Source organism: Alosa alosa, chromosome 19 (genome assembly GCF_017589495.1).
Source record: "Alosa alosa isolate M-15738 ecotype Scorff River chromosome 19, AALO_Geno_1.1, whole genome shotgun sequence".
Lineage (NCBI taxonomy): Eukaryota > Metazoa > Chordata > Actinopteri > Clupeiformes > Clupeidae > Alosa > Alosa alosa.
The window spans coordinates 18,268,383-18,326,104 of NC_063207.1; the positions used below are offsets into that span (position 1 = coordinate 18,268,383).

The 57,722-nt window shown below is 41.7% G+C and overlaps 4 protein-coding genes across 6 annotated transcripts in view; 2 read left to right on the top strand and 2 right to left on the bottom strand.

The window, feature by feature from the left end:
- The window catches only part of ptk2ba (protein tyrosine kinase 2 beta, a), a 17,565-nt gene extending 13,812 nt beyond the window's left edge, over positions 1-3,753 (top strand). Inside the window, exons 24-31 of one of the 2 annotated variants that reach the window (XM_048227855.1) lie at positions 335-457; positions 875-1,015; positions 1,848-1,883; positions 2,041-2,065; positions 2,336-2,382; positions 2,832-2,966; positions 3,189-3,269; positions 3,471-3,753. In XM_048227855.1, the coding sequence (XP_048083812.1) occupies positions 335-457; positions 875-1,015; positions 1,848-1,883; positions 2,041-2,065; positions 2,336-2,382; positions 2,832-2,966; positions 3,189-3,269; positions 3,471-3,692 (810 nt within the window). In that variant the 3' untranslated portion in view covers positions 3,693-3,753. The remainder of the gene's footprint in view (positions 1-334; positions 458-874; positions 1,016-1,847; positions 1,884-2,040; positions 2,066-2,335; positions 2,383-2,831; positions 2,967-3,188; positions 3,270-3,470) is intronic. The other variant, XM_048227856.1, reaches the window with a different exon arrangement.
- Positions 3,754-6,334: 2,581 nt separating this feature from the next.
- Positions 6,335-12,815, bottom strand: chrna2a (cholinergic receptor, nicotinic, alpha 2a (neuronal)). Its single transcript, XM_048227584.1, has 6 exons — positions 12,404-12,815; positions 10,854-11,008; positions 10,183-10,227; positions 9,741-9,850; positions 7,190-8,429; positions 6,335-6,903 (listed from the first exon to the last, which is right to left on the bottom strand). Exons 1-6 carry the CDS (start codon positions 12,468-12,470, stop codon positions 6,778-6,780), a joined length of 1,743 nt encoding a protein of 580 aa, XP_048083541.1. The 5' UTR covers positions 12,471-12,815; the 3' UTR covers positions 6,335-6,777.
- Positions 12,816-13,041: 226 nt separating this feature from the next.
- ephx2 (epoxide hydrolase 2, cytoplasmic) lies at positions 13,042-36,164 on the top strand. The gene is made up of 19 exons (XM_048227585.1): positions 13,042-13,475; positions 17,864-17,954; positions 18,360-18,516; positions 18,903-19,093; positions 22,250-22,372; positions 23,551-23,625; positions 24,240-24,335; positions 24,540-24,618; positions 25,192-25,226; positions 25,793-25,819; positions 27,766-27,851; positions 29,195-29,306; positions 29,483-29,557; positions 30,965-31,007; positions 32,113-32,215; positions 32,375-32,444; positions 32,690-32,770; positions 32,886-32,944; positions 35,363-36,164. Exons 1-19 carry the CDS (start codon positions 13,372-13,374, stop codon positions 35,445-35,447), a joined length of 1,692 nt encoding a protein of 563 aa, XP_048083542.1. The 5' UTR covers positions 13,042-13,371; the 3' UTR covers positions 35,448-36,164.
- A 10,580-nt stretch (positions 36,165-46,744) lies between these two features.
- plaat1l (phospholipase A and acyltransferase 1-like) lies at positions 46,745-50,685 on the bottom strand. 2 transcript variants are annotated; one of them, XM_048228249.1, is made up of 4 exons: positions 50,557-50,685; positions 50,283-50,331; positions 49,383-49,636; positions 46,745-47,470 (listed from the first exon to the last, which is right to left on the bottom strand). In XM_048228249.1, the coding sequence occupies exons 1-4, from the start codon at positions 50,563-50,565 to the stop codon at positions 47,405-47,407; spliced, it is 378 nt and encodes a 125-aa protein (XP_048084206.1). In that variant the 5' UTR covers positions 50,566-50,685; the 3' UTR covers positions 46,745-47,404. The 2 variants fall into 2 exon arrangements, with proteins under 2 accessions (XP_048084206.1, XP_048084205.1); XM_048228248.1 differs by having other exon boundaries at positions 50,202-50,331.
- Positions 50,686-57,722: the final 7,037 nt, after the last annotated feature.

Below are 57,722 nucleotides of genomic sequence, written 5' to 3' on the forward strand. Positions count from 1 at the left end.
ATTATTTGCCATACCTGTATGTGTGTGTGTGCGTGTGACAGAGAGAGAGTTCATGTTTTTAGCTCTCTGTGTATCTGTACGAGTGTGTGCTTATCGGTGTGTTTGTGTATTTGTGTATTTGTGTCTGTGTTTGTGTGTGAGTTCATGTTTTTATATTTCCGCATGTGTGTCTGTACAGATCTGTGCATATTTGTATGTTTGTGTGCCCTTGATCTATGTGTGTGTGTGTGTGTGTGTGTGTGTATGTGTGTGTGTGATTTCGTGGTCCCCGTGAGCAGAGTGTATAAATGTCCGCGTGTGTGTGTGTGCCCCTTGCTCTCTGCCCCCTGTCTAGCTGCCTGAGGCGCTGTGTGCCAGCTCGCCTGCCATCGCTAGCCCGCCGGACCCGCGTGCCAGCTTCTTCCAGGGCCGCAGCACGCTCACGCTGCCGGTGTCGCCACGCCGACGCAGTCTGGGGGTAAGAGTACTGCCCAGCAGACCGCTAGAGGAAGCCTCCCAGGGCTGACCATCACAACCACATGTGCTGAAGAGTCAGTCAACTCTGTTCTGATGGCATCTCCTCAGATAGTTATTGTTGCCGTATACATCTCAGTATTTGTGGGTGGTATAGTATAGGAGTTTTTTTTATCTATTCAGTATGCGCGTTTCCTCTGTGCATGTATGTGGTAAATATACAAGTGTGGGTATTTCCGATGTTTACAGTTGTGGGTATTTCCGATGTTTGAGCCACAGTGTGTGTGTTTGTGTGTGTGTGTGTGTATGTTTTTATCTGTGTTTGTGTGTGTGTGTATGTGTATGTGTATGTGTGTTTTGTCTGTATGCGTCCTAACCCTCTGTGTGTGTGTGTGTGTGTGTGTGTGTGTGTGCGGGACAGGAGAGAGCGGCACCGTCCAGCAGAGAGGATGCTCAGATGCTGTGGGAGATGGAGAAGCAGCACATGCAGGACACGCTGAGGAGACAAAAGGAGCAGATGAGGGAGGACAGCGACTGGCTCAGACAGGAGGAGAAGATGCTGGTGAGACAGACAGACAGACAGACAGACAAATAGTCAGACAGACAGACAGGCAGGCAGGCAGACAGACAGACAGACAGACAGACAGACAATGGGTTATTTTTTAATCATTCATAGAGCACTGCATACAAAATGTGGTTTTGCAACAAGGTCTGTGGAAGCAGCCAAAGTCAACTTCCCTTAATACTTGCACCATGTTGCTTAAAAGGGCTGGTTGAAGTATGTTGCACTTTTTGCAGGCATTAGAGGCATTACACTATATTTAAGGGTTGGACCATTAGTTGTCCTTTTCTAACATGCTGTTTGCAAGCATTTATAAGAAAAGAAAGATCTATTATTTTGCTGGGTAAGCTTGTATATAGAAAATGTAAGCATTTTGAATTTTAGAGTGTTAGTTTTAAGGTGTTAATTGACTTCATATTTAGACTGCTAATTGACTTGAGTTAAATGACTGAAGTGTTAATTGAAAGCATATTCTGTGAAAACAACATTGATGTGTTAATGGTTTGTCCACATCAGGTGGATGTTGTGCTAACACTTTAATGGAGACATCCCATGGAACAGGAGTGTGTCAGGAGGTTCCAGTGACTATAAGTGCTCACCTTTAGAGAAACAGATGATTAGCTTGTGCGATGGGACCTGAGATACTGTAGGCAGGTGTGAGTAAGGGAGCATTGTGGAAGAACAGACGGATAAGCTCAGATGAGTCAACCCGTCATACCATTTTCCACAGCGTTTCCTTTCTGTGGTCTGCGTTGTGTGGAGCTTTAATACCTCTAATTATTCTGCTGTAAAGGTTCGTTTGTTTGACTGTTTATTTCCATCTGTTATGTAGGACCCAATGGGACAGGACTTGGCAAAAACAGATACGGTATGCATACTCTTCCCCAACTGTTCCTTATGCTTAGAATAGATACGGTATTGGAGATTTTATTCTTTTCAGAATTTCAGAATATAGATACTGGATTGTAGATTTTATTCTTTTCAGAGATCATGAGTCTAATATCTTTCTACCCTGTCACCTTTAGAATTCTGAGGGGGAGACAGGATATGGTAAGTACTGAATCAGCACAGGCCGAAATGATATATACATGATATGTGTCAACTCTGCATTGTGTGTGATAAAAGACAATCTGAAGAATATTCGGGTATTCCATTTTTGTTGTGAGGCTATGGTGTAGGATCAGTGGCTATCAGCTTTAGAAGCTGTCTGTTGAAGCTGACTTAGGAATAAAAAAATATACTAAATACTACTAAATATGCACACACCTCTGTATATTTATTCTTCTTCTCTCTCTCTCCCTTCCATCCCCTCCTCTGAAGCCCAGTTCAAAAGTCCTCCAGACAAGCCTCCTCGACTGACCGCCCAGGTAATTTCCTCATTAAAGGCTGGAACTCCGCCCAGACGCTGCTGCTGCTCCCGCCGCTCTTTGAAGCCCCGCTGCACGACGGCTGCGTCCCGCGCGCTGCCACCCGCCTCCATTAGCTGGCTGTCTGGCAGCTGGTTGCCATCAAAGCAGCGGGGGCTTCAGTCAGAGCCTTGGGCTTCCGTCACATGCCTGGTTATTAGGCTCTTAAAAAGTTGTCAGGGAGCTTTGTTGTCGTTCGTTGGGCAGGTTGGGTTTCAGAAACTGCTCCTGTTTTGGCACAACCGAATGTTTACAACTGTCAGACAAAATAGTTTGGCTACTACAAAATAGTCTGACTCAGAGTCTGTCCAAATGCATTTTAGTTGAGACATAACTGTACACATGTAGCTGCAGCTGTTTGTAGTGCAAAAGCCATGCTAACATAGCGCACCCTCTCTGTCGTTCTGTAGCCAGCTCCCACTGCAGAGCTGGACCGCTCAGAGGATGCAGTGTACCACAACGTTATGGAGATGGTCAAGATGGTGGTGCAGCTGAAGAACGATGTCAATATGCAGCCCCCCTCTGAATACGTCAACTTAGTGAAGGTATGGGAATTTGGGAAACCACCACTGCAAACACTTCATGGCCACAGTATATACCGTACAGTCCAAGCTTCTGATATATATAGCAAAAGTGGATGTAAAGCAACACCCTGTAACAGTGTAAAGGCAGTGCAATGGGAGACAGCTGTGTAAAAAAGATCTTGGGAAGTTGCAAAGCCAGAAATGTATGTATGTGATCTGTTTCTTTCTGTCTGTTTATATCAGTCTGTTGGGTTGACCCTGCGGAAGCTGATCAATAGTGTGGATGAAGCTCTTCCAAACTTGGACAAATCCAGCAAGACAGAGGTATTGCACCCTCAAACACACGCCAACAACTACCTGTATTTCAAGGGTACCCCCCTCATCCCAATTTTAAAAAAATCACAAAATTGTGGTTGAGAACCTTTTCTTATCAAATTATTCTCCTCCCCTTTCACCTTTTCTCTCTCTCTCCCTCTCCCTCTCTTTCTGTCTCTCTCTCTCACACACACACACACACACACACAGATCGAAGGCACTCAGAAGCTGCTGAATAAAGACTTGGCAGAGTTGATCAGTAAGATGCGTCTGGCGCAGCAGAACGCCATCACCTCTCTGAGGGAAGAGTGCAAGAAGCAGATGCTGACCGCTGCACACACGCTGGCCATGGACTCCAAAAACCTCCTGGATGCCGTGGACCAGGCCCGCATCCGGGCCAGCGTAGCCAAACCGACCTCTGAGCCAACCTAGACCCCGGCCATGCACCTAGAATCCACTCCTCTTGACCCCCCCCCCCCCAGAGACATTCAGCACATTGGGGTCATAAAGAGGAGTGAATGAGAGGGACGCGCTACTTAAGATGGGGTTTCTGAACCTACTCAGGGTCCTTATAGGACGCAAGTGTGTATTGTGGTTTCTTCTCAAGTCCTGATAATATTCAACAAATCACAAGGGTCCTAATGTCATTTCAACATATCATGCAGGTTCACATTTCAAGTGGTTTGAATTGAACTGAAAGCACTTACTCTAGTGAGGCTCTGAATGACCTGGAGACACATGGCACATGTCACATACATACTTGTGTGAAATTAGAGAACCCTATGCTGCGTGACTGGATGTAAGTTATATTTAAGATATTGTATGAAAGTTGTGTTGATATTCAGGTCATACATATGTCTGTGTGTGTAGTACAAGCCACTTAAACACACACAGGCAGATCAGTAGTGCTACATTTTGACCAGAGGACCATGTTCAAAGCATCTGAATGTATTTGGCCTTGGCCTTGTTTGGCAGTGTCAACAACAACAACAAGGAAAGGAACTGATGAAAATATTTTTTTTACCGTGGTACTTAATATTTGTCAAGAGGAAAGTCATTCATGTTATGAGTCCAGAGTTTTTGCTGTAGACATGACGCCGCCGTTTTTTTAATTAAATAAATACATAAATTAATAATTGTGTTTTGCCATTTGTAAAGGTATTACTGGGCTAAGGTTAATATGCTTTTCTCCAACTAGTTTCTTCATTTCCCGTTCACATGAGTAAGACACACTGTCCACTGCAGCCTTCTAAACTTGTCTAGCCTCTGACGCAGGATCATAATAGCAACATGACTCACACATAAAATTACAGTAATTTGATTACATTTTGATCACCATATTAAAAAACGGACTGAAATCCATCATTCACTACCATTTAACCCAATGTAGCCACTAGAGGGAAACCTTCCCTCGCAAACTGCAGTGTCTACCAACTGTCAGGGAAGCTCATTCATCTGAAGCAGGCTGAACAGAGAAGAGGAGGAGATTTGTCTCTCAGCGACTGACATCACAGTCCATCAAGCCTTTGTGGAGTTACAGAAATTAAAAAAGTGATTGACGGATACGGCTATTTACAGTAATTCTCTCAGTAGGTCAGGCCAATTTACAGCCACCGAGACCGGGAAGCACTCTACTCTAATCAATGATCAGGGCGAACGTCTCACTCCTCATTTGTTGCTATGGGAGAGTTAATTAATCACTCAATCTAGTTACCTCACATCCCCCAGTGACTGAATCCCAGGAAGGGCGGTAGTCATTGCATTCTAAGACCAATAAATAATAGCCTATTATGAACGGTTATTAAACAGGAGTTTATGCAAATTTAGTTTATGCAATACATTTAGACAATGTTATTCCACATTACACAAACAGTGTGAATTCCAGGGTTTTGTTTCAAAGAAACACCCATTAGAGATTGGACCAATTGTGTCATGTTTAAGGTGATATCGTTTTCTACAAGCCATATACATGTATATATACTGTATATATTATAACTATGTTTTATTGGGGTGTTGGAAACTGAATGCTGGCTTTCTAAAAGTCCTCAGTCCATGCCTAAACTAATAACAATCCTGTTTACATAAATGACTAGAAAGATCATTTGCAAGACATAATAAAAATGTTGGGAGCCTGGCATTATGTAATAAGTACTGTATAATTGTCCATCTGCTTCCCTTAAACCATGTTTGTCTTATTAAATTACTGCTCTGTGGTCCTAAAGAGCTACTCTCTGCAAGACTACAGTCTGCGCCATTTCAAGGAAGACCCTTTCCTACTTGCACTGAGGTTCCTTCCCTAAGGGACAATGGCAAGCTCAAGGGACTCATTTTTATCCATTCATGAAAGGTGGTGTGAATGGAGTTCAGTTTGAGACGTGCAAGGTCAGGCTGAGAGATATCTCCATGCTCTTTACTCCTCCACGGCTGAGTTAGCTCCAATCTGTCTTCTCCTGATCAATGCCCAACGAGAGTGCCCTGTCCCAGCACCGGACTAAACAAGGGGACATTGTGCTGACTGCTGCGAGAAGGGATGATAATGATGCAAAAGTATGAGGTCGAGCACAGAGGCCTGGTGTGAACTCTGACCTTCACCATGGTAACCCTCTCAGTGGGGAGGCAGGCATAAATGACATGGATGTCTGATATGACAGAATTTCAGAGACAAGCTAGTTAAAACGCTGCTAGATGAAAAAACCTACCCATGAACTAATTAACCAGTCCCAGCCATTTCTTTTTTCTTTATCTGCATGTGCAGTTGCAGAAGATTCAGTCCCTCAAACACTCTTGCGCTAGCTACACATTCTCCAAATAGATATGACATACATGCCAATGTCAGTATTATGGGAGATGGTTGATGAACCAATAATATTTGGTATTGTGATGCAGGTTTTTATGAAATTGCTTTATCCAAGTCAACGACCTTATGTATGAACAAGAACACAGGATTATGCTAGGGGTTCTGTTTTAAGTTTCTACCATATGAGTTATAGGGAAGAGCATGGAAACAAGGCTAGTGTTTGCACATGTAACAATGTCCTTCAGTTATCTCTGCACTCCCAACACCAACACTGGAATAGAGTATACTGATTTAATAATGACATTACTTAATCAAAAGTAAAACAATCCCAACTGGTAAACAAGCATAAATAATCAAAATTAATAAATAAAAAGATCATTCTAACCACAAAGTTCATCTGGGTACTTTGTAGGAACATAGGTAGGAAGGCCATCTCAGTGAAGGACATTTTGCCTTCCTGCTCTTCCAAGGTACAGATAGGATCAGTCTCTGACAGGTGAGCCTAAGTCCTGCCATGGCCTTAGTGGTTCTTAGGCCAAGTGTGTGTGTCTATGTGTGTGTGTGTGTGTGTGTGTGTGTGTGTGTGTGTGTGTGTGTGTGTGTGTGTGTGTGTGTGTGTGTGTGTGTGTGTGTGTGTGTGTGTGTGTGTGTGTGTATGTGTGTGTTTGTGTGTGTGTGCACGCTTGTGTGTGTGTTATCACTATGCCCCAGAGCTGTGACCTAGATCATTCCTGAGAGCCAAGGTGGCAGGAAGAGGCCGACTGTCCCCAGCAGGCACACGATGATGAACATCCACAGAAAGATACGGTCAATCACCATGGCCACATACTTCCAGTCCTCCTTCACCTGCAAGAAGAGGGTGAAGAAACAGCACCAACATGTATGAGATGCTGATGTCAGCAGGGCCAGACACAAGTGCAATGTGGGATTCATATCAGAGCAATTTATCTTAGAAGTGTGTGTGTGTGTGTTAGTGTATGTTGTCAGTGACGTGTGCCTGTATGTATGCTTGTATGTGTGTTTGTGTGTGTGTATTTGTGTGTGTTGAGAGCGATGTGTGTATGTGTGCCTGTATGTGTGTTAGTGTGCGTGTGTCTGTGTGTATGCATGCCTGATTGAGGTGGGCACTTACACAAAAGTCAGCATCCTCGGCGCGCAGGTGATCTGCGATGTAGCGCACACCCTCCAGGGCGTGGAGCACACTGGGGGAGAACAGCAGGGCCGGGTCCGCCTGCAGGGCCCCGAGCTCGGACAGACGCTGGGACGAGAGGAGGAGGCTCCCCCTGGAGTCCAGCCCCGGAGCCAGGCCCTCCAGCTGGTGGTGCGAGGCTGACTTCCTGCCCAGCGGGTCAGGCAGGCAGGCGTCGGGCAGGTGCAGCGGGTCAGCGTCGGGCAGGTGCAGCGTGGGGAACGAGTAGGAGGTGGGCACCCCGCTCCACGTGCCCAGCCTCAGACCTGCCCTGCCCTCCTCACACACGGGCGTCCGGTCCACGTCCGTCTCCTCGTGCAGCCAGCTCTTGGAGGTGCTGAGGCTGGACGCGTGCATCGGGCCGTGGCTGGACCCCAGGGAGTGGTTGTGGCCGTGACCGTGGCCGTGGGAGTTTTCGCCGGAGCAGTGGACTGGCCTTTTGGTCTGCAGCCGCAGCAGGCGGCGGCGCTTGGCGTTGGGCGCCGGCCGGCGCATGAAGAGCCAGCGCGGGATGAGCTCCAGGAAGACGGCGTGCACCCAGCGGGGCATCTCGTGTGTGCTGGGCGAGCGGTGGTGCACGTTGAGCACGAACACGGTGATGACGATGGAGAGCGTGACGAAGATCATGGTGAAGAGCAGGTACTCGCCGATGAGCGGGATCACCAGCGACGTGGACGGGATGATCTCGGTGATGAGCAGCAGGAAGACGGTCAGCGAGAGCAGCACGGAGATGCACAGCGTGATCTTCTCGCCGCAGTCGGACGGCAGGTAGAACACCAGCACGGTCAGGCAGGAGATGAGCAGGCACGGGATGATCAGGTTGATGGTGTAGAACAGCGGCAGCCGGCGGATGATGAAGTAGTACGTGATGTCCACGTAGATCTCGTGGCAACAGTCGTACTTCTTGGTGTTGTACGTGCCCACGGCGTCCACGATGGCCCACTCGCCGCTCTCCCAGTAGTCCTTCAGGTCCACCGTGTTCTCGATGCGCTCCAGGTCGATCTTGGCCTTGTCGTAGGTCCAGGAGCCGAACTTCATCTTGCAGCTCTGCTGGTCGAAGGGGAAGAAGGTGACGTCGATGCTGCAGGAGCTCTTGTAGATGGCCGGGGGCACCCAGCGCACCTGGCCTGTGTAGAACAGGTGGGCTTTGGTCATGTGGGTCACTGCAAACTCACCGTCTGCACTGAGAGGAGGAAAGCATACATGTAGAATATGAATGAATCTGAATGCAAATGGGATCAAGATACCTTTGCTACAATAATTAATCAATGATCAATAATAAAATAAAGTTGTAGGTGCAGTGATATTGCAATGTGCAATGTCATGGCTTTGTTTCTGCAGAGATGGAGTCAATTTAATTAATTCTCAAATGACAATTGTATCACAGTCCTGAAATGTTCCTCTGGAGAATGTTCACTTAGAGTCTAAAACACCATAAAAGGGATTTCCGAGAGCTTTGTTCTGAAAAACAAAGCTGAACAAACTAACCATAAGCAACTCAGACAAATGAGAGCACTCCATGAAATATTAATGAAATGAAAAAATAAAACAAACACTCTGGTAAATTTAGAGACCTTCCATCTAGCCCAAGGACATTTGAAGGCACATTTAAACAACTACTCAGTGAATTATCCAACGCCTTTCCATAACCTTTAATATTCTGCATCACTTTAAATCATTTTCAAACTTGTTAAAATATCCTGATGCAAGAGAAAGTCAACGCTCCCCTTGCAGACAGGGAGGTCCAGGAGATATCTGTGCCAGGGCTAATCAAGCCTGCACTGCTGCAGAGGCAAACTTGTGTAACTCTGGACTTCAATTCATTAGTAATTGAGAGTGGTTATTCTAGACCATACATCAGCAGTCTGTATTTCACTGCCCAGCTTCTCCGCTCGTCCTCAGTATTCTACTTGATTAGACCAACACAGAGAAAGATGAGGCTTAATTGCAGATAGACTGAAAGGAAATATTATTACAAATATTAATAATCTTTAACGCACTCCCTAATCAAGTATAATTTGACACTTCAGAAGTAAAACACAGAGTGATTATGACATGACTAATACGTTTTTAAATTCTTTGTGAACACTTCTTGAAAATAGTGTAATTATGAGCAATTCCCTTCAGTAAAACCTAAAACTATCGTTAGAAATTAGACTCAAGTAAGGCCCGTGCATGGAGTGAAGTGAGTGCTGGATGAGCAATTATTCCACAGATGAATGCAATTAGGATATAAGAATGCAATCCCAAACCTGACTGTTTTAGCAGTACCATAGTAGTATAAGAAAGGATGTTTAAAGAATAAGTGCGGTAACACAGGTGTGAAAGTGAAAAGATGCTAATATCTTTGTTCAGTATGTGGGGCATTTAAGATATACATAAATGTACCTGGTGGTCCGTCTGGCTGGGTCTGCAAAAAACGTTCCCTGGGGAACGTTTAGCTAATGAGACCAGGTTGCAACCACCAACCAACCTAACCGAAATACACACTTACTTGTTATACAGGACGATATCTGGAACCCAGATGAGCTCTGAGGGGACCCTGATGGATGTGACATTGTCATAATCAGAGGGCTTCCATCGCAGCTTATAGTCATTCCACTCCTTAACACAGATAAGAGAGCATGATCAAAGTCTGTCTGCCACACACATAACAATGCACAGCTACAAAATCATTCATTCACTTAATCTTTCAGTGACCCAACTTTCTCACCATTTCTTCTTTTCTGTGAATATTTGCTTGTTATCCATTAGTTATATGTGTTATAGAGGGTTTATGAGTGGCTGTGTTGCCATGTGCATTTCAATCCTTATTCTAAAAAATCTAAATTTCAACAATGGAAGATAACATAACCACCACAGACTCAGACCACTGACACTTCAGAGGATCTCAGCCAGTGGCTGGAGTTACAGTAAAAATGCAGTTTGTCCATCACCTGCTTCAGCCACACATTGGTGGTCATCATCTGGTTCTTCTCATCCTGCGGGAGACAGGAGGGGTGGGTGGAGTGGCCAGTTAATTACAGGAAGGAAGGGCCAGTTCAGCATGGGGTCACACTAAACTGAGAGCATAATGGTCAAAAGTCCATAATACATTACACTACTCTTACACAGTAGCCTGCTACTCATGAGGGTAGAGGTCAAATCTAAAACAATCAATGCAGCTAATTTAGTCAGATAATGCTACAGTATAATAATACAATTGTTACATACTATGGATTTTTTTTTTCCAAACATGCATTTAATAACTAGACCAAAGGGTTATTATATTAAAAGCACCACATCAATCAAACTCTATTGAGCTTCCACACAAAAGCATTCCATTTGGGAAAATATTATTCCCATGGTATCCGAATGAGTCACTACCATAATAATGAATATGCTAAACTAATAGTTTGCAGTGCCACAGCAAATGCCTGAATGTCTTGAAAAGCGGAGTCATGCACAACATAAGAAGCACCATTATAGATAGCAAATGTTTAGAGGGTATCACTGAAAATGTATGTAGATCAAAATAAGTGCATTAATAAATACAGTAACAAGTACTGTACAAGTACTACAGTAAACAAAAAAAAAAAACACTAAAAACCGGTACAAAATAACTAACCACATCAATCAACTGAGCAATGGAGAGTCCAAATTTGACAATGACGACATCTGTGATGTTGCGCACTGGCCGGGACCACTTGTTATATCCCTGAAAGAGCTTTTTGAAGAGGAGGTCTTCGGCATGTGCATGAGTCCATTTGTCTCCTGCCACAGCTGCAGACAGACAGACACACAGACATGACAGACAGAACGACCGCCAGACACACAGACAGACAGAGAAGAAAAATACTAAAATGCTGAACAGATTCAGTTCTAATCATCCAGTATAACACATGAGCGGTTAAGCCTCCTTGGGTGTAAGACAGTAAACATGCACATCACGTGATGCTAACCTGAAATATGGTATACACTTGCACAGTTGAACTTGGACCCAAATTGAAACTGTGTGTGTGTGTTCTGACTTCATAAGATCATCAGATGAATGAGAAGTGATGTTACTTAAAAGCTCTGTGAGTGAGAATGAAAAGCTACTAAGCTCCAAGGTTGTGCTGAAAGGAGTCCTGAAGCAGCCGTTGGATTAAATGGGTAATGAGAAAATTATATCATCAGAGCTGTAAAAGTTCTAAGACTGATAAATTCAAAGACGTTTTTAACATTGCATTAAAACCACTGGGTTTGATATGACCAACTAGGGCAAAGGTAGCCAATATGATGTAAGTTTTGAAGTTGGAAACCCAAATGGGTTGGATCATTATTGTCATAATGATGATGATGATGATGATGATTGTCATCATACTAACATCAGAGTGGTCACATTCATGATTGTAGGGTGACATCTACCGCTTGATATTTCATGCATAAACCAAATTTGAAATTACCAGCACTGTCCGTTTTAGACTATGAATTGCCTTAACTGTCAGTTGTCTGCGAAAGTAGATGTAGCAGTACACAGGGCATCCTACCTATCAGCAAATCCTATGCTAACTGGCACATTAATTAATGGGAGAACCTGGTCATGCAAAGCCTCCCTCACACTGTAATCACTATTCACTCCTTAATAACATCAGTCACTTTCAATTAGACATCCCTCACAATGATGAGGGATTTTTTTACAAGGCCAGGTCTAGTAAGCATCACATGTCTAATGCTAAAAGCTGAGAGTAATACAAATACCTCAATGCATTACACATACTTGCATGCATTTTCACTTCCATTGAACCTTCAACAATTTCCAAATCGAGAGGATGAGAGCTCTTGCCATACCAGCCGAAAGCATTTCTGAATAGATATTTCATTTGAGTGTCCCCATTTACTTTACGCTTGTTTTCTGTTTTTATATGCTAAAACAACAAAGCAAAATAAGCAACAATTTTGCAAACAACAAAAGCAAAATAAGCAACAATTTTGCAAACAACAACAGGTTAAAATAACATCAAACATACAAACCAATTCCATGAAGGTAGACAAATCCATACAATAAACTTGAGGGGGGCATAATATATAATTAATATTTGAAATGAAAGTCTGTTAAAGTCTGGCATAACGATAGAAACAAAGGTATCCGCTCGATATGTATCATAACAAACTGTAATGAGCTAGGCTACTTACAGTTCTTGGTTAATGTTAGGCAGCCAAGCAAAGTGATCCTCAAGAACACAAGTAAAGCTCCTTCCATATCACAGCTGACCGCAAACGTCAAAACGGAAAGTTTGCCTTTTATGAAACTGTAACTTTATATCCATTTCATGATAGCCATTTCTACTCGTTCATAGGGCGCAGTGTGTTGAAGATGCTCTCTCGCGGTAACAGTTGGAGGCATATGGTGATCCGATGTCTCTTCGGTCAAGACGGGCAGGGGCGAAGCATGCCATCATGACAAATGGTTTGACGACGGTCACATGGGTATTGTCTTCGTTGTTCATTCAAAAATTATTCAAGGTCTAAAAGACCTTGACTGAAAAAACATTTCTATTTATTGGTCTTTAAAATAAACGAGTCGACTTCTATGCCCGATCTGTTGTTTTACTTCTCAACGGTAATGATTCACTTCTAAGACGCACCTTAGTCATTGGCTACCATAGCCTAGGTTATGCGTCGTCTCTGCATGATCAATAATTTTACCATAAAACTTTGTAATTCATGTGAAAAAGTTTGGCCACATGCACGCTAGGGGGAGGCAAATTGTCAGTGATTACTATGTGATCGCTATGTGTTCTGGTTTCTCTTTTGTTCGTAGGCTAACCTATTTAGGCTATAGTAAAATACGTATCACGTAATCCTTCATCAAATTATATGTTTGTGTGTATGATGTGTTTATGTGATCAGTGACCATAGCCTATGTGTGTTATTATTTGAACATAGTTTAGGCTGCGGGTGGCGGATTGCTTATACGAGGGGGGCTGTTTACGAGATGTCTATGATACTTCGCAACTTTTCAGCGAGGGTTGCCTCTGGCTCCAGTTGTGTGAATCTGTGGTAGGCCTGTCAAAAACTGGGACGTCCCAGCATACTATAAAATACAGTAGTCGACTCGACACAATCTATTTTTCCTCTTTTTCTCCCACGACTGCAGTCCGATGGCGCTGAAGAAAGCTGTGCTTTTTAACTTATGGGGTGGTGTCCTGAAAACTCGCCCGTCCCAGTCTTTTCTGAAATACGAGAAATCTCTCGGTCTTCCCAGGTAAGCGGTAACAATAACTGTATTTGTTTCTGGAGTCCTAAGGAGGAATGTGTCTCAGTTTACAGCTTGAACCGATAGATTTGGCCTGCATGTTTTTTCCAGAATTTGGCTCATGGTGTCAAAACTCTATAGCACATGCCAAAGAATAGGCAAATAACACCTCGAGATAAACGACTCACATCTGTTTCAAAGCGAAACTGCAGTCAAAATCTAAAAGTGTAATGCATGCAACAACATAGTTTAGGCTAGCAAAACTGCAGTCAAAATCTAAAAGTGTAATGCATGCAACAACATAGTTTAGGCTATATGCACCATTTGAATTAATCTACTCTCCAAAATCAGTAGCAACACACTGTGCTTTATAAACCTTGCCTTCTGTTTTTGCTGAATTTGGCTCATTGTGTCAAAACTGGATAACTATCTGTGTCAAAGGCAAGGCAAGTTTATATAGCCTACAGCAAATTCCATACACAGGGGTAATTCAGTGTGCTTTACAGAAACAAAAGCAAAGAATAAATAAAAACATAAAAGGGCAAGTTAGGCCAAAGGGCAAGTTAATTAGCCAATTAAGACATGTATCAGTTGGATATAAAGAACTCACATCTTTGTCCAAGTGAAATTGCAAGTAAATGGACATCTAACAATTCTGTTTCAAAATGTAATTCTTGCAGCACCATTTGAATTAGGCCTACTCTTTCAAGTCAGCAGCAACACTCTGATGTGCTTTATAAAACACTGCGGTTGTTACTCTACTATTTTCATTGTCATTTCCTTTTTTTCAATTTCACAACCTTATCTGCATCGCTTGTATCCTCTCAGACTAATCAACAGGGGAAATATTGCATTGTGTTTCTGTATCCACCCTTGAAATGGGGAGAAAGGGGGCAAGTACAAAACTGTGAAATTGTACCGGTGCAAGTACACAATGGCTTACATGAGGTCTATTTGTAGTAGCCTACTAAACCTCTGTCTAGTTGCATTTTCTTGAACCCAGAAATGTTGAGTACCCTAAAGTTTTATTGCAGAAAACGTCATTTATAGGCCTAGTGGATGGAATTCAACTTGGTTGCTAAAAGTTGCAATTTGCATAATTAACATACAATAACATACAATTATTAAGACACTACAGATGAATAGGGTAAAAAATGTAAATAATAGATATCACGATGAAACTTTCTCAGTTGATTACTTATGTTAAGATGAGAAAAAATGTATTGCATTTTTTTCTATTTTAATGTTTAAATATGCAAACGAGAATCTCAAAGTCAAAGTCAAAGTCAAAGTCTGCTTTATTGTCATTGAATTTCTTCACATGTCAAGACATACAAAGAGATCGAAATTGCGTTTCCTACTATCCCACGGTGGAGACAAGACATATTTTACCAATTAGGTCCACAGACAAACATAACATTCAAGTAAACAATATAAAAAGTAAAAATAAGAAGGCACATACAATGAAGAAATAAGAGCAGCAAAATTTGGTAGAAATTGTGCAATTGTGCATACAGTAGACAGTCAATATAATAGTGCAAAAGTCAGGCCAATAAATGGCTGAGGTAGTTTTGTTTGACCTAAGTATGCAAGTGGCATAGTGGTGCAAGTTATGTAAGAGCAGCAGAAGTGTGTTCAGAAGTGTTCAGGACAACAGGACAACAACAACAAGTTGCAAGTGTGCAAGTGTACAAGTGGAGTAGTGCAAGTGGAGGGTGGAGGGGGGAGAGGGGGGAGAGAGTTCAGGATCCTAACAGCCTGGTGTATGAAGCTGTTGGTGAGTCTGGTGGTTCGGGAGCGCAGGCTTCTGTACCTCTTCCCAGAGGGCAGTAGATCAAACAAATTGTGGCCCAGGGTGACTTGCATCACTCACAATTTTTTTTAGTAAGCCTTGCAGGTGAGGTGGGAGGTGTAAATGTCCTTCAGGGAGGGAGAGAAGCACCAATAATCCTTCCAGCTGTGTTCACTATGCGCTGCAGGGCTTTCCTGTTGTATTCAGTGCAGCTTCCACCCACACAGCGATACAGCTGGAGATGATGCTCTCAATGGTGCCTCGGTAGAATGTGGTCATGATGGCTGCCAGAACAACCAGTTTTACCAGAGACTTTCTAATGAGGAGATACAGCACTCAAAAAATCCTCCATAGTAATGCATGGGGTTAGTTTGTAACGCAGTTGTCTACACATATCACAACCCTTCCGGGGCAAAACGTTGACATGTGAATACATTGAGCCAATCATGTGGTGTGCTGTGAAGACATCGTGCCAATCATCTGTTGTGATCTCGCTGCTGGAGCAAGATTGGTGTCGTGAAGCCTTCGCTGCGCATTTCTGGCGAAATAGATGCGATAAGTGCCCAAAAAGTGTTGCAATATGGCCGCCCGAGTGGAGGTACTTGCCTGATAAGGATGTTGAAAAATGGAGATCTATGTGAAAAATCACCTCCTTTAAGTTCTTTAAGTTTGAGCAGTAGTTGATTTTCAAAGTTAGTTGCACTCATCCTTGGGTCGCTTTGCAGTGAACAGTAATCCAGCACAACTGAAAAGCCCCTTACAGGCAGCTGAGGCAGGCAGGCCAATGTTGAGTTACAAGAGTTTTTTTATATTTGGAAACGAGCAAAGGTTCAGCAGATTAAAGGGTGTCGAACTAGGGGAAAAGTGGGAAGTATAGGGCAATGGAGGAGAGGGCCCTTGAAAAGTGGAATACAGGGGGGCACACCATTTTCATCAGGCATTAGTAATAACTCAGGTAATCCACACATAAAAATCCAAACAACTCCATAAGTAGAGTCATGTGTAATGAAGTGGAATAACACAGGGAAAAAAGTATTGAACACGCTAAGAAAAAAACTAAGGCAAGGAAAGGGAAGGAACGAGCTGGAATCTGTAAGTAGTTAGAGAGTAGTTATCTGCATGGAATTAATATAAGCTTGGTTAGTAGCTTATATATTGATGGGCTATAAAAAGGTTTTCATTACCAAAGGTGTCACACAAGAAACATTTCATGATGGATAAAAGCAAAAAGCTCTCCCAAGACCTTTGCAACCTTATTGTTGCAAAACATATCAATGATACTGGTTACAGATGCATTTCAATACTTAACACACAATACTTCAATGGCTAACAGCATTTGTGCAAAAAAGTTTGACCTAATGTGGGCGGGGCAGGTTGGCACACTGATTTTGGGGTTAGTTGGCACATACATTCCCTATGGCTATTTTGTGACAAATCTATAAACTTTGTATTTTACACATAAAAACATCATCAATCTTTATTTTAACATTGTTATTGTAATTACTGAACATAGTTTTACATTTGGAAGCATTTCAGACCTTTTTAAACATTTGAAGTAAAAAAAAATCGGTAGGGACCAAATTGGTCTTGACGGTGAGCCCTACTGAAGAAAAACACACAGAAAATAAATCAGCAAAGCCCTACAGGTAGTGATATAGATGAGCACTTCAAACAAAAGCAAAAGAAGTACTGCAAAGGACTATAACATAGGTGTTCCAACCAACCCCGACTACATGTGCCAACCAACCCCGTGCATGGGGCAGGTTGGCACACGTGCACAACACCACTTTAATCATAATAACTCAAAACAAGGGATCATTTGTTGACATTGAATATATACATTTTGTAGCTGAGATCCCAAGCTTTCAGTTAATCACAATTTGACCATTTCAACGCTTTGTAAGACGGAGAAGTATAACCGAGAGTGAAAAGTGTTCCAACCAGCCCCGGTCTCCCCTAATCAAGTAAAATTTAAAATACCGATTTCATAAACTACTTAAAAAATACAAAATGCACAGAAAAACTACTCAATACAGTAACTTGAGTAAATGTATTTCGTTACTTTCCACCTCTGGTAATGACACAAACTGGCTCTGAGGAGTGCGCCCTGGGCTTCAGGGGGTACAGTATGTTGAGACTGGAGCTGTAACCACGGGCGGATTAAGGAATTAAGTACCCTTTGCAAAATAACTATATACTGCATGCACACACACTCAAACGCACAAAAACAAGAACTGACTGATTGGTGTTCAGTTTTTCTATGTAAGTGTTTTCAGGTATGTGTCTGGGTATTTCCAATTAACTGATGTATTTCCATTTTGAATAGAAGTGTTTTTCCAATGATTACAACAGATTTCATTTTTGAGTGTCTAGTGTAAGAAACATTGAGTTGTATTTTCCAATAAGTGCGTTCCAGATTGCAAACAAATTGCCAACCAAAAAATGTGTTTAAGGTATTATTACATTAAAAAATACGGTTTTGAAGCTTTGGTCTAAACAATAATAGCAAATGTTTGCAGGAAAAATACAAAATGCTTGACCGAAAGACTGCCATGAAACTGCTAGTATATGATCAGTCCAATGTAATAACCTCAATACTTTTCAGTGATTTCATATCAAAGGCCCTTGCTGCGGATGCAGATGGGACTGAGAATGCCTTAGTTCGAGCAGAGAGAGGAAAGCTGACTTTACAGCAGGTGAGGGGATACAACAAATGAGCTTGACCTTTATGACCTTTACCCATTTCTTTTTTTCTTTTTGGGGAATGTTAAGCAGTATTTTGGTCTTTCTCACTTGGAGGCCGTTGTAGGATATAAGGGTCTGCCAAATCAGTAGATGTGAACGTAATTGAAGCTTATGCAATCAGAGCCTCAATCCAGGATAACATTTAGCTCCTGTGGTTGTGGTCAGTTGCAGCATTGACAATTCCGATTATGAACTGTGTAAATGCAAGCCTTTATTGAACTATGTACAATATCTGCTGCCGAGATGTCAAGATAATCAGATTTAACAGATAGTTTAACCTGTGTGTGTGTGTGTGTGTGTGTGTGTGTGTGTGTGTGTGTGTGTGTGTGTGTGTGTGTGAATGTACATGTCTTCAGATGTTTACTGAGCTGGAGGAGGCCTGTAAGAAGGAGGCCTCTGCTCAGGGGCTGCCATTGCCAGCTGAGTTCTCCCTAGTGAAGCTCTTTGAGGAGATCCAAGGTGTGGACTTCCACAGGCCCATACTGGAGGCTGCTGCAGCCCTTCATCATCAAGGTGAGCTGCACGTAGGCTGCCATTGAACTGATGGTTTATCAGTACAATGCTACAGAAATGCAATGCAAAATGTTGAATTGGTTTTTAAAAAAGAACTAAAAGCATATTTAGCTAACTTAACTCAATTTATAAAACTCGCTAGATATGGAAGCAGTGAAGTCAATTGATTTTTGTTTATTCATTGTCATGATTATTATGTCTTATAAAAATGTATACATTTACAGTGCAACAGTTGCAGAAATATATATTTTTTCAATTCAGTAAAGCCCAGATCCGTGACATCATATGGTCCCTTATAGCCTTCAGCATGACCGTAAACTACTAAACATTTGTAGCTCTTTAGGTTCACACAGTTGTTCATGCTTGTCCTATGTCCTCAATTGTAGGAGTTCTCACAGGTGTGCTGGCTAACCTGTGGGTCGACGACACCCCTCATCGCCATCACACGGCCCAGATCCTGTCTGTCCTGGAAGGCCACTTTGACCTGGTGCTGCGGTCCTGCTTCACAGGGGCCCGTGTGCCTGAGCCGGCCATGTTCAATGCAGCCTTGAAGAAACTCAGCCTCACGCCACAGCAGGTACCCTGGGAACCATGCGCGGATCTACTCTAGTCTTGCCACCCCTGTTGCCACCGATCAATACACAGAGTATATTTTATGTTCATACATGTTGGACTGTGAGAAGGTGTGAAACCCGCACCAAACTCCTCTCAAACAGAAATCGCCGATTTAGAATCCCCCGCCCCCTCACAATGGTTTCACCCATCACCATCAGCACAGTGATCCCCGCGAAATTTCACCATTGGCAGCAGATTGCACAGTGCATGCAACTATGTGTCAACTGTCTGTAGGCCTACAACGAAGTGGTAAGTTTGACCACCAAGTCGAAAAAGTCCATAATCAGACCCATAGTCAGTCCATCAGTTAACCCGGCAACAACCTCACTGTTAATCTACGTCATTTACATCCGCAAGACTTTGTCTCATCTAATTTTTTGATGATGGTCAGGTCAGATAATAAGGGCATGCTCATGCGTAGCGTAACGTTTAACGTTTAAAGTCTATTTGTGTGTGTCGCTAGTTTATAACATTTGATTGTAGCCTAAATACTGCTGTCAATGTCAACCCATACACGTGATAATTCAACACGGGTTCTCAAAATTGTCATGCATCCACTTTGGAGATTCGGTGCCGTTTAAGTTGTATAGTCTATAATATACTACTTAACGGTACCGACAATCAAAAAATCCAGTGGAAACTAGATGGCAGAAGTGTGTAGGCCAATCTGCCCACCAGCTTTTTCTACTTCGCTACCTACAGATGTTTTACCGGTATGATATTTCGAAACGCCATGTTATTTCCCATAGACAATCGACGCCCGGAAGTTGGATGGATACGGAAGTTACGGAGGCGGGACTTATTCTGGAGAGGTCTATTTGAAAGTGATTGCAGTACCAGTTTGGCCACAATCTTACATACGGTTCCTTTAATATTAATTCACATTGGAGCATTAAAGCGATGGTTCGGAGTAATTTCACCCTAGGGTCCTTTGCACCATGACCCCGAGCCAAACACCCTCCCAGAACCTGTTTTCCCTTGGTCGAAACCTGGTCGAGTAGCGCTGTCAGAAACTAATGAGTTTCTGCAGTCGTAATGGTACCAACTTTTATCTTGTAAATTACCCCACTAATAATGCCCTGAATGGTACGAAACTTCTACAGTATGTTCTTTACTCATAAAACGAGGCATTGAAAAGTTTGTAAATACACCAGGAGTTTATTTAAATAAGACTTGCCTGATGGATGCTACTATCTGCTACTATACCGCTGCGTCGACGTTACTTTTGGGAAAAGCCCGTAAAAGTCCTGGCAGGAAGCATGCATAAGGATGTAGATCCAGGAATGCACTAATATTTTGTTCGTGGTACCAGTTTGCAACAATTATTAGTTAACACTAAGTTGTAAACACTTCGGAAAAAAAATATTAAAAACTGGATATATCAAAAAACGTTGATGTAATCACTTCCTGCCAGGACTTTTACGGTGTGTGCCAGGCATATCAGTTTGCAATATAGTTTTATCATAGGCTACATATACTACTGTAAACATGCATAAATACAGGTATTCAAATGTATAAAGTGTGTATGTTTATTTCAATACAAAATAAACCACAACAAAAGACAAAGAAAGCAAAATAATTTTAGCTAAACCTGGCCTAAACCTGGCCAGGCTGTAAGATTTGATAAACGTCACATGCAATGTTGCAGTGCACACGCACAACCAATTTTATGTTACACTGCACATTTTTTTTACAAGCGCTTAGCCATGTACACATATTTTATGTCTGTCTCTTTTTTTTTCAAAACACAAATCCAACTACTGCTCATGCAAAATACCTTGTATCTCCTGCAACATTCACTCACATCGTAAACTCGTTAGTCATATTTTTATTTTTGGATATACCATGCACACCATGCTCTAAATTCAGCTCTTCTGTCTTTCATGGGATTTTATCAGTAACAGTAAACATGTAAGCAATATTGAAACAAAGAAAAAAAATGCAATACAGCACACAAGAATAAAAAGAAAAGCAAAATACAAACATGTACTACCACATGGCCAGGTGCAGTCAGTCAATGCGAGAACAGCCACATTTAATCAAACTAACACTGTAACAGCAGAGGCTTTTGCTGAAGTGTCAGCCGTTGTGTTCAGCCCTTTACATGTGTGACATTCTCAGGTAAACATGTTCAAGTCTACCTGCACAAGTCCACCAAATAAAACAAAGTGCTGGCTGAGTCTACTCCCAATTACTTAAATGCTCTCATACAGGCGTATGTTAACCCTCGGCCGCTATGTTTCTCCAAATAATGTCGTTTGGCACGACTGCCCTTACACACACGGCAATCCAGACTATTTTCATTAGTAGTTCCCCGATGGTGGTGCTACCAGAGCAGGGGTATACCTCTCTATCTTCAAAAAGCTCTTGAAGACCCAACTCGTTTTGGAGAGTACCTCCTCTCTTAACATTTTTAACAATCCATCATACTTAACATGCACTTACCATACACTTCCCTATTCCCTCCTCCTACTTTCTCCATTACACCTAACATGCACTTATAGTACATATTCCCTCCTTCTCCCTTCATGTCTTTCTCCTTCTGCCACCATCTCTTTCAGTACACTTATTATAAGTATAAGTATATATACTCTTTTGATTTTACTCTTCCTGTGAGGGAAATTTGGTCTCTGCATTTATCCCAATCTGTGTGAAATTAGTGAAACACACTCAGCACACAGTGAGGTGAAGCACACACTAATCCCGGCACAGTGAGCTGCCTGCAACAACAGCGGCGCACGGAGAGCAGTGAGGGGTTAGGTGCCTTGCTCAAGGGCACATCAGCCATCCCTACTGGTCGGGGTTCGAACCGGCAACCCTCCGGTTACAAGTCCGAAGCGCTATCCAGTAGGCCACGGCTGTCCCAAAACTTGACTAGTACTTAAACATCTGCACTCTTATCCTCTGGTAGTATTATTTATTGTTGTAGTATTTGTAAACCAAAGGTCTCCTCTGTATAGTAGTATTAATTGATATAGTATTTATAGCATTTTTACTTGAGGTCTCCTCTGCATTGTAGCTTTGTTCCTCATTTTGGAAGTCTCTTTGGATGAAAGCGTCCACCATCAGTGTGGACAGTGTACAGACCTGAACCTGACTGTGGCTGTGCTCTTCTCAGGCGGTGTGGGTGGACACTGAAGAGGAGAGCGTGAAGGCCGCAGAGGGCCTGGGGATGGCCGCTGTCCTGGTGAAGGACCCGAGTGCCGTTCTCAGCCAGCTGCAGACACACACTGGAGTGGAGGTAATATCTGCAACATCTGCATTCTGCACACAATATGAGTGTGTCATGGTCTGTATGAGAAAGCGCAGATGTGTGAAAACATTCCTATTTTCTTGTCAATCCATACTAAGTTTAGTTTATAGCTTATTCCGATGAGGTTATCAGACAAAACTGAAGTTTATTCTCTCATTTCATAGCAAAATGTTTCTTGGTGTTTTATGACCCCAACATTGTCTTCAAGGCAGCGCTACCTAGAAGGCACAAGGGCTAGGCATGGGTTAAAGGAGAATTCCGGTGTGATATTGACCTAAAGTGTGTTGAAACATGATACCGAGTGTGAACGTATGTCTCATAGCTCACCTCGGCTTGTCCCCTGTACTCAGAAATCTGCTGCTAGTTAGCCAATGCTACCAACAGGGTTTCGTTGTGGTGCCTTGGGCATCGGCCTAGCCATGAAAATAAATCACTGTTTTACACCATTTACGAGGCTCAAAGTAGCTCCATACTTCATTGGTAGACTTCCGAGGGCCTTGACATTTAAAACGAGACATGGAGAACTTTGAAAAAACACTGGTAGTTTATTTACAAGACGATTTATACAGACAGTACCTTAAGGAATTTTACAGTTCGACACCATCTTGAATTTAGTCATGATAAGTCGAGCGACGAGTACGAACGAACAGGTATGATAAGGGATCAGATTCCAAAAAAAATTCAGTGGAAATGCATGGATTCCAGTTGCTGCTACTAGAAGCAACTGAATCCATGCATTTCCACGGAATTAGTAGTCAGTCAGAAGGAGAAGAAGAAGTAGCATGGTAAAACGTATCTGTAGTCAGAAGGAGAAGAAGAAGTAGCATGGTAAAACGTATCTGTAGTCAGTCAGAAGGAGGAGAAGAGGTAGCATGGTAAAACGTATCTGTAGTCAGTCAGAAGGAGGAGAAGAGGTAGCATGGTAAAACGTATCTGTAGTCAGTCAGAAGGAGAAGAAGTAGCATTCTAATCTGACGGGGTAAAACGTATCTGTAGCAGTGGTGCCAGCCACAGCTATGTTGTTAAACTGGGCAACCATGATCAGGAAGCATGAAGAAAGTGACTTTATGGCTAACCCTAGCTATATCAAGCATGCTTGTTTTGTTGTTGTTGCGACAGTAATTGTTTGAGGCCTGTGGCCTGTGTTTAATGCTGTTTTTCTGCAGGTTAACAGCACAAAAGATGGACTCCCTGCTGCTTGTAATCCTGAAGAGGTCACTCATGGATTTGTCAACATCAAGGTTTCAGCTTTTAGTTACACCCTACCATACAGATGTACAGATTTTCATATTATTTCATTTGCTACCATTTTTATTTTATAATTTTATATTATTATTTTGTACCAAATCATATTATTTTATAGTATTATAAATTGCATATGCATATGATGATATACTGTACATACCAACCCAAGATGTGACTGAACAAAGGGTGATAAAAAGTTTGTCTGCCAGCTACAAACTAAAGTTAAGAGCAAGTATACAGCAAACTTGGTACAGCATAGTCCAGACAGCATTGCTATAGGAAGTCTACAGCCACTAATAGAGCTCGTAAAACGGAATAAAAATTTCAAAAATTGAATACACCCTAACTTTATTGAAACAGGGCAGTTCACTGAAGCCTGCCCAAATTGGGTCCAGTTTTAAGTTCACACTAATTGCTTCCTTGTCCAGCTTAGCCCCTGAATTTGTTGCTTCCTCTCCAGAATGGACCCAGCCTGCCACAAGGAGTTGTTTACAAAGTCCTTAAACAAAGGAAGAGAAAATGAACAGCAGCTTTAAGCTGTGTTGCCTAGCAGCAGTCTGGAAATTAATTTCTCTCTCTCTCTCTCTCTCTCTCTCTCTCTCTCTCTCAGCCTGGGGTTAAGATCCACTTTGTGGAAATGGGAGACGGACCACCCATCCTGTTCTGTCATGGCTTCCCAGAGAGCTGGTACTCCTGGAGATACCAGGTGAGTATTAAAGCCAATAACATGCTATGATTATTCTGTTTCATTTGAAACATCTCATTTGAAACACTGTATGGATGTGTGCTATTTGAAGCTTACCACATACCTGGATAAGAGTTCACACCACTGTGTGTGTGTGTGTGTGTGTGTGTGTGTGTGTGTGTGTGTGTGTGTGTGTGTGTGTGTGTGTGTGTGTGTGTGTGTCAGATCCCTGCCCTGGCAGACGCTGGATTTAGAGTGTTGGTTCCAGATCTGAAGGGATATGGGGACTCTTCTGCACCAGAAGGTACATCTGTGATTGTCTTTTTTTCCTTGCTCCTCACATGCAAAATCACTCCTCCCTCTCCTTGCTCCTCACATGCAAAATCACTCCTCCCTCTCCTTGTTCATCACAATCTCTACCAATCTCCCATTTACATTATTCAAGCTGGTCAGTCAGTGTAGTGAATGAATGACTAAGTTAAATAAAGTGTCATGTCATTTAAAGGCATCCTCTGCAAGTTTACTATACCAAGTGTTACTCTGATAAAACAGCTTTGAAGTCATTTTGACAGTAAACTAAATTGTAATAGGGACAATCACAAACATTCTGTAAGCTTGTCCGTCTATGGAGAACCAGCCTTGCAACCCGTAGAATCACAAATTCCTTTACGGCAATAAAATTGTGCAATTGTGAGTTGTGTAAGATACAAATACTACACAAAAAAATGCACTTGATGCCTTTAATTCATTATTTCCCCCAAATGACTAATGATGTAAGTAGTGTTGAGATGCTTTTGTTTATTGGGATGTGTGTGTGTGAGTATGTGTATTTCCATGAAGTTGTTTAAAGTCATTTTATGTTTATCTGTGTTTACAGCAATTGAGGAATATTCCCAAGAAGCGCTCTGTCAGGCAAGGATAGCGACAACATATATATACACACTGCACCACAACTGTATCCATGGTCCGTGTAACGTTTTGCAGTGCTGTGTTCTATTTGCAGAATTCACATGAAAAAAATATAAAAATAGGCTTAAAAATCTGTTATCCATTCTTTAGGACGGCACAGTAAATGGGTTATTGATGCTTATTTTGATTTTCAATTGAGCACAGTTAGGGTTTTCTGTTCAGAAGTTAAAACTTTAAATGATGCATCAATTGTCTCATTTTCCTTTTTTGCGCTTGTGGTTGGACTGAACCACGAGCACCGGGGGGAGAACACCATCTAGCTGGGCCAGGCTAGATGGTGGACGAAAGCGCCGCCTTAAGTTGTTCCTAAAGAATGGATAACAGATTTTTAAGCCTATTTTTATATTTTTTCATGTGCATTCTGCAAATAGAACACAACACGGCAAAGCGTTACGCGGACCATCCATACATATCTTTTAATATTAAAGGAGCCCTATTATTTTTATCTGGTATTTCGCTGCCACATTATTTTTACTCATACGTCTAACATATCTTCTTCTCATTTTTAGGATGTGGTGACATTCATGGATAAATTGGTGAGTCCAGTCTTCTGTTCCCTCAATCTTTCTTTGTCTTAGTGCCATTTGATTAGTTGATTAAAGCTATCATCTATGTTACTGGTATACAAGTATAAACAGTGGCCAGATTTCACGCACAGTTTTTAGTTACTCCCAATGTAAAATCAATGAGGAGAATTTAAAATGATCCTCATCATCACCATGATGAAGGAGAATTAAACAGCAGGGAAAGCTGTTTCTTTTCCTTTAAACTGTCCAACGGGTGTAGATGGCAGACACATTCAGAGAAAACTTAGGAGCAGTAGCAAGGCAAAGTTAGACTTCAATAGTGGAGACGATGTGTAGGTTCATTGACTCTGGTGTAGTTTTATTTTCTATGACTCTATTTTCTATGAAAGGCTTCACTGGTTTTGTGTATGCATTTTACCGTAATACATAAAGAGCCCCGAATGAATAAAAACCTGAATCAAATTATTTCCTCAAAATTAACATTTGTATTGAATCTAATCACCCGCAGTAAAAATGGGAGTTAAGCACAGGAGAGAAAATAAAGAGTGCACTTGTGGATGCCTGTGAAGCACACACTGCTCTCTGCACTACTGAGGAAGTTTCCGAGAAACTGAAGAGTATACTGAAGAATCTGAGTGTCAGCATTTGGCTTTCTCAATAGGGAGAACATGATCAGCCCAGTGAGGTTATCGGATGGTTATTCATGTGTATTTCAGTACAAACTGCTGAATAAACAGTGAGTAGCAATAGAGAGCTGATGATGCCTTCAGCAGGTTCTGCATTTCAACATGTTTCTGGTCTTATTGTGTTTCCCTGTCACTCTTCCACCAAATAAAGAAGTCCAAATGGGTTGCAGCAGATGTCACCATCTTCACATAACAAACTCTATGTTAGTCTTTGTTAGTTTAAAATCTCACACACACACACACTCATTTACATACACAAAAGCTGCAAGAGTAGGGAATGGAGTAGGAGATGGAGACAAATTGACAAGCGTGATTTATTTTTGCGGAGCGAATGTGCAGGACTGGGCGGCTGTCATATTTTGTAACGCTCTGCGGTACAATCACGCTTTGGGGGCGGTGGTAGTGTAGTGGTTAAGGAGCTGGGCTAGCGCGCAGTAGCCTGGAAGTTGTCGGTTCAACTCCTGGCTTCCACCGTTGTGCCCTTGAGCAAGGCACTTAACCCCAAGTTGCTCCGGGGACAATGTGATCCCTTGTAATATAGCTGACATATGTAAGTCACTTTGGTCAAGAAGTGTCTGCTAAATGTAGTGTAATGTAATGTAATCTAGTTTTCTCCAAGTTAACTTTGAGAAAACTAGTTATTAATTGCTTTGTAATAACTCCTCAACCCTTTAGAATGTGTTTAGTTTTCCCTCATAGTAGATTAGCTTAGGTCTACTGTTGTCATGCTACGTAATCAGTTTTCCAAGGAAACGCCCTATGTGTCTGTCGGATGTGCCCCATTGACATTCTATCAGCACAGGCAGGCAGCTTTGAGAATGCATGGTATTGCTTTCAGAGTCAATGGAGAATAGATTCAGTCAACTTACTGTCAGTGGTGATTGTTACAGGATCCTGTAATTACCTGCTGTAATTTACTGGCTGATTGAGTCATGTAATGAAGAGGGCCGTTGAATAAGCTTTCAACAACAGTTGTGATGACAGCTGGTTAGGTTGCTGCACTTATGCTCACTGGCTGCTGATGCTGCTGGGCAATCAAATACAGTGATGGAGGAGTGGTGAAGGGAATATTAAAGACCTCCTATATATCTACTCCATCAGTAGTTTACTGCCTCTTATCTCTAATATCCCATTGAGCTGCTTTAAGTATATGCTTTAAGTCACACCTACTGTATTTTCTCCCAAAGTTCCCAAAGGCCGACCGACTGCCAAGGTGAGAGAAATGTTGTATATGCTGCCCTAATGGTTTCCTCTGTTTTTGTCATTTAGGGAATTCCTCAAGTGACACTGATTGGCCATGACTGGGGTGGTGCCCTCGTCTGGAACATGGTGCAGTGCCATCCTGAGCGAGTGAGGTAGGGAATTGGCCCATGGTCTTTCCTTGGTACCTATATCCAAGGCTGTAATCATAATATACTTTGAGGAATGTATGCATGCATTGTTATGCTACCATAGTATCACTCACTGTTGTCCAGTGGTATGAATGGTATGCTAAATGGTTAAATGGTATGCTAAATGGTTAAATAACTGACAGGAAAAGGGAGTGCAGAGGTGAGATTAAGTGAAGTTAAGTGAAAAAACCTGAAACAGCATTACCGGGAAAACACTGGCTTGCCTTGCACAGTAATGCTGATACAGATTGGTTATTTCCGCAAATTGTTTAGGCTACATATCACATGGAGCCATAGCAACATAGCCTCACAAAGGCATACCCAGAAAGCAGACCAGAAATGCAAATGTTGCACACCCAAGTTTTTGAATATTTGCTCAACTTTGGCCACAATACAGTATTGGACTTCTTTTCTATATCAATGCATACATTTATGTTCATATGATTGTAGTTATGGTTGTAATTTATTCAACCCTCAATGACATTACATAGAATGACACATGAAAATACAAACAAAAAAAACAGTTGCCTTCTATTAAACATCAATCTTAAAAATAAATGTATTTGTTAACTCCATGGCTACAGCCTTGCCTACATCCCTTTTTTCAGCTTCCCATGACCCATAATTCCCCTCGACAGCAGGATAAGGCACGACAAGAAGCAGCACCTTCCTCACATCCACAATCAACTTAGCTTACTCTCACCTGTCAGTCACAGCATCAGCATTGTGTGTGTGTGTGTGCTGTAGCGTGCTCTGTGTGTCCTGGATTTCTCCTTAAGCGTTTTTAACCCCCTGATTATGGCTCGACTCACAGAGATATGTGCTGGGGATTTTGACCAACTGTTCCATCCCACTCAGTAGCCCACTCAATTACACATCCTGAATTACCTGGATAAGAGTTCACACCACTGTGTGTGTGTGTGTGTGTGTGTGTGTGTGTGTGTGTGTGTGTGTGTGTGTGTGTGTGTGTGTGTGTGTGTGTGTGTGTGTGTGTGTGTGTGTGTGTGTGTGTCTGTGTATCTATGTGTCTGTGTGTGTGTGTGTGGATGCTGGCTGGCATCAGGTGGTTGGTAAGGGTTAAAGATCCCTTTCATTTTGTCCCAGCCGTGGCGCAACTGGCTGGGGCACCTGCACCGTATGCCGGCGACCTGGGTTCGATTCCCGCCCCGTGGTCCTTTCTGGATCCCACCCCAACTCTCTCGCCCACTCGCTTCCTATCGTTCTCCACTGTCCTATCACATTAAAGGCATAAAAAGCCAAAAAAATATACTTAAAAAAAGATCCCTTTGATTTGATGTGCTCCCCAGGGCAGTAGCCTCCCTCAACACCCCTCTCTTCCCGGTGGACCCCAACAAAAACCCTATGGAGGGGCTCAAAGCCATGCCCATTTCTGACTACCAAATCTACTTCCAGAAGCCTGTGAGTGCCATAGCCTACACTGATCCTAAATTACGGTATTATTACTATTACTACTATTGTGAAGGATGCCCTGACCAATTGGACTAATTGTTGACCCTTGGTCTTTGTGTGGTTTTGTTTGTGTGTGTTGGCAATTGTTTGATTTTTTTGTTTTGTTCTGTGGTGTTTCTGTGCAGGGTGTGGCAGAGGCTGAATTGCAGAAGGACCTGGAGCGAACCTTCAAAATCTTCTTTTCTGCAAGTGATGAAGAGGTAAGTTGTATGTGAATTGTGCCATCAAAAGAACCCTCTGTCAGTTAAGAAATGACAGGAGGCTGTAATAGTTCAATGCAACACAAAAGGCTGTGAGTTATGCACCATATCAATTCTGGGGTAAGGTTCCACAGTACTGAATTCTAAAGAAGAAGGTTCACATGAAGTACAGATTATAAATAGTCATGAACACAGTTGGAGAAGTGCTTTCTTAAAAAAGTTTTTTATGCTGTGTCATTGCTTTTAATACAGTATGTCTCTCCAACTTTGCCCTGCAGAAACAGGTCTAATGCACCACCCCAAAAAGGGACAATGGCTGATGATTAATTAATAGAGTGTATTGTGGTTGCATCATTCCCATTTTATAATCTAATCTGCTTGTAGGATACCGTCTATCTGTATCTATTACAGTTGGTTACAACAATGGCAGGGTGATCTCAAATCATTGTAACAATGTTAGGATGAAGGATCTTCCAGTTTTTCATATTAGCACATATATGGATCACAGGTCAAATGGGCAGGAATATCATATTATGAACATGCCAACCAGTGGAAATGGGTATTTAGATGAAGGAATCTTCTGCTGTGACATTGTCTGTAACCTTTGTGTGTATGTGTGTGTCTATGTGTGCACTTGTAAGTATTTGCATTTGTGTATGTGCTGTGAGTGTGTTTCTTTGTCAGAGTGCACATGTGTGCTTTGTCAGAGTGGGCGTGTGCTTAATGTGTAGGCCTTTTGTGTGGGTGTGCATCGGTAGTGAGTTACAGCTGACTGACCGACAAACACATCATTCTCCTACAGGCCAGGCAAGAGCAGGGATACCTCCATGAATGCGGGGGTGAAAGGGATGAAGCCAGTGGCTTGAACAGTGTGTGATTGCATATGCGTGATTTGAAGTGTGTGTGTGTGGGCAGTTAGAGTCATTCTGTGTGTGGATGTACGTGTACGTGTGTGCGATAATGCCAGAGTCACGGCCCTGGCTAATTGCAGTGGCCCTTCGCCCCCGCACTCCAAGCACCTTAAATGCCACTTGGCACATAAAGCGTCTGCAGCAAAATGATTCTGTCGAAGATAAACCTCCAAAAGAATATTCATTCATTTATACAGCAGCATTTAGCACCTCTGTGATAGAGGAGTTTGGACTTACTTTTTAATCTATTTAAAAGGTTGTCTTTTACAACCCAGAGCCAAATGCTTTTAGTGGACTTCATAAGGAAAGTGGCAGATTGACCACGATGTTGCATTTAGGATTTTCTCCTGTGAATTAAGGCACGCCTGGCATGACGGGACTTTGGGGAATTTTATGTAATATTATGAGCAATAAATATTAAATAAGCAGATTTATGTCATGCATTAACTCAACACTGCGCTACTAGTCACTGAATCGTTTTTGTGCATCTTTTCAGGGTAAACGGCCGCCTATTAGCACTTCCAAAGTCTGTGAAAGAGGTAGGTGCAGACAAGACAACACTCGGTCATTCATTCACTGGGATGTCAGAGTGGTTAATAGTTACAGAGAAGAATGAACCAACATGGGCAAAACCAACACACACACACACACACACACAGAGTTGAATGTATTGTACCTCTATAGTTTGAGAAGATGCCATTACTGTAATGTGAACCCAGCATGCCTCCTGCCAGTCCAGTGGAAATGAATAATAAGACATGCTTGACACCCATCAAATGCAAGCCACTGTGAGTGACAGGCATATGTCAATCATGCTGAAATTGGGTCAATGTTCTTTTTCCTTGCTTGAGTTCCAGTTTAGCTCACAAGTTGTTAAAATTACAAAGTGTCAAAAAGACCTACTTGTAATGCAGCAAATTTCAGTGCAGTAGGCTGCTGGACTTTCAGATTCATATTCATACATGTAGGCAGACATTTTTCTGTCAGATGTTCAAATGAAATCGTTCAGAGTTCAGTCTCATTGTGTTGTGTTTCTGAACGGAGCTGAATTGAATGGAACACTTAGTTGTTATTAACCCCAAAAGATAGATTTGAATTCTTTCATGAGTTGAAGGATATAGGGTGGAGATAGAGGCCTCCACACCCTGACACTATGATCTGTAGAGGTAGGCTATCTCCTAACCCTGATACTATGATCTGTAAACAAAACCCAGTTACCTCTGGCACACATTCACACGTGATAGATAAATAGATAGATAGATAGATACTTTATTGATCCCTAGGGGAAATTCAAGGTCACAGTAGCAGAACGCCTATTGGAATTCTCTTAGCACATTACAGTTTCAGTCACTCTGGCCTAGCAACACCTGTGTTTTACACTGATGAGTGAATTCTACCAACCTAATTGTTCCTATAAAGAAAGTCACAGTGAAATTACACTCTCACAAATGGTATGCTATGTATTTCAAAACTGCAGGTGATTGTAGATCCTAGCAGGTGCCTTTCCTGCACTGCTCTCTCTTTTCCTAGTCTCTTCCTCTGTCACTGCTCTTCACATGTGTAAAGTGCACATGACCCGTTTCAAGACAAGCTGTGCATCTGATGCTGTGTTCCTCTGTGTTGCATGGTGATGGCAATCTGCAGGTGGGCTGTTCGTGGGACTCCCAGAGGAGATTCCAAGGAGCCACATGCTCTCTGAAGCAGCGCTGAAGTACTATGTCCAGCAGTTCACCAAGAGTGGCTTCAGGTAGCAGCGAACTCAAAGCTCAAGACTTAAGCTAATAGGCTCTCTTTTGTGTGGTGGTGAAACACTTTTTACTGTATTGAGGTCCTGTGTTTCCTGTGTTTTGAAATTCATGCATGTGCATGCGGTGTCTGTGTCTGTGTGTGTGTGCGTGTATTTTAGGGGACCCCTAAACTGGTATCGGAATGTGGAGAGCAACTGGCGCTGGATGTTGTCACGGCCCAGGTCAAAGGTGAGGCCTCATCTTTATGGACTGATATGACTGTTGATGCTGTTAAAGTGCTCAAAATGCCAGTCTTAACCACAGAAGGCTTGTAAAATAATTATCCTTTAAGTACCCTTTAAATACCTTATCTGGAAACTGGTTTCAACGTGCAAACAATGTGCTCTGTATTTCTGATGTAAATGATATCAGTAAGTGATCTGTAGTTAAAGCCTTTCTTTTTGGGTAAGTGTCAGCTTCCTGTATTTGCGTAGATCCTGGTGCCCGCTCTAATGGTGACCGCTGGAAAAGACCCCGTGCTTCTTCCTGCCTTCACTCATGGAATGGAGAACATGGTAAATGCAATTGTAGCATTTAGACATGTACAACCTTATTGAATCACAGCCAACACTTGGTGACACACAGTCTATTTTTACTAAAATCTCCTTGTATATTGTGTGCTTTGGTCAGATTCCCAATCTGAGCCGTGGTCACATCGAGGAGTGTGGACACTGGACTCAGATGGAGAGGTAAGAATGAGGTTCCCACAGGGCTGTTGGTCATATTCTTCCCTGCCCCACACATGTGAGACAGAATGGGGTCAAGGGTGTGAACCACAACCAATTCAGTAGTCACTCAGCCAACCAGATGGTAATGGAGTGACCATAACACTCACATGCACCATGTGCCATTATCTAGCCTTGAACCTGAGCCTTTAGGTGAACCAATGCGGTCCTCAAACACTGTTCAATGGCTCCGTCATCTCACTACTAGTGGTCCCACACGACCACATCTTTCTGTGAGGAAAGGCATCTGTGCATCAAGTGCAGCTGACAGCCATATCAGCCATGACACATAGAAATAGTTCCCAGAGGCTCAGGACCTTTAACACTTTCTCTTTAGCAATGGTGGGGCAAAGCACTACACTGCCTTCTACTACTACTGCACTACTAAATTGTGCTGCATTTCAAGCTAGAGATGATTTTGCAAGCATTCTTAAAAATAAGTTGTGTAATTGTGAGAAAGGATGTAAAGGATGATTGTTATCTCACTGCAGTAGTTTTCTGTGAATAGTACGGTACTTCTCTTTTCCGTAGAAAAAAAAAAGGTTTATCTTGACACCATTGTACACAACATTCTTCTGAAACATGTTGAGAAATCAATCATTTAAACATACCTCATGATGCTGGTCATGACATGGTTACAAACTCTAAACTCTTTAAGGCTCAGATACATAGGTTTAGTCCTATGCTCTGTTTATTCTTAGATTAATCAATGCATGTAGTAATTTCCTTTTAGAGATGATTGAGTTTGAAATGTCAGTGGCTATACTTGCTTCTGAAAGTGCGTAAATTACTGACCTGTGTCCGTGCGAGGGAATATCTTGCTCCTTCTGTAATATCCCACGTGCACCCATGCCCATAGCTGTGAAACACAGTATTACACTCCTGGCCTACACTGAAACAGCTGCTGTGCTCGAATACAACTGAGCAGTTATAGTCCACACTTCAAGAAGCCACAAACATGAAATCTACTATTTGATAGAGATAGAGATACTAAATGAAGTTTTGAGTGTAAGCACTCACATAATTTAAAGTGGCTTTAGGAGCATAGAGCAAACGAACCATTAGTGTTTGTTAGTACCCGGTATAGCTTGCAATCTGGCATGGCTTAAAAGCTATGAATATGAGACACTTTTTTGAGAGATGAAGCTAAAGGTGAAGGAATCTCCTGTTCTGGGATCAGCAGGTTCGTGATTGCCACTCGCCCCGTCTAGACTCACTAACCCTACCCTAAAGCACAACCAGCAATAGCCTATAACAAGCTTTGAGAACCACGGGCTAGTACTCCATGCACTGATGATGATGTGAAATAGCCTATGATAGGCTGCTTAGAAAGTTTACTTTGTTGTAGTTTTTAGATCATATACACAAAATTAATTTCCTCGCAACCATCCTCTCTGTTATCAAAGCAGATTTATTTATGAGTAGCCTCATTTATTGTGATGTCCAAGTCCCATGATAGTCTTTATGTTTCACGGACAGGCAGCTTGCCTATCTTTAGCTTAAAGTTTCTGTCCAAAATTGCGTAAAAATCATCCAATTAGCTGCCTGCCAGAATTCCAAAAATTCAGAGATTCCTAAACCTCAATTTCACCCACGGCCTATGTTGATAGGTTTACATGACTATCACTTTTTAAAACACATGTAAGTTGATGGTTTTTGTCCCCATCACGTTTCAAAACAAACTGACGCCACTGCCCATGCCCAATAATTTGTCAGTCAGTAAAATGAAAATATGCTGGTTGTGGGCTCCTATGGTGTCAATCTGAAAGCCCTCATCAAAAATGTATGAACTTGGTTCTTTATAGACAGAAACAGAGTCCATGGTTTGAATGGCATGTTGAAAGAAAATAAGCACCTTGGTTGAAAAAAGGAAGAATCTATTGAAAATCCAAGTGAAAGCATGTATTTAAAATTTAGATGAGGTGGATTTAGAGCTTAGAATCTGCCTTTTAAGTGATAACGCACATTCAGTGTATTATTAACTTTTCTTTGAAATTCCAACGACCATTCAGTCGTTGAATTTCAAATGTTTTCGGTCAAATCCAAGCACAAGACAGTGACCTCATGACCACCCAAGCAGAACAGCTAGCTTACTGCCTGCCAGATAAGTGGAGTAGATCAGAGGTTAAAGGGGGGTCAAAGGGCATTAGGGTCAGATGGTGCATCATGATCTACAAGTTCCCCCTTTAACCCCTCTGTGACATAAAGACCTCTTGCCTGTTGGTTTAAAAGCTGTAAAGCGGATATCTGTCTGACGCTGAGCAAGCAGGCGTAGCACAGAGATAGATTTCCTTGGCACTTGTTCCAACAAGCTGAGCTGGTTCTATGGAAGCGGGACTACATGTAGACTGTAATGCTGTGCTTTAAATCTGTCATCTCCAGGCCAGCTGAACTGAACAAAATACTCATCGGCTGGCTCAAGGAAACACATCAGAAGGCCTCTATTGCTGTCATCCCCAAGTTATAAACAGAATTCTGTGTACATTTCCTGTGAGATAGACATGGAATTATGCAAAGAAGTGGGTTATGTTTTTCTTTGTCTGTATTTTTTTTTGCTTTGCATTAACCAGCTATTTGTGTTCTGTCAGGAATTGAACATTCCATGTAGCATTTAAATCCCCCAAACTCATCAGCACAATCAGACTGTTGTGTGGGTGGAGAATGTTTCGTTGCTGTTATGTGTGTGAGTGGGAGGATGCAGATGTGCTGATTCGGCGCCATTGAGACTGATATTCTAAAGAATGATTCCCTGTGCCCAAGGCCAAACCAGGTCATGGGACTCTTTGGATTGTTTCCTCCTGTGCCAGAAGTATAAATGTGCCTTATAAATGAATCATAAATGCGTTTTTACCTTAATATCTACATATGCACTACTGGTCAAAAGTTTAGGGTCACTTAGACATTTCCATTCCACTTCATTATAGACAGAGTACAAGCTGACATCAGTTTTCAGTATCAGTATTGTTTTTTTAATCAGGGCAGCAGTTTTCAGATTACATTATATGCCTACATAATTGCAAAAGAGTTTCTTTCTAAGTGACCTGTAGTGTACCTCTCATGCATCCCTGTCTTCAAACCAGTTGCTTGCATCTATGTAACTTGTTCATTTAAACAGTAACTAATGCCACCTCACACTATATTAACATGCCTGGATTCTGTGATAAAATAATACTGCAGTGCATAATTATTCTCTCTATTTCTTTGCATCTTGGTAAACTTTAATGTTATGAGATGAGGGCTTTATATCCAGTAGCCTATCACTTGTACTGTATATAGGGCCATTTGTTCAATCGGATTAGGCTCTGGGCAAATGGAAAAAGAAAATGCACTTGAATGTGTCTAGTTTCACTCCTGTTTCGCTCCATGCACCAGTTCTCAAATATCCTGGTTGGGCCTTTGTGTGGTATCCTAATAGGTACTTTAAGAGAACATACACATTATTGTTATTTATGTGCTATATAGAGGTCAAATTGCGAGTCTTCAGACACCTGTATGTTCCTCTGTAATAGCCTACTGAGTTTGTCACTCTGTATTAACATACGAAATTGTTCCCAACCGACTCACAAAATGTAGAAGAGATGATTATTATTTCCCATAGCAGCAATTATTATGAGACATTTATGAACGAGACAGCAACTCTCATAGAAGTAGGCTATAAGGCTAAATCACTCCCTCAGGCATAGCTTTGATGGTGCTGCTAGTGCTAACCCACCCCTCGAGCGCACTTCCTCATTGTAATGAGCGAGCGGACAGGCGTTTAATCAGCGGGGGAGGTGCAGGTTACACAGTGATGGATTTTAGCCATGGATATGCTGCCATAACCCCATAACCTTCTGCCAATATATGCCAAGTAAATTATTTAGAGAGTGAATGGCGGAGCTGCAGTCGGTGAGGAGTGATTAATCCGGTGAAGGTCTCAGGCCTTTTGTCCAATCTTCAATAAGTGAGATAACAACCCTCCCAAGTTATCTAACGTATAGAGATATCAGTAGAGAACATTCCACACATTATAATTCAGTTCTCGTCCTCATAATTCCCCCAATATCTTAGAATAAATTTCAAATAAAGAAAACATAATTGAAAACATTTTCTTTTAGCACTCAAAAATTCCCTCACTCAAAAATTCAATGAACAAAGTATCCCAGTTATTTCCTGTAATGTTTTCTTTGTTTTGCACTATAGCTGCCATTCCTGTCACTCAGAAATACAGTAATTTCCGGTGTATTAGCCGCATTGTGTATAAACTGCAGGACAGTGTATATGCAAGTTAAAAAAGAAACATATTAATACCATATTAACTGCCCGTGTATTAACCTCAGCTGAAGAAATTTTGTAAAACCAATGTATAAACCATGGCTAATAAGATTACGGTAAAGCAGTCCTTTTAAATACCTGACACACATTTGTTAGCACATTCCATCAATCATTAAACTCCAATACCATAAAACAATTTGATAGTTATTCGCTTTGGACATGTGTGCAGAGCAGGATAGTGTAGCTCTGCTGATTGCATGGCAATAACTCAGACACACACATACACACATAAGTTCATTAAGTCTGAAGGCATTTTTATCTGCACTACACATTCATAGCATCCAAACAAATATTTACAAGCAACTTAGCGATAGCGTTCATGCCAATGCTCTGCAGCATATCGGCTGTTCTTTTACAAATCTTCACATATTCTCAACGACACATTGATTGAAAGGTAAGTCAGTAATATGAGCTACATATTATGACTACATAACAATATTCCCATTCCCCCTCCATCTGCCCTCAAATGTGGAGTTCTGTGATACTCAGCCAACTGCGTTCGTTCATTAGTTTTAATTGCCTAGCCCAGGGGTGGCCAACCAGTCCAGCTTGAAGAGACAAAAAAAAAACATGTCACTCTAAAGAGCCGCACCACAAGAAAGATACTTAGACTACATCACCAACAATGACAACAGACATATAGGCTAATGAAACATACAAATCCCCCCTCACTGAATGACTTACAAGCTCCATGCCAACTGATATGATGGCAATGTGACCTTCAAATACTCAAAAAGAAAAAAATAAGTTATTTTCTTGACTGGTGCTGAAATGTTTCTTGGTGTTTTATGCCTCTAACGTCCTCAAGGCAGCGCTGCCTGGAAGGCGCTAGGGTTAGGCATGGGTTAAGGTTAGGTTTAGGATTAGGTACCTTTAAGTCGGCGGTGGCAGCGCTGCCTGGAAGATTACGTTGGGGGCTTAAAACACCAACGAGCTGCTGAAATAGACTACATTTACCTTCAGGAACCTGGTTTCACCAGGCTCACTTCTTTGTTTCACGTCATGAAGAGAGTCCCCACTGGGAAATATGTTGTAATGGGCATAGACTTTGTGTTCACTTTCACATCATTGGCTCAGCCTGATCTATGACATTGATCAAGGATTCACATTATTTCATACTTTGCCTAACCTCTAAAGCCTGATAATAAACCGCATCAGCAGTCAGGAAACAATGTAGGCTTGTGACGCATTAACCCTGGTTAAAGAAACAAAAATGTCTTGTTGATCTGGTCTGCCTATGTCTCTTCTTTGGGATATTCTTGTCCAGCACGTCACAGTAAAATTATTTAAATAAATATATTAATTTGAACTTTATTGGCAGTATTGTGAAATATAGAAAGGCATTTTGATTTATCAGACATATATTTAAAAAAGTATTAAGTCAAAGACAAAGTGAGAATATCAACTGAACAGCCAGAGCCACACAAGAGTAGAGAGCAACAGGTCAGCCACCCCTGCCCAGCCCATTCAAGTCTCCCTGGTAGCCTGTGATTGTGTGTATGACTGATGCCATTCCATCAGAACAATTCCAAACATTTCTTTGAGGCTTACACATATTTACAGCTCAAAACTAAATTTGATTTGGTGAGGCCTGGAGAACATGGCAGGTGCTGTGGGTAAAACATGACAGCTCTTCAGCTCACAGCAATTCCCAGAGGGCAGCAGACCTCCGTCAGATCCCAGGAGAACTCTTGAGTTGATCCAGCACACGTAAACATCTGTCCTCATGACTTCATCATCTGCTTTCTCTCTCTTCAGTTGTTCTATGACCCTGGGTGCTCATACATAACTGAGTTTTTCACACACTGGATTCATGTGCCCATCTGATATCACATGATATGTCACCAAGAGGCTTTGATTTGATTCCAAGGACATGTAGACCATATGTCAAGACCTGATCAGGAAATGAGAGTCAGAATATTCAGTATAATTATAAATGAAAATGAGGACTAAACATAAGTACTGCACCTGGAGATGTGCACTGTAAAAAAGACCACTGGTTGACTCACTTTCAGCTTGTTGAAGTGCATAACTTGGGCCACACTTTTTCAGTCTTGTTGCAACTGGCTGCAGTGTCTTAGAGACAGACATGGGGGACTCGAGTCACATGACTTGACTCGAGTCTTTTTTAAGACTTGAGACTTGCTTGATCAACATGTATAAAAGACTCGACTTGACTTTGACTTGCTATTCATGACTTGAGACTTGACTTAGACTTGAGCGAACCTGTCATTGTACCAAGTGATGCAACGCGACAGACCAACAGCAAGTGCCAGATCAAATGAGACAGACTGAGGTAGGCTAACTTGCAAATATGGAAGGCTCTACGTTTATACCAAAACATAATAATGTTTGGCTTCACAGATGATGTATCTGACAAGTCAAAGGAGAAATGAACAGCAGTCTGCGAGTGTGCAAAATTACGGAAGCATATTACTGCCACACTAAAATCAATAAAAAGGCTCAGTATTATGTAATTACGTGAAAAGTTTCTTGTTATAACAATATCTTTTTCATGTTTTAACAAGATATGTATCACGTTATTACATAAAATGATCACATTATTTCATGATACTGATATTTCAAGATAGGATTTTTTACATTTTTACAAGATATATATCACGTTATTACATGAAATTATCATGTTATTCAAAATAATGAAACTAAACGAAACGAGAGGCAAGAAAAGGATATGCTTGTTTACACGACTCAATCAAATTCTATTTTAAGCTCGGTTTAAGACATTAAGACTTATTGAACACGATGGATGGTATTGTTATAGGCCTATAGCCTATGCGAACACCCAAGCATTGTCCAGAATAGTCTGCACCTGTGTGCAGTAGGCTAGAGGAGTGGCAATCGGGAGAGTCGGGAGGATTCCCGGTGGGGCCGGGCTGATTACAGTGTGATCTCAAAAAGCGCATGCTATTGCTGTTTGAATATTTTCTTTGCTGTGCTCTCCAGCAGCCTGCACTGTGCGCCTGCAGCGCTTCACTTCTCACTCCCCGCGTCTCTTCCCCACAGCCTTAGAAATGACTGCAATGACCTGCAGGCTACCGAGCCAGAGCGCTCTATACATTCACCCACATTGCATGAAGATTCGCATATATTTATCAAAGACCTTTCTCCCCCTTGCGTCAAGTTAGCGAAAGTTTTATTTATTGTGTTGATACGAAGATAAAGCAGAACTATCAGGCTGTGTGAGCAGGCTATCCTGCACAGAACCTCTCTATCGGCCTCCTTTTCAGCGGCTCTCTGCCGATACACACACATCCCTCTTCGCTGCTCCTTAGTCAGCTGGGAATTGACCACACACACGTAGCCTACACACACATACTGTACATACATGCACAAAAACAAACACTCATCAAGCAGCACTGTGTAGGCCTAATAGCAGTCAGGGTGCAAGTTCAGACACAATTATCATTTATGCCAGCCACGAGCTCTCGTGGCCTCGTTTCGTTTAGTTTCGTTATTTTGAAATAATGTGATATTTTCCATGTAAAAACGTGATAAATATCTTGTAAAAACGTGAAAAAATCATATCTTGAAATAACATGATATTTTCACGTTATAACGTGAAAATATCATTATCATGAAATAATGTGATAATTTCATGTATAATAACGTGATACATATCTTGTTAAAACGTGAAAAAGATATTGTTATAACAAGAAACTTTTCACGTAATTACATAATACTGAGGCTTTTTATTTATTTTAGCGTGGCAGCAATACGCTTCCATACAAAATAGCGACATACCACCATCACGTTGATTTTCATCCGAAGTTAGTCGTGTTAGAAACCTAACGTCAAATTTGAGGCATGTTAAGAGTTGACTTTGAATCTATTATGCTTTTTAGTTAACGCCATACAAGGTTAAAATGTGTGAAATGGCAAAGTGAAACATTTTCTTGTCTAAATTTAATCTTGATATATAGCGAAAATGTTGCCAATGTAACCTAAGCGCCTCTCTTTCTCCCTCCCTCTTAAACACGTCCCTGTTCCATACGTTACAGCCTAGTAGTAGGCTAACAACAGTAAGTAGGCCTAACTGCCATCAATCAGCATAGAAAAGTAACTTATTTCACATGTTAGGCTTATGTATAATATGATATAGCATTGACGGTCCTAAACCCTCCTAAAACCCATTGTGCTGTTGCGCTTGTCAAAGTTTGGCAGTGACATCGGCGGCAGCGTTTGATTGATTGATTTGTTCGCTTTTTCAACATTATTGGTTCCCTGGAGATGTGACAGGTCAGGACAGGTGTAACTTGAACTGTTTGAATATATTTTCATGATTTGATGTAGCTAGGCTAGGCCTACCTAATATTTGAGGCATATTGAAACAATAGGCTATTTTATAGGTCTACTTGAAATACATTTATTTTTATTCGTATACATTTCATCTTATTCTATAAACCGTTCAGATGTAGGCTAAATGAATGCAATGTCTATTTGTTTGTTACAAATAAAACTCCAGCAGTTCATAAGCCTATTGTAGCTTATTTTAAAATTAAAACATGGGTAAATCATCATGAATTTCAATGATTTGGCTATGACTTGACTTGCTTGACCCAAGCTACGACTTGACTTGACTTGCTTGACTGTCACAAAAAATGACTTGGACTTCCTTGAGACTTGAAGGTTAAGACTTGAGACTTGCTTGTGACTTGCACATGTGTGACTTACTCCCACCTCTGCTTAGAGACATGACTATTGGTGCACTTAGACAGAAAAGCAGTAGCCTATCTTCCTCTGCATGATACAAACACCCAGTTCCTAGCTCAAACGGTGTGTGTGTGTGTGTAGCCTACTTGTGAATGTATTAGCATGTGTGTGCCTGCCAATAATCAACTCTACTTTCCAGTTTTGTTTGATATATTGAAAATGACAGCAATAACACTCATTACCATCTCCATCGTTTAACAGCACTGACTAATTAACTTAAGCAAATTTAAGATTGATAGCCAGATGCTATTTTGGAAACTCGATTTAGTAATCTGACATGTAAAACCTGAGATCACATCTGACAAAGTAGCATATTTAGTTCCAGTTCATTTTATCCCACCAGAATACAATACATAGGGAAAAGATTGCTTTTTTGGCAGCGTGATTCACTATACGTGAGAGTCTTTGTGAAAAGCGAAGGTCTCGATTTCACGGGTCCCACCGTTAGTAAACCTTAATTCCCTACACGTAGCTCCCACATAGCATTTACACTGATAAACGCATACAGTTCCCGACGTGCATCACATAGGCTACACCGACCGGCGGCGTTTCAAAGCCTACCGTGCTAGCGACCGCTACAAACATTACGTTTAAAACAACCACAATGCATGTCAGTTCAGTCTACTACATTTATTTATCAACATACATAGCGAACAGTGAGGTGCCCACTGATTCAGCTCCATTGTTCATTCCGTAGTAGCAATAACATCACTTTTGAAACATACACAACACTCACGCATCTTGTTTGCCGACTGTTGGGTGCGTCCGAATACTGGTCCCCTGGGGATACACGAACCGCATTGGAGCCAGTTCTTTATTCACTGTCCCGGGACAGTGGAAAGTGGGTTGTTTGGCGCGGGGGAGGTGAGTTGGCGTGTGTTTAATTAGTTTGTTATTATTTGTTATGATTGTTGCATGTAAAGTCCCTGTCTGTATGTAAAGTATATGTGTGGCCATTTATGTACTTTGTATGGTAAAATTATGTGTTATGTCATATGTTATGTATCTGTATGGAAAAGGTCCATAGTCATTCCTCATGTATTACACCCTGTTGGATAGTGAGCTCTACCAATTCACTTTTGATTGGTAGGCCTATTTAAGGGAGAAAGAGAGAGTGGAATGGAGGAGTTTTGCCAACCGCCATAACAATTAAAAGAAGAAGAAGAAGGAATGGAGGAGTTGTTGTTTGGAATGGCAGAGTACTGCGTCAGCTTGCTGTGAGCCTATGATGGCCGGTTTTGATTTCTTTTTCAAAGTATTTTTGTTTGTTTGTTATTTCATATACTGAAAATAGCCCACTGTAAATAAACCTGCACCTTTATCACTTAAATCTCGAGAGCTATTTGTTGTCTGCCAACCCTTCAACCACTGGAGTTTTCTGGACACGCCCTATCCCTTAAATGTGAGTTGGGGGTTGCAAAGCCTCTCTCACAGTCTTGTTTTGTGTTTGATGGTGAGTTGGCTGTACCAGGAAGAGATATTGAAACTGAGAACTGATTCAATGAGGGAGCGGTAAACCACAGTTAACACGTCCTTGCTGACCTGAAAAGTACTAAGCTGAGCAGGTGGAGACGTTGTGCTTTTTTGTATGTTGTGTCTGTGTGTTGTGAGAAGTGAATAAGTATCAATTTGTGTTTTGTTCTGTGTTACGTTTTATTTTAAATGGAGCTTTTCATACATTCTCTCATGAAATATGAAATTGGCAATGAAATTCAAGGACACAGTTTGTGCTTATGTATGATAGTATGACACTATGGCATACAGCTGTATGCAGAAATATACTTGTGTGTGTGTGCACGCGCACGCGCACGTGTGTGTGTGTGTGTGTGTGTAGCCAGAGGCCCCCATTCTTGTGAGGAATCAGCAAATGGCTCCAAACTTCCCATGCAGCCTCATAAATTGTGACTCTGCATGAATAATATCATTCCATTATTCATTTGCAAACGAGCATAATGTCTCATTGCATTTTGAGCATGTTCTAAACTGCACTGGAGTCCAATATTAATATGTCCTCAGCTGACCATAGAGGCCAGGTGTTTAATACCACAAAAGGGACACACCTCACCAGTGGGTTCAGCAGCAGTCCATATCTAATAGAACAAGAAAGAGTGGAACTGGAGATTGCACAAAAAAGAACCTCAGTAAACTCCAGTTTCAAAATGGAAGTACTACAGATATAAACATATTATGATCCAATATGCTATTCACACAACAGAAAGCCCTCCTAGATGAAATTATTGTAAGCTCTGTTTATAGTGCATTATATTTTCATTTCCCCAAAGTATTTTGTTAAGTAAACATGAATAAATAAAGACCTCAAATAAATGTTGCCTTCTATGTTTGTTCCACGATTTCATTCAATTTCCTGTATTGTTATGGAAACAATTGTGTTGCAAATCCAATTATATCACATGCTGACTCAAAGAAGAGGTGGGAACAACAGAATGAAAAAAGTCCTTCTAAGCATTGAAGTCGTTATCGTTATGAAGCTGTGGTTCCAGAAAAAAAAAACAGGCGTGTGTTTGAAGTTCCTTCTGGTCGTGTTTTAACATTGTGACTGTGAAGAATTCTTTATCGGCCATACTAATGGAAGTCCAAAGGATAACTGATCTTTCTCAGGGTCAGCTGTCTGTTGTGTGTGTGTGTGTGTTTGTCTGTGTGTGTCACCATTATTCGTTTTTTTATGTAGGCTCTACGATTAAATAGTTAATTCTTAATGATTATTTTTTATCATTGTACTGCACCAGTCACTACACCATTCAGTCTTAAGGAAGGAGCTAAGAAATGGAGGAATGAATATGAATTTAGTAATTCACTGATAACAGTATTATCAGGGTCTTTATTTGAGCACTCTTTCAGAGAATGTGTGATGTGTGCTTAAAGCAGCAAGGACATTCTAAGAGTTGGGAATTGTTACAGACCTTTGACAGACTCAAGGTAAAAGAAAAAGTGGAATGAGAATGAATTCAGATTGCTCACTGCAAAGACAAAATAAAGACTGAGAGGAAGAGGGGTACTTCTTTCTGTTTCAGAGCTCAAGAGCTCTCTCTGCTGGTTCGACCCTTACTTGGCTCAAAGCTGCTCAGATTTACCAGTTAGCCACAAAAAGTGTGTGTGTGTGCGTGTGTGTTTGTGTTTTAACACAAGATGGAAAATGTGATAAAGCTATTCATCACTAGTATTAGCCAATTTCCATTATTGTTGCCTTCTACAATTTTATGAGAAAGAACACCCTGTCGCTTCCTCAGTCTTTTAGACTAATTACTTTAATAACAACGGCTGCTTTGTCTTGCCGCCACTCTCACTGAGACTAATTTTGAGGAGAGGACGACTGTATAACACAGATCAGTAAATTAAAGCCATTTGATCAGATAATGAATGTAACACCAAGGTCTTTGTTATAATAGTGATGTGAGTCACCAGGAAGTACAGAGTTGCTCTTATATGCAGAGACTCATATAATTGCATTTCTCACTCATGGCTTTGGTGCAGCCGGAATAAGGAGGATGTGGTGTATGTTTGGATCCTAAACACACACACACACACACACCTCATACTAAAATGTAATTCTGCAGGTCTTGATGTTATTCCCCCTTTCATGATCTTAAATCTGTCAGTCCATGGATGTGGAACTGCAGTAATGGAACTGCTGCAAAACATTTAGCACTGAGAGTGTAGTCTTCGATTCCAGTCACTTTTTTGTCAAATTAACCTAACTGGTGCTCACAATTTTCTAGTTGTACATTCAGTTTTTGTGCTCATAAAAGCTCCTTGATAAGTTAACTCTCATTACACGTCTGCTGCAGTGGTGGCTGTCTGGAGCTCCTCCATGCAGTGTAGTGGACTGAAGGACACCAGTTTCACACAAACACACGCAAACACACACACACACACACACACACACACACACACACACACACACACACACACACACCTACACCTACATTTTCTACAGACAGGGGCAAGTTTGGCTCATGAATAACAGAAGAACACTGTGTGCAACATGACTGCCGAAAGACAGTCATAATAAAAACAGTTACGTTACAAACAGGAAGTAACGAACAGGACATCACAAACAGGTGTAACAAAGCACACCTATCTGTGCCAAAGGTGAAATCAACATACCACAGGGTGTCTGGCCTCAAGTCTGTGGGGTAATTAAAAAAGTTTAAAAGAAATGTTGAGTGATGTCCTTGATTTAACACTTGTGTTCCATCTGGATATTTAGGAATAAAAAATATTTGTGGTAAAACATCCCTTCAGGCAACACTTTTGTTTAATTTGCTCCAGAAAGTTATTTACATGTAAGCTGTGAATAATGGAAAATGTGTGTCCCTCTCTAATGGATACCACACATAATTCTCTACTTAGCTGTCAAATCAAATGAACATCTACAGGTTGAAACGAAGGCTTTACAGAATTAAATGACCGCTAAAACCATTTCAAGCCCTAATCCAAGGTTACAGTTTGATGGGCAAACGTGTAGGATTAAGATAAAGTGTTTCATTAAGGGGCCAAATCCTTTTTTCAATAAGTCGTTGGCAAAGCCGTCAAACCTGACTTTTGGGTGACTTGCTTAAGGGGAGTTGGGAGATGAGCTGAATGTATGCATTGATTTAGCCTTCATATATACTGCAGTTCAGTAAGGTTCGCCTGGGGTGAGTTTTAAAAATGGTGAGGTGAGGTGATGAGGAAGAACATGTGGAGGAGACACAAAGGTCAAAAGGTCAAATGCATTTAATCAGAAACACACACACTATATCTCAAGACTGGAAACACATGATTACATGTAATGTTGTTTGAAGTGCTGGCAGATGGAAACTTAACTGAATGTTTAAAAAAGAAAGAGAAGCGCTGACCTTGAGCAAGCAGTTATACTGGCTACATTGAGATCAGTCTTCTAAAAAGATTTCTATTCAAAAAATGTTTAATCTTGGGCCAGATTTCTCCATGTACGAGAAACAAGCCAAATATGTTTGGACATGCAGCTGGTGCTGGGTGATTAAAAGTATACTTTATAAAATAAGTATATATATGTAAAATAAAAATATATAAAATGTATTGGACTGTGTTTTTGAATTAAATGTGTGGGGATAATATTGTATTACTTTTATACTAACATGAGCATTTTCACTGAGGGAAATGGAGTCACATATGACCTACATTAGTCATGACATCACCGCCCCCTTGTGGAATGTGTCTTCAAATAGTCTAAAACATGGCAGACAATTTCTTAACTACATACAATATATTTACAAAAATAATGTAATCCATCATTTTCATTTATCATATACATTTCAGACACAATGCCTTGCTAAATCAGCCTGTCACCTGGATGTACAGTTTGTAGATGTAGAATCTACCTCCGTATTCTTTGGATCACAGCTTATTCTTCTCAAATGGCTCCCGCCAAGTGGAGACAATTCTGGCATAGACTTTTTCAATCTGAAACAGTCATTTTGAAAATAATCCTTATGTAATAAAGTGAAAGGTTGTTTAAGCTCTAAAGTTTAATATTGTATATACATCCCCAAATCAGAAAAAGATGGAACGCAAATAAAAACAGAATGTGATAACATACAAATCTTGTAAAAACATGCATGTATTCAGCTGCAAAAAGGACATAGACAACGTATCAAATTTTGATTTTTGTTGAAAATATTTGACTATTTCATGGAAAATATATGTTCATTTTGAAGTTGATGCCAGCAACATGGGCAGGAGCATTTGTATCATTGTTCTGCTTTACCTATTCATTTAACAAAATTCTGTAAATGTCGTTATAGAGTTTTGAGAATGACATGTCCTATTCCTGCCCAATATAGGATTTCAGTTGCTTAACAATTCTTGTTCATGTTTTTCATCATGTTTCTCATTCTATGATGCACCTAATTTGACAGGTCTGGACTGCAGACAGGCCACTTTAGCACCTGCACTCTTCATCTATAAGTAAGTAAGTATACTTTTTTGATCCCGTGAGGGAAATTTGGTCTCTGCATTTAACCCAATCGGTGAATTAGTGAAACACAAACAGCACACAGTGAACACACAGTGAGGTGAAGCACACACTAATCCCGGCGCGGGGAGCAGTGAGGGGTTAGGTGCCTTGCTCAAGGGCATTTCAGCCGCGGCCCACTGGTCGGGGCTCGAATCGGCAACCCTCCGGTTACAAGTCCAGAGTGCTAACCAGTGGGCCACGGCTGCCCATATAGAACCATACTGTTTAAATATGTACATAATTCATTTTGGCATTGTTTTCCTGAAATATTCCAGGTCTTCTCTGGAAAAGACATTGCATGGGTGGCAGTATATGTTGCTCAAAACCTGTACATATCATTCAGAATTGATTGTGCCTTGCCAGATACCCATGTGCAAGATGCCCATGCTATAGGCACTAATGCACCTCCACATCGTCGTAGATGTTGTATTTCGAACTGAGCACTAAAACAAGTTGGATAGGTTGGATACTTGGGTAGGCTCTCTCCTCTTTAGCCCAGATGAGTCCGTGATTTCCAAAAAGAATGGCCCAGATAAGACAGTGGTATTTCTGTGTTTCTGTATTTGGCTGTTGCATGTTAAAGTTTACATTAGCATTTCTGAATTGAGTATCAAAATGTGCTCATAGACAATGGTTATGAGAACTTTTTGTGAGCCCATATAATGATTTTCATTACAGAAACAGGTCTGGTTTTAATGCAGTGCCATTTGAGGTCCAAAAGACCACGGCCATCCAATATTGTTTATCCACTCTATCCCTTGTTGGAAAATATTTCTTTGGACTCTCTGAATATTTTAATGTTATTATGAACTGAAATCCCCAAATACTTCACAATTTCATTTAAAGAAGCATTGATATTACATTGTTTCATCATTTGTCCACATAGGTTTACACAGAGTGATGAATACCCCTACATCTTTAAGACTCTGCCTCTCTGGGATGCTCATTTTCATACACAATCATGTTGCCATGATTACTATGTTTACCCTAATTAGTTGTGAGACATTCTTCCTTTTGTTTTCTTTATCATTACACAACTTTTCCAGCATTTGGTTGGCCCTGTCCCACCTTCTTTTGAAACAAGTTGCTGGTATTAAATTCAAAATGAACATATATTTTCCATGAAATAGTCAAAGATATCATTTTTAACATTTGATATGTTGTCTGTGTCCTTTTTGCAGTTAAATATGAGTTTACGAGATTTGCAGATTATCGCATTCTGTTTTTATTTGCATTTTACACAACGTCACAACTTTTTCTGAGGTTGGGGTTGTAGGACACACTACTGACAGTGATGCATATGATACATATAACTTTTATATACCGCTTTATATCTATGTAAAATATAGAATGTTTTACCTGCTCGGACCTCTTCACTCCATAGCGAAACAGTGTAGCCTGATGCTCACTGTTGTGGAAAAGAATGTCAAAAGTAACGGCTTTGCCTATGGCCTCATCAATCTCGGGCTTGATGTGGCTGTAGAAGTCCCGGGCTGGGTGCTTGCTGTCTAGACCGTTGCACACCTTGTACTTCTTGCCCATCATGTCAAGAGGATCCAGCCGCACTGATGAGTTCAGTGCGCGACCGAAAATGAGGAACTGAGAGGTCGAGTCTGAGGGATCAAACCAGAAGAATCAGAATGATAATGAATCAGACTCTCTCTGCCCCTCTCTCACACACACACACACACACACACACACACACACAAAGACACACACAAAGACACACACACACACAAAGACACACACACACACAAAGACAGACACACACAAAGACACACACACACACAAAGACAGACACACACACACAAAGACAGACACACACACACACACACACACACACACACACACACACACACACACACACACACACACACACACAAAAGACACACACACACACATACAAAGACAGACACACACAAAGACACACACACACACACAAAGACACACACACACACACACACACACACACACACACACACACACACACACACACACACACACACACAGAGACACACAAACAAACAGAAACACACACACACACACACACACACACACACACACAAAGAAGCACACACACACACACACACACACATAGACACACACACACACGCATGAACACACACACACACACACACACAGACACACACACACACACACACATAATATATAGCATACCCCTAGTGGTAAGATGAGCTACATATGCAACACCATCTCTCTCTCCATAATAAACTCCATAATGAGAAAAGTGCTTATTACAAGGGAACTCTAGGATGTCTCCTGGAAACAGGTCTAGACGAGAGTTTCGCTGGAAAATCAAACAGATAACATAACGAAATCAGCAGCCTTAATGGTGGACTTGTGCCTCTTCTCATCAGTGTCTAATTCATATTCAGTATATAAACAAGGTCACAACATCATACATAATATGAAAATAACCTTGTTTAACCATATATACATTCATAAAATAATACAATAGCCATCAGGTTTCATATGAAAACATAACAAGACATTGTTTCCAAAACAATCTTACCAAACCCATAGTTCAAAGTGCTGCTTAAAACCTATGACACCCAGAGATGACCTGAACCGACGCTGAAACTTTCCCCTTAGTCTTACTCACTGCCATTAAAGACAAGCCAAAGACGTCTGATGTACAGCAGATGTGGATCTCTTTTACATAACAAGTCTCACCCAGAAACAATGATGATATTCACCCTTGCATGCATGAGTGATCAAGATCCCTGGTCCGTCACACCCTTTTCCTGACCTCGAAATGACATTGATATGATACCAACAACATCATAGTAACACTAAGTTAGATCACTTGAGACTGTACTTTTGCCATTGCTATTCAGTCCAGGTAACATATCAACACCAGATGAATGAGATGATTCTGAAAATGAGGAGCATAGCAAATGCCAGCGACAAATGTTAAAATCTTTGCAATTACTTTGAGATTTATCCTTTCAGACAGATTGTTCCTCAAGTGATCTAAGACCCTGTATGACTGCTGCCTTTTTTTGCAATAATAAATAGACGTTCCTTTTTTAAATGATTTCAAACACAGATAAGGACAGATCCTCAGAGAGAGCAGAAGTCAGTAGAAGAAATTCATTTGCATATCATTTACATACTAAAGATCATGATCTAATGAAGCTCTACTACCTCTGGGGAGGCCAGAACACTCAGTTCTTCCTCTTTTTGGCAGGAAACATCTGTCCGTCCCTTACTGCATCTGCATCTGCATCAGATACACCTTTCATACGTGCCAGCCTGGATTCCTGAGGAGAAGTGAAAGAACAAAGGGTAACACTTTACTTGAGAGTATCAACACAAGAGTGACATGACACTGTCATGACACATGAACTCTAACCCTAATCCTAACCCTAACTTGTTATGACAAAAACCGAATGACACTTAATGACAGAAGCGTTATGTCATATCAACGTTTATGATTTGTTTATGACACAATCATGACAGTGTCATGTCACTCTTATGTCGATACTGTCAAGTAAAGTGTAACCGAACAAAGTAGAGGAGAGGAGAGGAGAGGAGAGCAGAGGGGTGGCCCTGAGAAGAAAGAGAAGAGAACAGGAAAAGGAGGAAGAGGAGAAGAGAGAGGATGAGAGATGATCAGAGTGGGGAAGTCTGGAGACATATCATACAAAGTCATAAGTTAATGGTTGAGTGGCAGTGAATAGAGTATTTCGTTGGAATGCTAAAGTGACTCACTTAAGGACAGCAGCTGTCAATTACATTCCAGGGAGCGGATGTGTCGAGAGAGCCATCTTAACATCTTCAAATGGCCACGGACATGTAGTGTCATGTTGTATATATATATATATATACTGGCTTGGATAAAGCCTGTATTATATGCATGTTGATAGCCCGTCGGTGTGAAGATTATTGGCCTCATCGTAGTTGGCATTGTGTTCTCATGAAACACATAACTGTTGTGCATTACAGAGGCCGCTGGGTCACATTCAGACCAGTGGCAGATAAGAGGTGACAAACTATATGTGGAAGGTCAGCAATTCAGATATAACACACACACACACACACACACACACACACACACACACACACACACACACACACACACACACACACACACACACACACACACAGCATTTCTCTCTCCTTCCATAGCACAGAGAATCAGACACATGACACATGGGTACTTGTTACATTCCAGTGCGATATCCTGGCCTTGGAAGGAGGTGACAGGACTGTAGTACTCTCCACCCCCCCCCCACCCCCTTACCCCAGCCCCACCTGCCAGGGACCATGTGTGCCACACACAGCCTGTGAGAGTGATGGTGGTGGTGGTGGTGGGGGGCACATGTATAGGGGGCAAGCCCCACAGCTGCTGCCTCAACTGGGAGGGAGGCAAGGAGAGGTGGGGTGGTGAGAGGGTGGGGGCTACAGCTCTACGATGGGGCTGGAAAGTCCGAAGAAGGTACAAGCTGGTTAAGGAGCCACACCAGCCTATGTGGAGATCCCCAGGCCAGATACAGAAATGGATCCCTGGCCACTACAAGGGGAAATGTGGGAGAAAATGTAACACTCAGAAATAAAAGTGGATGGCCTCCTGATGAATGTGGTTGGTGATAAAGTGCTGCATTTTGGGCTCAAGCTCACTCGAGGAGTCAGACCAGGAGTCTGTTGAAGAGGACAGTTGCCAGTCTTTCAGTTAAGACCAAAGCAGCTGTCATGGCCTTGTGTCTGTCTGTGTGTGTGTGAGAGAGAGAGAGTGTGTGTGCAACCTCCATCTGTTAAATATCAGTAACCACATTCACTAGTCTTGTCACTTGAACAGTATTTAAGAATTATGCACTTATGTCAAACTACCACACAACAACCTTATAGCAAAGCTAAGCATAGAGAGGAGCATTGGACTCATTTCTGTGACCCATCAGTTGCATTATGGGGGCTGAATTCTCTTCAGCCAACTGTCATGTTCATTCATTGCCAGACCACTGGCAGCCGTGGTGTAAGTTTTTACCAAGAGTTGCTACTGTGTAAACAAATACAAATCAAGCACACCTCTAAACTTGCAATGTAAATCAGTGTAATGTAACATATCCATCCACAGTTCAGCTCACATTTCAACAATATCGCTCAAAATAAAACCACTCTGCACGCAACACATTTTGTGTGCAACTCTTCGTCCAGTCTCTTGTTGCTTTGAGTAAAGGTTTCATCTTAACAAGTCAATCTGTCCACCATTTGCTCCTTCGTCTCCCGGCGTCTCTGTGTGTGGGGGAGAAAGGAAGTCTCGGGCGATCTGTTGCAGTCCACCTGTCTCTCCTCTGCTGTGTCCTCTACCTGTCACCTGCTCTGTGGTGACCTGTGCAGTGCTGGGCCTTCACCCGCTGCTGTCCACACAGCAGCTGCACCAACGTTTGTTTTTCCCTTTAACTATTGCCCTCTCATGCTTTTATGCTTTTAATCAGAGTGCTCATCATTACTGTTTATGCCAAAAGATGAGAATCTGTGTGAGTTTCATACGAAGCATAAGGTTTAGTTGTTGGCTGTGTTCCGGTAATTTGTTGTTTTGCAGAGTGCAAAACAGTCTTTTACAGTATTCATTCTATGTTGTTTTTTTTCTTGTTTCTTGTCTTTTAATTGTTACTTTTTAAAACTGTTGTCCTTTTAAGCTTTTATGTTCTATTATTCTTTGCTTTGTTTATGTAAAACACATTGAATTACCTGTGTATGAAATATGCTATATAAATAAACTTGACTTGACTTTATTTGTGTGTGTGTCTGTGTGTGGGAGAGAGAGACATTTGTATGAAATATACTTGCTAAAATTTGCCCACACAAATGAGTTCTCTCAATCAATCACTCACACACACTCACACACACACACACGCACGCACGCACGCACACACACACACACACACACACACACACACACACACACACACACACACACACACACACACAGAAGCTTTCTCTCAAGCTTTCTTTCCTGTTGGTAATTACCTATAGAAGGCCACTCAGACAATGGCAGAAGTGCTGTTTGTCATGTTATGAGTTTATGTGCCATCAAAATGATTTTGGAAACATTATGTTGAGGTAAAAAAAACTATTAAGGGTGCCTTTAATTGCCCTACACACATTTTCCTCTATTCTGCACAATGCACACATAGGACAACAGTTACACCAACTAACCTCAACACCGACTCTAGATCCCCAACTGGGGTGCGTTTCCCAAAAGCATAGTTGCTAACTACGATGCATCTTCAATGGCAGCGTGACTGCCCAATCTAAGTTGACAGTATTTGCCGTTACATATATGTTAACGATGCAGAAATATTGTGTTGCTATTCGATCGTATATAGGTCACATTTTAGTAAGAGCTAACAAATATGCTCTTATTTTTTAATTTTCCAAAATCAAAAGCGTGATATGTAACAATACAAAGCTTAAGTGTACAGTAAGAGTGAGATCTCCCACCAGAGCTGCATTGAAAATGTCAACATACAGCAGCCCACAGTGCACTCTCCCGACAGGCCCACTGCTAGATCAGTGCTCTTTCCAGTAATGAGTGACCTCTGCATGACCTAATCTGATTTACGAGTGCCGCATAAACAGTCACAAATGCCAGGCTCAGGAATGGGAAATTACCCCGGAGTTGTCAGATCCTGGTGGGCTGTTGGCACTTATGATGTATCATACACATTATTTACATTTGCATGAAGTTGGATGGTGTTTCAAGTTTCAATTTGTCACATATGACCAATGTTAGATCTCAAATAACTCTATTAGCACACTGATGTCCATTTGAATTCATGGCATAACTGAGGAGGCACAGGTGGTTTCTGAGGAAAATTTTTTTTGTCTTGATGAACTGTATACTTCAGATTAAAAAATCAAACTTTTGTGAAACAAAGTCTGACATATTTCCAATGTGTGTGTATGTGAGTGTGTGTGTGTGTGTGTGTGACTGCCTGTGAGTGTTGCGTGTGTGTCTGTGTGTGTGTGTGTGTATTTGTGTCTGGGTAAGCGTGTGTTGAAGCTCCTGGGCTATGGTCCAGACCTCCTCAGCTTAAAGTCCAGCTCACAGCCAGGATACAGCCAGGAGGAAATACTCCTTACCCAGTCTGCCTGTGCTATTTATGGACACCGTGTACAACTGAAATAGACCTGCAGTTATGTTCCAGATACAACTTTGTACCATAGCTCAAATCCCAGCGTGCATTCACACACACACACACACACACACACACACACACACACACACACACACACACACACACACACACACACACACACGCACGCATGCATGCAGGCACACGCGCACGCATGCGCATGCGCACACGCACACGGACACGCACACACACACGCACGCACGCACACGCACACACAAACACACACATACTCTCTATCTACCTCTCCTCATCTCTCTTTTTCTCTCCCTCCTTCCTCTCTCCCTCCCTTGCGCTCTCTCACTCTGATTTTAGAGCACAGGTGTTGACCTCAGAGTAGCTTCATGATCCTGCACTCATGTGTTGCCCTGCCTGAGCCTGATGGATGGGACTACTGCACATGCTCAGAAGGGAAAAGGGAGGGTCTGTGTGGGGCCACACAATAATATGGGGGCATCAGCTCTTGGGGGCTTTCCTCAGAAAAACATTCACATTACCATTTTAAACCAAACTCTCTGCAATTCAATAAAAAGACACTAAGTCACACAGTTGAGGCCTAATGTTTTGAGTTAAGCTTGGGCACTGACAATCACTGAGATTATATAATTTGTAAAAGAATCATATTCTGTACTCATTGTATAGTTAAGCAGTAGGGCACTAGTGAGAATGGGGTTGGTGAAAGATATTTTTATTGTAGACATGAGGCTGGAGGCCGTCGCAAGTAATGAAGCGATTATGACAAATTATTTAATTTGAATAACCACCGCAAATTGTCTCCATTTGCAATATGAGATCATAAAAAGGACAGAAAACTAAAATCATTTCAAATTATAAAAAATGTTGCAGTGGATTTCTGAACTCATCCTAGCATGTTCAGTTAACCTATGAAATCCTTTCTTTCTTTTCTATCTCCACTCCACTATTAACTATGAAAAATACCAGATACATGTATGTGTACGTATGTTAGAGGTGAAAGAACACATCCCACACTGAACACCTTAAACATACCCGGCCAAGGTATAAAGTACAATAATCTCACAGCTGTGCCAGTTAAACCATTTTTCCGCAGGACTGTCCAAAAAAAAAAAAGCTTGGCAGTTGTTCTCTGCCAACACCCCCTATCACCACACACACACACACACACACACACACACACACACACACACACACACACACACACACACACACACACACACACACTCCCTCTCTCTCTTCCTCTCTCCCCCCACTGCAGTGGAGCAGTCAGCATTGCTGTGTATAGGAATAGGATGTCTCACATGTAGTGAGAACAGCTGAGCGGTGTGATTTGCCTGTCAGGGGGGGTGAGGGCCGGGAACAGGAGGTGCAGGCGAGGCCCAGGCTTCTGAGGGGCACTGGCAGGTGGAGGCCCAACCCTGACGAGGAGAAGGGAGAGGGGGTGTGTGTGGGTGGGTGTGTGTGTGTGTGTGTGTGTGGGTGTGTACGTGTCTGTGTGTGTGTGTTTTAGGCATGGGGGGAGGGCGGAGTGGAGCGTAGAAAAGGCTGGAGAGGGAAGCCCAGCCTGGACACAATCCAGCGGCCGGACTCTGAGGAAGGACGGCAGACAAGGGAGAGGAAGAGAGATGAAAGGGATGACGAAAGGACGAAAGGAAGTGAGAGAGAGAGAAAGAGAGAAAGGTTGGGAGTGAGAAGAGACAGACAGAGAGAGAGAGAGAGAGAGAGAGAGAGAGAGAGAGAGATGGACCTGATGGAGCCCCTTGAAAAGAAAGAAAAAAAAAAGATTAGAAGTGAGAGCCTGGCAGCTCAAGAGGAAGATATCAGGACTTTCTGACTGACGCATGTGCTCTTGGATTCTCTATGAGATTTTTCCATTTGAATAACTGTATCTAACCTCTTTCACTTCAATAGCTTATTATTGTGTGCTGTGTGTTTTTTTCATATGGTCAGACAGGCTGGACCTATTCTGTGTGAATATCCTGTTGTTTTGTTTTGAATAGGCCACATTTTAAGTGTAATGTCTGCAGGGAGTCACCATAGAAACCAAATGTAAGAGAAGAGAGGATGATGCTGCTATCCATTACAGAATCTATGTGAAGGTGTAGTATATCTGATTTGTGTTTTTGAATTGGTTTACAAATCAAATCAGGTAGAGATCTGGTCAGAGCGTCACACCACAATGGGCCAAAGGAGAGGCTGATTTGTGAAACTTTCAGAGGAAACTACGGGAGGCTCCTACTGCAGTGGCTGTGTTTGAAAAAGGGCTGCTGTTGTCCCCTCTTGAGAGAACACACTTCCTTATATGCCCATATGATGTACTCAGCTATGGAATGTAAGGAAGTGTGTGGTTTCAAGTGGACCTGATCTGCACCGTCTGGGGAACCTCATCCAGATACACAGTGACTATGTCAGTGCTTATGTATAATTTGCTGTTTTTGCTTTTAAGCCCCTGTGGATGACAGTAAAATGCATTGATTTGTGGCTGTGCACAAGTGTGTATGTGTTTGTGGTTACATGTGTTAGGTGCTGCATTGCTTGAATGTCAATGTTCATGTCTACAGCT

Bases quoted from the DNA above. Each gene is read 5' to 3' on its own strand.
- chrna2a (XM_048227584.1), bottom strand. From the start codon at position 12,470: ATGGAAGGAGCTTTACTTGTGTTCTTGAGGATCACTTTGCTTGGCTGC. The intron at 11,009-12,403 runs GTAAGTAGCCTA...GTCTGTCTGCAG, and splicing joins CCTAACATTAACCAAGAACT to CTGTGGCAGGAGACAAATGG. The intron at 8,430-9,740 runs GTAAGTGTGTAT...TCCTCCTCTCAG, and splicing joins GATATCGTCCTGTATAACAA to TGCAGACGGTGAGTTTGCAG.
- ephx2 (XM_048227585.1), top strand. From the start codon at position 13,372: ATGGCGCTGAAGAAAGCTGTGCTTTTTAACTTATGGGGTGGTGTCCTG. The intron at 24,336-24,539 runs GTGAGTATTAAA...TGTGTGTGTCAG, and splicing joins GGTACTCCTGGAGATACCAG to ATCCCTGCCCTGGCAGACGC. The intron at 32,216-32,374 runs GTAGCAGCGAAC...CGTGTATTTTAG, and splicing joins TTCACCAAGAGTGGCTTCAG to GGGACCCCTAAACTGGTATC.
- plaat1l (XM_048228248.1), bottom strand. The intron at 49,637-50,201 runs GTATGCTATATA...TTGATCCCTCAG, and splicing joins AGCTCATCTTACCACTAGGG to ACTCGACCTCTCAGTTCCTC. The intron at 47,471-49,382 runs GTAAAACATTCT...TGACTGTTTCAG, and splicing joins GAGTGAAGAGGTCCGAGCAG to ATTGAAAAAGTCTATGCCAG.